Source organism: Bubalus kerabau, chromosome 15 (assembly GCF_029407905.1).
Source record: "Bubalus kerabau isolate K-KA32 ecotype Philippines breed swamp buffalo chromosome 15, PCC_UOA_SB_1v2, whole genome shotgun sequence".
NCBI classification, from domain to species: Eukaryota; Metazoa; Chordata; class Mammalia; order Artiodactyla; family Bovidae; genus Bubalus; species Bubalus kerabau.
Window position 1 is genome coordinate 83,529,543 of NC_073638.1, and position 63,270 is coordinate 83,592,812.

At 45.1% G+C, this 63,270-nt stretch overlaps 1 protein-coding gene and 1 pseudogene across 15 annotated transcripts; both read right to left on the reverse strand.

Annotated features, from left to right (window-relative positions):
- Nucleotides 1–13,520: 13,520 nt before the first annotated feature.
- LOC129628603 (glycine N-acyltransferase-like) lies at nt 13,521–23,213 on the reverse strand (annotated as a pseudogene).
- Nucleotides 23,214–32,376: 9,163 nt separating this feature from the next.
- LOC129627716 (glycine N-phenylacetyltransferase) lies at nt 32,377–60,690 on the reverse strand. 15 transcript variants are annotated; one of them, XM_055547221.1, is made up of 7 exons: nt 59,148–60,690; nt 51,994–52,389; nt 47,612–47,707; nt 41,667–41,774; nt 39,463–39,589; nt 37,766–37,937; nt 32,377–33,194 (listed from the first exon to the last, which is right to left on the reverse strand). In XM_055547221.1, the coding sequence occupies exons 2-7, from the start codon at nt 52,381–52,383 to the stop codon at nt 32,792–32,794; spliced, it is 1,296 nt and encodes a 431-aa protein (XP_055403196.1). In that variant the 5' UTR covers nt 52,384–52,389; nt 59,148–60,690; the 3' UTR covers nt 32,377–32,791. The 15 variants fall into 15 exon arrangements, 8 of the variants coding, with proteins under 8 accessions (XP_055403196.1, XP_055403195.1, XP_055403200.1 ...); XM_055547220.1 differs by lacking the exon at nt 59,148–60,690 and adding an exon at nt 52,626–52,997; XM_055547225.1 differs by lacking the exon at nt 51,994–52,389.
- Nucleotides 60,691–63,270: the final 2,580 nt, after the last annotated feature.

The following is a 63,270-nucleotide window of genomic DNA, read 5'->3' on the forward strand; positions in this document are numbered from 1 at the left end:
ATAATCTGAAAGCTTCTAATGCTTAATAATGCTTTAAAAATTATATGTTGGAAGAATTTCAAATTTATTAAAGTTGAAGAATTGTACAATGAACACCAGGTACTCTTTACATAAAGTCACATTGTTAACGTTTGGAACATTTTCAGACTTCACCCTTTAATCTTTAAATATGTCATGTATCTTATAGGTACAAGGGTGTTTTCTCATATAATCACAAAAACAGGAGGCTTTATTAGACTTTATCTTTTAGAGGAGTCTTGGATGGAGTCTAAGAATTCTCAAATAATGCCAATGATGCTATTTTGGGGACCAAACTTTAAGCGACTAAAATAAGTGTGTGCACACGAAGTTGAGGCAAATTATGGACAAAAGAACACAAAAGACCACAAACACCCAACTGCTACTGTTAAAAGCTGGGAGCAAAAAGCAGGGTGCTGGGAGCAAAAACAGTACTGAGCATGCATGTATGCATGCATGCGTGTACTGAGTATGTGTGCATGTGTGTGAGTGGGGGCCTTAACCTCTGACTGCAGAGCCGAGTTTCAAGCTTAGACGGACCAGCGGAAGCAGGTTCTTGACCTGTTGACCACCCTTGTGCAGCTGCTGCCGACTCTGGTGGTCACGCTGCTGCAGGGCTGGGGTAGGAAGCTCTCCCCCTAACCTGTCCTGACCAGGAGGAACAGCTCAGCACGCCAGAAACCAGACTATCCCCTGAGACAACAGTCGACCCACACAGAACTGGGCATCCTGAAGTGAGGTGCCAAGCTCAAGAGGAGCAGCAGAAATGCACACTGTGCCACCCTCATCCTCAGCTGCATTCTCAATAAGTCCCCACCTCACTGGGTCTGGCTGTGCCCACTGTCCTCTCCCCAAACTCACTCATGCTGTCCCCGTCATGAATGGCTGAGCTTTAACTTGTACAATTAAACACAGCATAGCATCTCTTTATTGTCTGAGGGCGTCTGGTGGCTTTAAGAAGCTCAGCTTTCAGAAACAATATTGAATCATTTTCTCTGGAGTGACAGTAGGGAGTGGGCAGGTTAACAGAACGTTTTTTCTTAGTAAGGCTCCCTGCTATATCATGCATATGGTGTTTAACGTAGTATCTCATGTATCCCTGCATGTAACATGTTTAATGTACCTGTGAAGCAGAAAGAAGAGAGGTGACCTCAGTAGACCTAATGAGTAGAGTCTACTTGCTCTTCACTAAGGGAAGAGCCACAGAAACTCAGGACTAGGTCATAAAGGCCAGGAGGTATTATCCTTCCGGAAAAAGTGGTGAGGCTCTCCCCACTCCTGCCCTAAGAGTCCCAGGGGAATCCGTTCAGGGCAACATGTGGCTGATGAGGAAACCTGGCAGGGATGCCAGGAGTGTGGGGAGCAGAATGTGTGCACCCACCACAGAAGGACCGGCCGCTGCTCAGGCGGAGACCTCTGAGGCAAGCCCATCGCGACCTGAGTGCAGGGCCAGGAGCGGGCCTGCTGGCCATTTACATGGCCTCCCCAGGGCTCCAAGCACACACGCCTTCACAGTGACCGCAGCCACACACCTTCACAGTGATCATAGCCACAGGCCTTCACAGGGATCACAGCCACAGGACTTCACAAGGATTGCAGCCACACACCTTCACATGATCACAGTAAGAAATGCCTTCACAGGGATTGCAGCCACACGCCTTCACATGATCACAGCCACATGCCTTCACATGATCACAGTCACATGCCTTCACAGTGATCACAACCACACACATTCACATGATCACAGTCACACGCCTTCACATGATCACAGCCACACGCCTTCACATGATCACAGTCACACGCCTTCACATGATCACAACCACATGCCTTCACATGATCACAGTCACACGCCTTCACATGACCACAGCCACACGCCTTCACAGTGGTCACAGCCACACGCCTTCACATGATCACAGCCACACGCCTTCACATGATCACAGCCACACGCCTTCACATGATCACAGTCACACAGCGTCACATGATCACAGTCACACGCCTTCACATGATCACAGCCACACGCCTTCACATGATCACAGCCACATGCCTTCACATGATCACAGCCACACGCCTTCACAGTGACTGCAGCCACATGCCTTCACATGATCACAGTCCCACGCCTTCACATGACCACAGTCACATGCCTTCACAGTGATCACAGCCACATGCCTTCACAAGGATCGCAGCCACAAAACAGCCACACACCTTCACAGTGACCACAGCCACACGCCTTCACAGTAACTGCAGCCACACACCTTCACAGTGACTGCAGCCACACGCCTTCACATGATCACAGCCACATGCCTTCACATGATCACAGTCACACGCCTTCACATGACCACAGTCACACACCTTCACAGGGATCGAAGCCACACGCCTTCACATGATCACAGCCACATGCCTTCACAGGGATCGAAGCCACACGCCTTCACATGATCACAGCCACACGCCTTCACATGATCACAGCCACACGCCTTCACAGTGATCACAACCACATGCCTTCACATGATCACAGTCACACTCCTTCACATGATCACAGCCACACGCCTTCACATGATCACAGCCACACGCCTTCACATGATCACAGCCACATGCCTTCACAGTTATCACAGCCACACGCCTTCACATGATCACAGCCACACGCCTTCACAGTGATCACAGCCACACGCCTTCACATGATCACAGCCACACGCCTTCACATGATCACAGCCACATGCCTTCACAGTTATCACAGCCACACGCCTTCACATGATCACAGCCACACGCCTTCACATGATCACAGCCACATGCCTTCACAGTTATCACAGCCACACGCCTTCACATGATCACAGTCACACGCCTTCACATGATCACAGTCACACGCCTTCACATGATCACAACCACACGCCTTCACATGATCACAGTCACACGCCTTCACAGTGATCACAACCACACACATTCACATGATCACAGTCACATGCCTTCACATGATCACAGCCACACGCCTTCACATGATCACAGTCACACGCCTTCACATGACCACAGCCACACGCCTTCACAGTGGTCACAGCCACACGCCTTCACATGATCACAGCCACACGCCTTCACATGATCACAGCCACACGCCTTCACATGATCACAGTCACACACCTTCACATGATCACAACCACATGCCTTCACATGATCACAGCCACACGCCTTCACATGATCACAGTCACACGTCTTCACATGATCACAACCACACGCCTTCACATGATCACAGTCACACGCCTTCACATGATCACAGCCACACGCCTTCACATGATCACAGTCACACGCCTTCACATGATCACAGTCACACGCTTTCACATGATCACAACCACACGCCTTCACATGATCACAGTCACACGCCTTCACAGTAACTGCAGCCACACGCCTTCACAATGACTGGAGCCACACGCCTTCACAGTGATCACAACCACACGCCTTCACATGACCACAGTCACATGCCTTCACAGTGATCACAGCCACACGCCTTCACAAGGATCGCAGCCACACACCTTCACAGGGATCACAGCCACACACCTTCACAGTAACTGCAGCCACATGCCTTCACATGATCACAGTCACACGCCTTCACATGATCACAGCCACATGCCTTCACATGATCACAGTCACACGCCTTCACATGACCACAGTCACACACCTTCACAGTGACCACAGCCACACGCCTTCACACGATCACAGTCACACGCCTTCACATGATCACAGTCACATGCCTTCACATGATCACAGCCACACGCCTTCACAAGGATCGCAGCCACACACCTTCACAGGGATCACAGCCACACCCCTTCACAGTGACCACAGCCACACGCCTTCACAGTAACTGCAGCCACACACCTTCACAGTGACTGCAGCCACAGGCCTTCACAGGATCACAGCCACACGCCTTCACATGATCACAGTCATACGCCTTCACAGTCACCACAACCACACGCCTTCCATGATCACAGTCACACACCTTCACATGATCACAGCCACATGCCTTCACATGATCACAGTCACATGCCTTCACATGATCACAGCCAAACGCCTTCACATGATCACAGTCACATGCCTTCACATGATCACAGCCACACGCCTTCACATGATCACAGCCACATGCCTTCACATGATCACAGTCACACGTCTTCACATGATCACAGTCACACGCCTTCACAGTAACTGCAGCCACATGCCTTCACAATGACTGCAGCCACACGCCTTCACAGTGATCACAACCACACGCCTTCACATGATCAGAGTCACACACCTTCACATGATCACAGCCACACGCCTTCACATGATAACAGCCACATGCCTTCACATGATCACAGTCACACGACTTCACATGATCACAGCCACACGCCTTCACATGACCACAGTCACACGCCTTCACAGTGATCACAGCCACACGCCTTCACAAGGATCGCAGACACACGCCTTCACAGGGATCGCAGCCACACCCCTTCACAGTGACCACAGCCACACGCCTTCACAGTAACTGCAGCCACACGCCTTCACAGTGACTGCAACCACACGCCTTCACAGGATCACAGCCACACGCCTTCACATGATCACAGTCACACGCCTTCACATGATCACAGCCAAACGCCATCACATGATCACAGTCACACGCCTTCACATGATCACAGCCACACGCCTTCACATGATCACAGCCACATGCCTTCACATGATCACAGTCACACGTCTTCACATGATCACAGTCACACGCCTTCACAGTAACTGCAGCCACATGCCTTTACAATGACTGCAGCCACACGCCTTCACAGTGATCACAACCACACGCCTTCACATGACCAGAGTCACACGCCTTCACATGATCACAGCCACACGCCTTCACATGATCACAGTCACACGACTTCACATGATCACAGCCACACGCCTTCACATGACCACAGTCACACGCCTTCACAGTGATCACAGCCACACGCCTTCACAAGGATCGCAGACACACGCCTTCACAGGGATCGCAGCCACACCCCTTCACAGTGACCACAGCCACACGCTTTCACAGTAACTGCAGCCACACGCCTTCACAGGATCACAGCCACACGCCTTCACATGATCACAGTCACACGCCTTCACATGATCACAGCCGAACGCCTTCACATGATCACAGTCACACGCCTTCACATGATCACAGCCACACGCCTTCACATGATCACAGCCACATGCCTTCACATGATCACAGTCACACGTCTTCACATGATCACAGTCACACGCCTTCACAGTAACTGCAGCCACATGCCTTCACAATGACTGCAGCCACACGCCTTCACAGTGATCACAACCACACGCCTTCACATGATCAGAGTCACACGCCTTCACATGATCACAGCCACACGCCTTCACATGATCACAGCCACACGCCTTCATATGATCACAGTCACACGCCTTCACAGTAACTGCAGCCACACGCCTTCACAGTAACTGCAGCCACACACCTTCACAGTGACTGCAGCCACATGCCTTCACATGATCACAGCCACATGCCTTCACATGATCACAGTCACACGACTTCACATGACCACAGCCACACGCCTTCACATGACCACAGTCACACGCCTTCACAGTGATCACAGCCACACGCCTTCACAAGGATCGCAGCCACACGCCTTCACAGGGATCGCAGCCACACCCCTTCACAGTGACCACAGCCACACGCCTTCACAGTAACTGCAGCCACACGCCTTCACAGTGACTGCAGCCACACGCCTTCACAGGATCACAGCCACACGCCCTCACATGATCACAGTCACACGCCTTCACATGATCACAGTCACACGCCTTCACAGGATCACAGCCACACGCCTTCACAGGATCACAGTTACACGCCTTCACAGGATCACAGCCACACGCCTTCACATGATCACAGTCACACGCCTTCACATGATCACAGTCACACGCCTTCACATGATCACAGTCACACGCCTTCACAGTAACTGCAGCCACACGCCTTCACAGTGACTGCAGCCACATGCCTTCACATGATCACAGCCACATGCCTTCACATGATCACAGTCACACGACTTCACATGATCACAGCCACACGCCTTCACATGACCACAGTCACACGCCTTCACAGTGATCACAGCCACATGCCTTCAGAAGGATCGCAGACACACGCCTTCACAGGGATCGCAGCCACACCCCTTCACAGTGACCACAGCCACACGCCTTCACAGTAACTGCAGCCACACGCCTTCACAGTGACTGCAGCCACACGCCTTAACAGGATCACAGCCACACGCCTTCACATGATCACAGTCACACACCTTCACATGATCACAGTCACACGCCTTCACAGGATCACAACCACACGCCTTCACAGGATCACAGCCACACGCCTTCACATGATCACAGTCACAGCCTTCACAGTGACTGCAGCCACACGCCTTCACAGGATCACAGCCACACGCCTTCACATGATCACAGTCACACGCCTTCACAGGATCACAGCCACACGCCTTCACATGATCACAGTCACACGCCTTCACATGATCACAGTCACAGCCTTCACAGTGACTGCAGCCACACGCCTTCACAGGATCACAGCCACACGCCTTCACATGATCACAGTCACACGCCTTCACATGATCACAGCCACACGCCTTCACATGATCACAGTCACAGCCTTCACAGTGACTGCAGCCACACGCCTTCACAGGATCACAGCCACACGCCTTCACATGATCACAGCCACACGCCTTCACATGATCACAGTCACACGCCTTCACATGATCACAGCCACATGCCTTCACAGGGATCGAAGCCACACGCCTTCACATGATCACAGCCACACGCCTTCACATGATCACAGCCACACGCCTTCACATGATCACAGTCACATGCCTTCACAGTGATCACAACCACACGCCTTCACATGATCACAGTCACACGCCTTCACATGATCACAGTCACACGCCTTCACATGATCACAGCCACACGCCTTCACATGATCACAGTCACACGCCTTCACATGATCACAGTCACATGCCTTCACAGTGATCACAGCCACACGCCTTCACATGATCACAGTCACACGCCTTCACAGTGATCACAACCACACGCCTTCACAGTGATCACAACCACACGCCTTCACATGATCACAGTCACATGCCTTCACAGTGATCACAGCCACACGCCTTCACATGATCACAGCCACATGCCTTCACATGATCACAGTCACACGCCTTCACAGTGATCACAACCACACGCCTTCACAGTGATCACAACCACACGCCTTCACATGATCACAGTCACATGCCTTCACAGTGATCACAGCCACACGCCTTCACATGATCACAGTCACACGCCTTCACAGTGATCACAACCACACGCCTTCACAGTGATCACAACCACACGCCTTCACATGATCACAGTCACATGCCTTCACAGTGATCACAGCCACACGCCTTCACATGATCACAGCCACACGCCTTCACATGACCACAGTCACATGCCTTCACGTGGTCACAGCCACTCGCCTTCACATGATCATAGCCACATGCCTTCACAGTGATCACAGCCACACGCCTTCACATGATCACAGCCACATGCCTTCACATGATCACAGTCACACGCCTTCACATGATCACAGCCACATGCCTTCACAGTGATCACAGCCACATGCCTTCAGATGATCACAGTCACATGGCTTCACATGATCACAGCCACACGCATTCACAGGTATCGCAGCACACATCACAGCCACACACCTTCACAGGGATCACAGCCACACACCTTCACATGATCACAGCCACACGCCTTCACATGATCACAGTCACACGCCTTCACATGATCACAGTCACACGCCTTCACAGTAACTGCAGCCACACGCCTTCACAGTGACTGCAGCCACATGCCTTCACATGATCACAGCCACATGCCTTCACATGATCACAGTCACACGACTTCACATGATCACAGCCACACGCCTTCACATGACCACAGATACACGCCTTCACAGTGATCACAACCACACGCCTTCACATGATCAGAGTCACACGCCTTCACATGATCACAGCCACATGCCTTCACATGATCACAGCTACACGCCTTCACATGATAACAGCCACATGCCTTCACATGATCACAGCCACACGACTTCACATGATCACAGCCACACGCCTTCACATGACCACAGTCACACGCCTTCACAGTGATCACAGCCACACGCCTTCACAAGGATCGCAGACACACGCCTTCACATGATCACAGCCACATGCCTTCACATGATCACAGTCACACGTCTTCACATGATCACAGTCACACGCCTTCACAGTAACTGCAGCCACATGCCTTCACAATGACTGCAGCCACACGCCTTCACATGATCACAGTCACACGCCTTCACATGATCACAGTCACACGCCTTCACATGATCACAGCCACACGCCTTCACATGATCACAGCCACACGCCTTCACATGATCACAGCCACATGCCTTCACATGATCACAGTCACACGCCTTCACAGGATCACAGCCACACGCCTTCACATGATCACAGCCACACGCCTTCACATGATCACAGCCAAACGCCTTCACATGATCACAGTCACACGCCTTCACATGATCACAGCCACACGCCTTCACATGATCACAGCCACATGCCTTCACATGATCACAGTCACACGTCTTCACATGATCACAGTCACACGCCTTCACAGTAACTGCAGCCACATGCCTTCACAATGACTGCAGCCACACGCCTTCACAGTGATCACAACCACACGCCTTCACATGATCAGAGTCACACGCCTTCACATGATCACAGCCACACGCCTTCACATGATAACAGCCACATGCCTTCACATGATCACAGTCACACGACTTCACATGATCACAGCCACACGCCTTCACATGACCACAGTCACACGCCTTCACAGTGATCACAGCCACACGCCTTCACAAGGATCGCAGACACACGCCTTCACAGGGATCGCAGCCACACCCCTTCACAGTGACCACAGCCACACGCCTTCACAGTAACTGCAGCCACACGCCTTCACAGTGACTGCAGCCACACGCCTTCACAGGATCACAGCCACACGCCTTCACATGATCACAGTCACACGCCTTCACATGATCACAGCCAAACGCCTTCACATGATCACAGTCACACGCCTTCACATGATCACAGCCACACGCCTTCACATGATCACAGCCACATGCCTTCACATGATCACAGTCACACGTCTTCACATGATCACAGTCACACGCCTTCACAGTAACTGCAGCCACATGCCTTCACAATGACTGCAGCCACATGCCTTCACAGTGATCACAACCACACGCCTTCACATGATCACAGCCACACGCCTTCACATGATCACAGCCACATGCCTTCACATGATCACAGTCACACGACTTCACATGATCACAGCCACACGCCTTCACATGACCACAGTCACACGCCTTCACAGTGATCACAGCCACACGCCTTCACAAGAATCGCAGACACACGCCTTCACAGGGATCGCAGCCACACCCCTTCACAGTGACCACAGCCACACGCTTTCACAGTAACTGCAGCCACACGCCTTCACAGGATCACAGCCACACGCCTTCACATGATCACAGTCACACGCCTTCACATGATCACAGCCAAACGCCTTCACATGATCACAGTCACACGCCTCTACATGATCACAGCCACACACCTTCACATGATCACAGCCACATGCCTTCACATGATCACTGTCACACGTCTTCACATGATCACAGTCACACGCCTTCACAGTAACTGCAGCCACATGCCTTCACAATGACTGCAGCCACACGCCTTCACAGTGATCACAACCACACGCCTTCACATGATCAGAGTCACACGCCTTCACATGATCACAGCCACACGCCTTCACATGATCACAGCCACACGCCTTCACATGATCACAGTCACACGCCTTCACAGTAACTGCAGCCACACGCCTTCACAGTAACTGCAGCCACATGCCTTCACATGATCACAGCCACATGCCTTCACATGATCACAGTCATACGCCTTCACATGATCACAGCCACATGCCTTCACATGACCACAGTCACATGCCTTCACAGTGATCACAGCCACACGCCTTCACAAGGATCGCAGCCACACACCTTCACAGGGATCACAGCCACACGCCTTCACAGTGACCACAGCCACACACCTTCACAGTAACTGCAGCCACACGCCTTCACATGATCACAGTCACATGCCTTCACATGATCACAGCCACATGCCTTCACATGATCACAGTCACACGCCTTCACATGACCACAGACACACACCTTCACAGTGACCACAGCCACACGCCTTCACACGATCACAGTCACACGCCTTCACATGATCACAGCCACACGCCTTCACATGATCACAGCCACACGCCTTCACAGGACCACAGTCACATGCCTTCACAGTGATCACAGCCACACACCTTCACAAGGATCGCAGCCACACACCTTCACAGGGATCGCAGCCACACGCCTTCACAGTGACCACAGCCACACGCCTTCACAGTAACTGCAGCCACACGTCTTCACAGTGACTGCAGCCACACGCCTTCACATGATCACAGTCATACGCCTTCACAGTCATCACAACCACACGCCTTCCATGATCACAGTCACACACCTTCACATGATCACAGCCACATGCCTTCACATGATCACAGTCACACGCCTTCACAGGATCACAGCCACACGCCTTCACATGATCACAGTCACACGCCTACACATGATCACAGCCACACGCCTTCATATGATCACAGTCACACGCCTTCACTTGATCACAGCCACATGCCTTCACAGGGATCGAAGCCACACGCCTTCACATGATCACAGCCACACGCCTTCACATGACCACAGTCACATGCCTTCACAGTGATCACAGCCACACGCCTTCACAAGGATCGCAGCCACACACCTTCACAGGGATCGCAGCCACACGCCTTCACATGATCACAGCCACACGCCTTCACATGATCACAGCCACACGCCTTCACATGATCACAGCCACACGCCTTCACATGATCACAGCCACATGCCTTCACAGTTATCACAGCCACACGCCTTCACATGATCACAGCCACACGCCTTCACATGATCACAGCCACACGCCTTCACAGTGATCAGAGCCACACGCCTTCACATGATCACAGCCACACGCCTTCACAGTAACTGCAGCCACACACCTTCACAGTGACCGCAGCCACATGCCTTCACATGATCACAGCCACATGCCTTCACATGATCACAGTCACACGACTTCACATGACCACAGCCACACGCCTTCACATGACCACAGTCACACGCCTTCACAGTGATCACAGCCACATGCCTTCACAAGGATCGCAGCCACACGCCTTCACAGGGATCGCAGCCACACCCCTTCACAGTGACCACAGCCACACGCCTTCACAGTAACTGCAGCCACACGCCTTCACAGTGTCTGCAGCCACACGCCTTCACAGGATCACAGCCACACGCCCTCACATGATCACAGTCACACGCCTTCACATGATCACAGTCACACGCCTTCACAGGATCACAGCCACACGCCTTCACAGGATCACAGTTACACGCCTTCACAGGATCACAGCCACACGCCTTCACATGATCACAGTCACACGCCTTCACATGATCACAGTCACACGCCTTCACATGATCACAGTCACACGACTTCACAGTAACTGCAGCCACACGCCTTCACAGTGACTGCAGCCACATGCCTTCACATGATCACAGGCACATGCCTTCACATGATCACAGTCACACGACTTCACATGATCACAGCCACACGCCTTCACATGACCACAGATACACGCCTTCACAGTGATCACAGCCACATGCCTTCAGAAGGATCGCAGACACACGCCTTCACAGGGATCGCAGCCACACCCCTTCACAGTGACCACAGCCACACGCCTTCACAGTAACTGCAGCCACACGCCTTCACAGTGACTGCAGCCACACGCCTTCACAGTGACTGCAGCCACACGCCTTCACAGGATCACAGCCACACGCCTTCACATGATCACAGTCACACACCTTCACATGATCACAGTCACACGCCTTCACAGGATCACAACCACATGCCTTCACAGGATCACAGCCACACGCCTTCACATGATCACAGCCACACGCCTTCACATGATCACAGTCACACGCCTTCACAGGATCACAGCCACACGCCTTCACATGATCACAGTCACAGCCTTCACAGTGACTGCAGCCACACGCCTTCACAGGATCACAGCCACACGCCTTCACATGATCACAGTCACACGTCTTCACAGGATCACAGCCACACGCCTTCACATGATCACAGTCACACGCCTTCACAATGATCACAACCACACGCCTTCACATGATCACAGTCACACGCCTTCACATGATCACAGCCACACACCTTCACATGATCACAGCCACACGCCTTCACATGATCACAGTCACACGCCTTCACATGATCACAGCCACACGCCTTCACATGATCACAGTCACATGCCTTCACAGTGATCACAACCACACGCCTTCACATGATCACAGTCACACGCCTTCACATGATCACAGTCACACGCCTTCACATGATCATAGCCACACGCCTTCACATGATCACAGTCACACGCCTTCACATGATCACAGTCACATGCCTTCACAGTGATCACAGCCACACGCCTTCACATGATCACAGTCACACGCCTTCACAGTGATCACAACCACACGCCTTCACAGTGATCACAACCACACGCCTTCACATGATCACAGTCACACGCCTTCACATGATCACAGTCACTCGCCTTCACATGATCACAGCCACACGCCTTCACATGATCACAGTCACATGCCTTCACATGATCACAGTCACATGCCTTCACAGTGATCACAGCCACACGCCTTCACATGATCACAGCCACACGCCTTCACATGACCACAGTCACATGCCTTCACAGTGATCACAGCCGCTCGCCTTCACATGATCACAGCCACATGCCTTCACAGTGATCACAGCCACACGCCTTCACATGATCACAGCCACATGCCTTCACATGATCACAGTCACACGCCTTCACATGATCACAGCCACATGCCTTCACAGTGATCACAGCCACATGCCTTCAGATGATCACAGTCACATGCCTTCACATGATCACAGCCACACGCATTCACAGGTATCGCAGCACACATCACAGCCACACACCTTCACAGGGATCACAGCCACACACCTTCACATGATCACAGCCACACGCCTTCACAGGGATCGCAGCCACACACCTTCACAGGGATTGCAGCCACAGGCCTTCACAGGGATCACAGCCCCAAGCCTTCACAGTGACCGCAGCCACACGCCTTCACGGCAACCGCAGCCACACGCCTTCATGGCAATCACAGCCACAACGCCTTCATGGTGATCGCAGCCACAATTTTTTCTTCCCTCCACCGTGCTCTGCCCCCCATCACGTCCTCATACCCCTCCACCCTGGCTCCTGCTCAGGGCCACTCACAGAGGCTCACAGTTCCACTGGTTCCAGTCACAGGGCATGGGCATGTGGTTGAGGCTCTGACCCATCTTCTATATGATCTGGTTCTTGGGGTCCACGTGAGCATACACAGGGAAGCCCCGCTTGAGCAGACACTGGGACTGCTGGTAGACGGCGTGGGTGACAAGCCCCTGGGCCCGGTACTCAGGCAGGGTGCCTGCCATCCGCATCTCTCCCGTCTGGTCCATCAGGGACCAGGACACAGGGGTCCCCTCAAGCCCCAGCAGGCAGAAGTTGGGGAAGCTCCGGATACAGCGCTCGATGAACCTCAGGCTCCTCTCGTTGCCGCTGAAAAGCCAGAATCTGTTCACCACAGCCGCATGGCTAAGATCCGCAGATGAGAGCTTAAACATCTCTGGGTTGCTGTGGGTGTTCCAAGAGAAAAGCACAGTCTGTGAGTTTAGAGGTTTGCATCTGTCCCCACCTCTATTGTCCTGAGAGACAGAGGAGGCAGAGGAGAGAGGGCACACAGAGTCCTGGACTGTGGCTGAGCTTGTGAGGATGGAGGATGAGAAAGAGTCTGCTGCTGCTGGACTGAGTGAGCTAGAAGGGCAAGTCAGGTCAGAGAGGGCTGCACAGGCCTGACACACTCCAGAGGAGAGGGCCTGGTGGCCTATTTTAAGCAGGGAGAAACACGGCTTGAATTATATTTTTTCAAAAAGCTTATTCTGGCTGCCTAGAAGAAGATGGATTGTGGGGAGCCAGGGTAAAAGCAGGCAGAGAAGGCTGGAGGCTACTTGCATATGAGAAGTGTAAGTGGTGCAGAGTAGCTTTTATCAAACTCACATGGCCTTGGGTTTGCCATCGCCGACTGGTAAGTTCTTTACATCCAGCAGAGATGGAGTCAGTTCCTTTATTGTCTCAGATGCCACGTAGAGAATGTTTTTTGATCACTTGACTTTGAAGGATTTCATGGCTGCAAGATTTTGTATTACTTCATTCAGGCTGGACTGTGTACCTAGATGGAATTATAAGGAGACATGCCATGATTTAAGTCCATTCTAAGGAAAAGCTCTCCAGTGGAGTAGGAGTATCTGAGGGTTTATAAACAGAGAACTTTGGGGATGGGCTTGGGGCTGCTTCCCTGGTGGCTCAGCCAGTAAAGAATCCTCCTGCAATGCTGGAGACCTGGATTCGATCCCAGAGTTGGGAAGATCCCCTGGAGAAAGGAATGGCAACCCACTTCAGTATTCTTGCCTAGAGAATTCCACTGACAGAGGAGCCTGAAAATCTACAGTCCATAGGGTCACAGAGAGTTGGACAGGTCTGAGCCACTCACATGCTGGTGGTGCTGCTGTATGACTGGCATTATGTAGTCAAGATCTGTACAGTTTTCCTTGTTTTACAAAATTGAAAACATGTCTAGGAATTCATTCAGTCATGGTCATACCAAGACTTAAGTCTCCTGGGCTACATAACCATGCGGTTCTGACGACCAAAGAAGGTGAGCTATCATCATTATAGTTTCCACCATGTATGGAGAACTTACTGTGTTTCCAGTATGGTAGATGATTGCAGAGATGATTGCAGGAATGGTCCTCAGTTTGCCCACATGTCCTTGTATCCATTCCCTGGAATAGCCCCCCTCCTGCACTGCATCTGACCTTGACCATATGACTGGATTCCACCAATTGGGAAAGAGTATATTGATGCGGGGGGGGGGGGGGCTTAAAAATGCTTGCACATTGTGGCTCACCATGTCTTTGCATTTCTGTTTCCTTGAGATCAACACTGCGTGAATAGGCCTAGGCTAGCTCGCCGAGGACGTGTGCGCCTATTGTATGACCACAAGTAGCCAGCCCTGACAGTCAGACCATCATTCAGACATACGCTAGGCCATGCTAGAGAAACCAGCCAATGGCCCACCCATCAGCTGACTGCAGTTGCATATGAAAACCCAGAGGAGACCAACAGAACAACCGCCTTGCCAAGCCCAGCCCACCTGTCAGTTCACAGATTTATGAGCTTTCCTATGCAGTGAAATGGACTGAAACATCCAGGCATTGCACTCAGCAATTCCTGGTCAAGATTTCATTGAATCTTTTCAACACTGCTGTGTTTTGGGTCCTTCATTGGAAGGACTGATCCTGAGGCTGAAAGTCCAATACTTTGGCCACCTGATGTGAAGAACTGACTTGTTTGAAAAGACCCTGATTCTGGGAAAGATTGAAGGCAGGAGGAGAAGGGGATGGCAGAGGATAAGATAGTTGGATGACATCATTGGCTCAATGGACATGAGTTTGAGCAAGCTCCAGGAGTTGGTGATGGACAGGGAGGCCTAGCTTGCTACAGTCTATGGGGTCACAAAAGTTGGACACAACTGAGCAACTGAACTGATTATTCTCAATTCTATATATGTAAATCATGATCTCAGATAATGTCTCTGGCTAGGATCACATAGCAAAGTCACAGGCAAATGCCATCCTAGGTGGTCTGACTATGGAGGGGATGCTCATAACCACGACAGCTGTTCTCTGTGACCTGAGAGGTGATCAAAGAACAGCAGTCTCTGGGGCAAGCTCTGCTCTGATACCCAACCATCCTAAGGCACCCTGCAAGTGAAGGGTGAAAGTGTGCAAGTGAAGTGAAAGTCACTCAGTCATGTCTGACTCTGTGACACTGTATGGACTGTATAGTCCATGGGATTCTCCAGGCCAGAATACTGGAGTGGGTAGCTGTTCCCTTCTCCAGGGGATCTTCCCAACCCACGGATTTAATCCAGGTCTCCTGCATTGGAGGGGGATTCTTTCCTGGCTGAGCCACAGGAAAGTCCCTGGGGCAAGCTCTGCTCTGATACCCAACCATCCTAAGATATCCTGCTTATGTCTGCAAAGTGTGGCACAAATCCTTGACTATCCGGGGACTATGTACAGTCCTCTATAGAAGCCATACAAGTTTGGAGGGCGTTTCTTCCCCTTTACATGTACAGTTGTAGTTGAACAACAACAACAAAAATGTTGACAGCAGGCTGAGGGTCTGGAGCTTGGAGAAAGGACATAGATGACAAGAAGAAATTGCTAGGATGGAGATGTGAGTCCATTCCTGTTACTTACTTTGGATCTGCAGATGCTGTTTCCAATTGATGACTTCTGATAAGTCAAGGAATTCCTGACAATTCTTAAGATCTTCAGAGTAGACATGGTAAGTATTAGTGTAGTGATCAAGGTCATCTTTCATGTCCTGTTATCACAAAGAAATGGGGGACAAAATAAATTTCTTATTTTTCATAATTTCAATCCTTTTTTTCCTAAAATCTACTAAACTGTGGTATTTTTCAGTACTAGAATATTGCTGTCTGTATTTGTGCACTACAAATTTTTCTGAATCATTTAAGCTATGAGGTATAAGCTATAAACTATTCAGGTATTCAAATTATGATGAAAAACTGAAGAATATTATATACATTGTGTCAAAATGTCCTCTCAAACAAACGCACAACTATCTAGAAACCACTTTTCTATATTTTCATTTCCTCAACAGGGATAAAAGCAATTGACAAGGAAAAGTTTCTGTTGCAAGAATAAATTTTTCTTATTTCAAATACTTGTTGAATATACCAACTAGAGGATGACAATATTAAATTTAGATATTGATAATTCTGGGTTGAAATTTTTATCTATACTTAATTAGGACAAAGAAGATGAAAACCTATTTGAAATGCTTACTTACAATATTAAACTAGTTGAACAAACTGTAATTACAGAAAAACAATGAAATCACTTATGCAGAAAAATCCTGTCAAATTATTAAAAAGGGAGTGAGATTATGTGGAAGAAAAAGTCACAGAAAAACATAACAGCTAGTGCAGAATTATAGAATTTTAAAAATGTTTGGAGTATGTTTCATAAAAATACATTCACAACTCAGCAATGACATCGTTAACAAATTTTGTTTATTAATATCCCATTGAAGATAAAAGATCAAATAATTTTATTTCAGTTCAGTTTTTATCAATATACATTTATTCATTAAATATGTTTTTTTGTTTCCAGTTTTTAAATAACATTATTTTTAGGAAAGGTATATTTATATATTTATAAAGCTATAATTTTGCTGGATATTTTTAATGAACTTAGAATGTTTTGTCTTTGAAATGCACTAAATATTTAGTTTTACTACTTTTTAATATTTTTCAAAAATGCATACAGAAATTCTAATATAAGTTTGCTTTTATAATCACCTTAGCTAACTGTCTTATTTTATACCTTCCTATTTTTGTCCTTGCTACTTTCTCTGGTTAGAATGTCCTCCATTCTTTTTCGGCCTAACAAAGATGTATTTATCAACAAAATCCAGTTCCGATGAAACATCCATTCAGAGGTGTCTCTCACCTGATTCTGTAACGTCCGTCTTCAGCCTCCACAGCTCATCAGTTTTCACCAGTGATTTCTTTGTATGCTGTACATTTTCTGTTCTTGTACACTTTGTGCTAAATTATCATTTATTTATCTATCTATATTTCCCTCCAGACTCTGAGGTTCTTGAGGACAGGGGCCTGTTCACTATCACTGCATTTCATCTCCATATCTCTAGGGTCCACCACACTGCCAGGCACATGCTAGGCACACAGCAAAGATAAACATAACACATTCATTCCACACCTGGCCCCTTACCTGCTCCTGAGGGCGGATAACCACTGTCTTAAAATCAGGCCACTTGTCCACCAGGGCCTTTAGATTGAATGGGTTTCCATGGTTCATGTTCATGACGGTTCCATAAACCTGCAGTGTGCAGAAAAAGTGAGGGGGTCAGCCTATCAGGAAGGGATGGCAAAGTACCTTCTTTGATCAGGACAAGGCTTATTTCTATGAAATCATGAAATTTTATAGTGGGAAAAAGACAAATAGGGCATCTATGTCAAAAATCTCCACGTGAAACATTTTTTTTTTACCTGAAATGAGAAATTTTTCTGCCCATCTAATGTAAATCAAATTGCCAAAATCTATTGGATCATAGAAAAAGCAAGAGAATTCCAGAAAAACATCTAATTCTGCTTCATTGATTACACTAAAGCCTTTGACTACATGGATCACAACAAACTGTGGAAAATTCTTCAAGAGATGGGAATACCAGACCATCTTACCTGCCTCCTGAGAAAGCTGTATGCAGGTCAGGAAACAACAGTTAGAACTGGACATGGAACAATAGACTTGTTCCAAATTGAGAAAGGAGTACATTAAGGCTATATATTGTTGTCCTGCTTATTTAACTCATATGCGAAGTACATCATGCGAAATGCCAGGCTGGATGAAGCACAAGCTGGAATCAATATTTCCAGGAGAAGTATCAATAACCTCAGATATGCAGATGACACTATCCTTGTGGCAGAAAGTGAAAAGAAACTAAAGAGCTTCTTGATGAAAGTGAAAGAGGAGAGTGAAAATGCTGGTTTATAACCCAGCATTCAAAAAACTAAGATCATGGCATCTGGTCCCATCACTTCATAGCAAATAGATGGGGAAACAATGAAAGCAGTGGCAGATTTTCTTTTCTTGGGCACTGAAATCACTGTGGATGGTGGCTTCAGCCATAAACTTAAAAGATTGTTCCTTGGAAGAAAATCTATGACATACCTAGACAGCATATTAAAAGTAAAAACATCACTTTGCTGACAAAGGTCTGTCTAGTCAAAGCTATGGTTTCTCCAATAGTCATGTATGGTTGTGAGAGTTGGACCACAAAGAAGGTTGAGCACCAAAAAATTGATGCTTTCAAGGTGTGGTGCTGGAGAAGACTCTTGAGAGTCACTTGACCAGTAAGAAGATCAAACCAGTCAATCCTAAAGGAAATCAACCCCAAACATTCATTGGAAGGACTGATGTTGGAGCTGGAGCTCCAATACTTTGGCCACCTGATGTGAAGAGCTACTCATTGGAAAACTCCCTGATGCTGGGACGGATTGGGCGCAGGAGGATGAGTTGGTTGGATGGCATCACTGATTCAATGGAGGTGAGTTTGAGCAATCTCTGGGAGATAGTGAAGTACAGGGAAGCCTGGTGTGCTGCAGTCCATGGGGACCCAAAGAGTTGGACATGACTGAGCAACTGAACAACAACAAATATAAATCATACATGCATATGGCAAAATATTTGGACAAATAAAGTTAGTGATCTTAAGAACATCATTCTTTTTTTTTTTTTTTTTGGTAGGATTTGTTATCTTTTCCCAGACTGTCTTCTAGTCATACCCATGTGCTATGCTTAGTCACTCAGTCGTGTTTGACTCTTTGCCACCTCATTGACTCTTGAGACCTCATGTTTGACTCTTTGCCATCCGCCAGGCTCCTCTGTCCACGGGATTCTCCAGGCAAGAATACTGGAGTGGGTTTCCATGCCCTCCTCCAGGGGATCTTGCCAACCCAGGGATCGAATCCCGGTCTCCCACATTACAGGTGGATTCTTTACCATCTGAGCCACCAGAGAACTTCATGGACATACACAATTTTACAAATGTAAAATGATCAGATACATGATCTTTCTCCCCACTGAATAAATCGTGGAAGTACTTCTATGTTCATAAATATAAACATTTTTAAATTATGTTCTAATTGGTGCAGAGGATTCCATTATATAGAATCAGTACTACAGTTCATTCATACCTTTGCCTGTTAAAGGTCATTTCAGCTGGTTCCAAATTTTCATTTTAACAGATAGTTCTTCAAAGAGCATGCGTGCACAGACATCTTTGCATGGGCACCTGCTATTTCCTTACATTATCCAGAAGGTAATTACTAGTTGAAAGGTTATGGACACATTTAAAACTCTTTCACATGTCTTCATAACCCCTTGGTGGCAATTTCCTTCCACCAATAAGCAAAGGCTACAGCAAAATGCTCAAGAGAATGGACTGTGGAATCCGGCAGCCTGAGTCCAGTCTGGGAATCCCAGCCCCACCGTGTTGCACAGGCTGTTGAGAGAGAGGGAAAAGCAAGGAGAGAATGTATGAGGGCACCCGTAGGTCTTAAATACTCTAGTTGTTTGGGGGTTGGGGAATGCAGCAGTGAATGAGTTCTACCATGGGCCTCGTGACTCTTGTGGACATGAAACCTCTGCAGATACCAGCATGGAAACTGCCAGAGACCAAAGGTGAAAATAAAAAAAAAAACAAGTTATCCAGTTGAATGACTTCTACCGTGGTTAATGAGGAGAAAAGTCTATGTTGACTGATCTTACCCGAATGTATTGTTTTCAGCCATGAATGGAGGCTTGAAATAGAAATTCAGCGGAGTCTGGCAAAATACTGGTGTTTTTACACATCGGCATCTGGGGGGTGTAAAACTATTTTATGCGCTTGTGTTTAGTCGCTCAGTCGTGTCTGACTCTCTGCAGCCCCATGGACTGCTGCCCACCATGCTCCTCCATCCATGGGATTCTCCAGGCAAGAATACTGGAGCGAGTTGCCATTTCCTACTCTAGAGGATCTTCCCAACCCAGGGATAGAACCTGCGTCTCTTGCATCTCCTGCATTAGCAGGAGGATTTTTTACCACTAGCACCACCTGGGAAGTCTGTAAAACCATTTTATATTAATATATGATTCATTACAAGATCTGAAAATATGTGTAACTGTTACTCTTTCTTATTCCTCTGGCTGAATTAATTAAAACCTTTTTTCTACTGAACTCGGAACATAGTTAGTCAGGCAACTACTCTAAATTGACTCAACTGGAGTTCACACACAATAAAATGTACTGAATAGCCAACACTTAGAAGGGCAGATGGACATTATCTGAACTGAGACTCAAGTACTGAGTTCCAGGTTACAGTTCCATTAAAAGTACCTGGCAAACAACTACTGTAGATTTGAACTAGGGTATAATGTGCATCTCCAATATACAACCAATGCTGTTTCTTCAGGAAAACTGGGGACCCAAGAGGACCACCTTTTCTTAACACAGAGATGCTCCAAATAAGGGCCCTTGGACCCACCAACAGTTTTCTCGAAATGTTTGGAGTCCACTTAACTTGAGGAGAAAGTTTTAGGCTGAAGAATATTAAAAAATAGCTACTGACCATAAAAAATAATCTTAAGCAAATGTTCTTAAAATGTATGACTGATGTTATCTCTAAGAAAAAATTGACTGTTTCTCTGAGAGTTTGCCTGGATCTTAAGGATTTATCAAGTGAAAGAAGTTCACTAAAACTAGGTAACAGAGATTTGTATTTAGTGGGATCCACTGAAGGGGGTGCTTTTTTAGTTTTAAATTAGTTGATCTGGAGTCATTTTCAGGCAGTAATTTAAAGACAGGGTGAGTTGTTTCATTAGTCCATTTTGCTCTTTTTCAATATTTATTTCACTGCCCCAGGTCTGAGTTGCAGCATGCACGTCTCTAGTTGCTACCCGTGCCCCTTTAGCTTGGCACGTGGGATCCAGTTCCCTAGCCAGGGATCGGAACTGGGCCCCCACCTTGGAGTGTGGTGTCTGAACCACTGGGCCATTAGGGAGTACCCCCATTAGTCTATTTCTAATAAATGAAGCCATATGATCTAGAAATAAAATACTGCTAACATTTTCCACCTTTATACTGAAAGAAGGAGCAGAAAAATCTATTAGAGAGTGAGGGGGTGAAAAATGCATTTACCTAATCTCAACTGTATGCATCTTGTAGGAGTGTCTGACAAAACAGTAGAAATCTAATTTCTAATCTGACATAAGAAACAAAAAATATTTCAGGGAAAAATGATTGTTACACACACACACACACACACACACACATTGTTGCTGTTGTGCAGTCACTCAGTCATATCTGACTCTTTGCAACCCCATGGACTGCAGCACGGCAGACCTCCCTGTCCTTCATGATGGCCCAGAATTTGCTCAAACTCCCCACAGACACATGGTTGCATTTAAATTCCACTGGAATGGACACCATCCCTTTCATTGCTAAAGAAAAACATAGGTGAGGACCTCAGCCAATCAGTAGAGCTGCTATGGAACAGTGCTGGATGGGGGCGTTTATGAGTATTCCCTATTTAATCCTAACGTTTCTGATCAATTGTCCTAGGTGAACAGAGATCCTCAGTGTCAGCCTGACTATCAAAATAGCCTGATGTGCAGTATGTTCAGAGAAACTTGGAAATTTAAGTCAAATAGAAACTGAGTCATTGGTAATTTCAAAGGTGGCTCATGACCTGGCAACTGATGCTTTAGGGAGAAAAAGTTAAAAATTAACATGTAGTCTTAGATAATTTTGTAGGAGAGCTCTGGGCAAATTCCCAGTGCTATTATGGAATGTTTCTTAAAAAGGAGCAAGGGAACACTTTTTTATTCAACTTGGAGAAAAAAAGCAATGTTAGGTCTCAGGCATTCCTATGTTCATACCATAGCACTGCAGCTCACTATCTGGGGTACCGGGCAAATCACTTCACCAAGCCTCCATCTTCACAGCAGTGATGTGGGCATAACAGCGAACATCTTGCAGAGAGGTTATGCACATTAAACCAGAGGAAACATGCTCTAAGGCCTGGCACAGAAGAGGCACTTAGCAAACACTAGTCTCTCTTCTTCATTCACAGGAACTTCCTAGTCCTCACTCCCCAAGGGGAAAACTCCCCAAGAATTTGCCATTCTCACCTTTAAGGACATAGGAAAGCTCTTCCTCAAGGATTTCTCCAGCATCTGCAGCATCTGGGCACCTTGCAGCAGGAACATCATGCAAGACATGTAAGCCTAGAGAGACAACCAGGAAACAGCCATGAGTGAGAGGAGCAGGAGGAGATTCAGGAGCAAGAGGAGCGAGTTCTGTGCTAATTGCCAGAGCCCTCTTCAGTGTCTCTCTTCTATTTCTCACATGTATACAGCTTATAGTCTTATCATCTCTAGTTATAAACCTATTTATACGTATTGATATAGAAACACCACGCAAATACATAGTCCCATTTCAATACCTAAAAATGAAATGTCTATTTGATCCATGTGTCAAAGAACTGGCTCATTCATTCACATTGTATTTGTTTTTAAATTTTTGTTGGTGTATCGCTGATTTACAACGTTGTGATAGTAGTGGAGGTGATGGAATTGCAGTTGAGCTATTCCAAGTTCTGAAAGACAATGCTGTGAAAGTGCTGCACTCAATATGCCAGCAAATTTGGAAAACTCAGCAGTGGCCACAGGACTGGAAAAGGTCAGTTTTCATTCCGATCCCAAAGAAAGGCAATGCCAAAGAATGCTCAAACTACCGCACAATTGCACTCATCTCACATGCTAATAAATTAATGCTCAAAATTCTCCAAGCCAGGCTTCAGCAATATGTGTACCGTGAGCTTCCTGATGTTCAAGCTGGTTTTAGAAAAGGCAGAGGAATCAGAGATCAAATTACCAACATCCTCTGGATCATAGAAAAGTCAAGAGAGTTCCAGAAAAACATCTATTTCTGCTTTATTTACTATGCCAAAGCCTTTGACTGTGTGGATCACAATAAACTGTGGAAAATTCTGAAAGAGATGGGAATACCAGACCACCTGATCTGCCTCTTGAGAAATTTGTATACAGGTCAGGAAGCAACAGTTACAACTGGACATGGAGCAACAGACTGGTTCCAAATAGGAAAAGGAGTTCGTCAAGGCTGTATATTGTCACCCTGTTTATTTAACTTCTATGCAGAGTACATCATGAGAAATGCTGGACTGGAAGAAACACAAACTGGAATCAAGAAGATTGCTGGGAGAAATATCAATAACCTCAGATATGCAGATGACACCACCCTTATGGCAGAAAGTGAAGAGGAACTCAAAAGCCTCTTGATGAAAGTGAAAGTGGAGAGTGAAAAAGTTGGCTTAAAGCTCAACATTCAGAAAACGAAGATCATGGCATCGGGTCCCACCACTTCATGGGAAATAGATGGGGAAACAGTGGAAACAGTGTCAGACTTTATTTTTCTGGGCTCCAAAATCACTGCAGATGGTGACTGCAGCCATGAAATTAAAAGACGCTTACTCCTTGGAAGGAAAGTTATGACCAACCTAGATAGCATATTCAAAAGCAGAGACATTACCTTGCCAACAAAGGTTCATCTAGTCAAGGCTATGGTTTTTCCAGTGGTCATGTATGGATGTGAGAGTTGGACTGTGAAGAAGGCTGAGCGCCGAAGAATTGATGCTTCTGAACTGTGGTGTTGGAGACGACTCTTGAGAGTCCCTTGGACTGCAAGGAGATCCAACCAGTCCATTCTGAAGGAGATCAGCCCTGGGATTACTTTGGAAGGACTGATGCTAAAGCTGAAACTCCAGTACTTTGGCCACCTCATGCGAAGAGTTGACTCATTGGAAAAGACTCTGGTGCTGGGAGGGATTGGGGGCAGGAGGAGAAAGGGACGACAGAGGATGAGATGGCTGCATGGCATCACTGACTCGATGGACGTGAGTCTGAGTGAGCTCCAGGAGTTGGTGATGGACAGGGAGGCCTGGCATGCTGCGATTCATGGGGTCGCAGAATCGGACACGACTCAGCGACTGATCTGATCTGATAGTTTCTACTGGACGATGATCCCTGTTTGTTTCTTACTTCAGACAGAACAATCACTCCCTTTTCTCTGCTCTCGTAAGTGCTTTTGCATACCTGCATTACATAACTTGTTACTCTGGGCTAGAGTTTACTTTTCCAGACTGTATTCGCCTCTGGGGCAGGAACCTCATCTTATTTGTTATCCTATCTCTTACACTTCTTGCACTCAGTTCAGTTCAGTCACTCAGTTGTGTCCAACTCTTTGCGCCCCCCTGGACTGCAGCACGCCAGGCCTCCCTGTCCATCACTGACTCCCAGACTTTACTCAAACTCATGTCCATTGAGTCGGTGATACCATCCAACCATCTCATTCTCTGTCATCTGGCACATAACATGCCCTCAGTAAGTGGGTGATGAGGATGATTTGATGCAAGAAATGCTGTATTTACCTGTTTAGTAACTCCACCTTCCAGAAACATAGAGATTGATTAATCCAATCGACATATATGTATTGAGTACATAATATATGCTGGACATGGGAAAGGTGTCCAGTTGCTTTGTACTAAGGTATGTCTTGAAGAAAAGTCCAGAGCCTTGTTGTGTATTGGAGGATTTTTTTTTTTTAATTTATTTATTGTATCTATTTACTTTTGGTTTTACTGGGTCTTCATTGCTGTTCAGGCTTTCCTCTAGTTGCAGCGAGCCGGGGCTGTTCTCAAGTTGCAGTGCACAAGTTTCTCCCTGTGGTGAGTGAGTTTTTCCCTGCAGTGCGCGGGCTTCTCATTGCAGTGCGGGAGTTTCTCCCTGCAGTGCCGGGGCATCTCACTGCCTTGCGTGGGCTCTCAGTGCCAGGCGCCAGTTTCTCCCAGCAGCGCGCGGGCTTCTCATTGCAGTGTGCAGAGTGCACGGGCTTCTCGCTGCCCAGCACAAGTTTCTCCCTGCAGTGCGCGGGCTTCTCATTTTCTTGCGCGGGCTTCTCGCTGCCGAGCTTGAGTTTCTCACTGCCGTGCGCGGGCTTCTCATTGCGGTGCGGGAGTTTCTCACTGCAGTGTGCGAGTTTTTCACCGCAGTGCGTGGGCTTCCCACTGCAGTGGCTTCTCTTGTCACAGACCATGGTTTCTAGGGCACGTGGGCTCAGTAGTCATGGCCCCGGGCTCCAGAGCACAGGCTCAGTAGCGGTGGTGCACAGGCTTACTTGCTCCGTGGCATGGGGGATCTTCCAGGAACAGGGGTAACACCCGTGTCGCCTGCATTGGCATGCAGACTCTTTACCGCTGAGCCACCAGAGAAGCCCTATTTCAAGATCTTAGGACTGTAAAAAGGATAGCATTCCTGAAAGCTAATCTTACCTTTCATCTCGAGGCAACTCATAAGGAATTACCCGAGTATAAGATGACCCCTGTGGGGTGAGGCCAGAATAGCCATCATTAAAAAGTCTAGGAATAATAAATGTTGGAGAGGCTATGGAGAAAAGCGAACCCTCCTCCACTTCTGGTAGGAATGTAAATGGATGTCGCGGCTATGGAAAGCAGTATGGAGGTTCCTAAAAAAACTAAAAATAGGGTTGCCCTTTGATCCAGCAATCCCACTCATGGGCACATATTCACACAAAATAGTAATTCAAGAAGATACATGCATCTTCTGTTCATAGCAGTGCTGTTTACACCAGCCAAGATGTGAAAACACCCTGAACACCCATCGAGAGAATGGACAAGGAAGACATGATATAATATATGTACGAACATGCACACACATATATATACACAGTGGAATAGTACTCAGTCATAAAACAGAATGAAATAATACCATTTGCAGCAACATGGACGGATCTAGAAATTATCATACCAAGTAAAGGAATTCAGAAAGAGAAAGATAAATACCGTGTGATATCACCCGGAAGTGAAATCTAAAATGTGACACGAGGGAACATATATGTGAGTCAGAAACCAACTCACAGACCTGGAGAACTGACTTGCGGTTGTCAAGGGGAATGGTGGTCGGGAAGGGAAGGATTGGGAGTGTGGGGTTAGCAGATGTGAGCTATTACATATAGGATGTTAGGGTCAAAAGCAAAGTTCTACCATACAGCACAGGGCACTATACTCAACATCCTGTGATAAACTATAGTGGAAAGGAAAGTGAAAAGGAATATATAAAAATATATATGTGTTCAACATGTATAATTGGAGAATTTTGCTGTATAGCAGAAATTAACACAACATTATAAGTCAACTATATTTCAACAAAGTTTTTAAACAATCTGTGGGGTGTAATATCACCATATTTCCTGAAAAGCATAGGGTTTAGAACCATCCTTCATGGATGCACACAGGAACCAACAACCAAGCTTTGTGGGTAGACAGAAAACAACTGAGCCCGAGATTCATAAATCAAGTAAACTGAAAGCAACTGAAACAGGAATCTGGACAGACTACAGGGCTTTGGACACGCTCACCATGAGCTGCAGAACTGGGTAACAGGCAGCGTCCTGGGGAGTGAAATCCGAACCTTTGACTTAGTCATTCCCAGAAAAAGAAATTAACCCAAAGAAAACAATCCAAATGGAAGAAAAAACACTCTCAGCAGAAACTGATTAAGCTACATGAACATAATAAGCAAGGACTGAACAACAGCGCAGTGTGCAGCTGAGAGAAAGGAAATATGAACTATGATACAACTCCATGATGGTCACCTCATTCTTGATACACAGGCACAGGCGAGAAACAGCTCATATACCACATCAGATCAGATCACATCAGTCGCTCAGTCGTGTCCGACTCTTTGTGACCCCATGAATCACAGCACGCCAGGCCTCCCTGTCCATCACCAACTCCCGGAGTTCACTCAGACTCATGTCCATCGAGTCACTGATGCCATTCAGCCATCTCATCCTCTGTCGTCCCTTTCTCCTCCTGCCCCCAATCCCTCCCAGCATCAGAGTCTTTTCCAATGAGTCAACTCTTCGCATGAGGTGGCCAAAGTACTGGAGTTTCAGCTTTAGCATCATTCCTTCCAAAGAAATCCCAGGGCTGATCTCCTTCAGAATGGACTGGTTGGATCTCCTTGCAGTCCAAGGGACTCTCAAGAGTCTTCTCCAACACCACAGTTCAAAAGCATCAATTCTTCAGCACTCCGCCTTCTTCACAGTCCAACTCTTACATCCATAAATGACCACAGGAAAAACCATAGCTTTGACTAGAGGAACCTATGTTGGCAAAGTAATGTCTCTGCTTTTGAATATGCTACGTAGGTTGGTCATAACTTTCCTTCCAAGGAGTAAGCGTCTTTTAATTTCATGGCTGCAGTCACCATCTGCAGTGATTTTGGAGCCCAGAAACATAAAGTCTGACACTGTTTCCATTGTTTCCCCATATACCACATACGTAGGCATAAATTCAAAAGAGAACGCAAAAAGATGGATTGTGGTGGCAGCAATATAAGTGAATAGTAGTAGCAATATAAGTGAATTCTTTAAAGCAAGTTTATTACAGCAGATCTGTTGTGTATTCTTGTCCTTACTCATCTCCTCATTTCCTCTCTGACATGAAGTACAACTTTCTTATCATTCAAAGAGACAAAACACTGCCTATCTTAAAATATGACCAGAAGGATTAAACAGGGTGATGTTTAGAGTGTCATCTTCACATATTAAGTTCAATTCATTTCAGTTCAGTCACTTAGTCGTGTCCGACTCTTTGCGACCCCATGAATTGCAGCACGCCAGGCCTCCCTGTCCATCACCAACTCCCAGAGTTCACTCAGACTCACTTCCATCGAGTCAGTGATGCCATCCAGCCATCTCGTCCTCTGTCGTCCCCTTCTCCTCCTGCCCCCAATCCCTCCCAGCATCAGAGACTTTTCCAATGAGTCAACTCTTCGCATGAGGTGGCCAAAGTACTGGAGTTTCAGCTTCAGCATTATTCCTTCCAAAGAACACCCAGGACTGATCTCCTTTAGGATGGACTGGTTGGACCTCCTTGCAGTCCAAGGGACTCTCAAGACTCTTCCCGAACACCACAGTTCAAAAGCATCAGTTCTTCGGTACTCAGCTTTCTTCACAGTCCAACTCTCACATCCACACATGACCACAGGAAAAACAATAGCTAAGTGCTCCATTTACCCACACACTTCTGGGAAAAGCCCCGATCTTTCCTCATTCCTTTATTAGTTCAGATCTGGAAAATGCAAGATTTTTTTCATGGTACCTAACAAGTTGCGTTTTCCAGAATAGGTGCTGGATACACTTTTCTTAAGTTCAAGCTATTCCTTTCTCTTATATTTATCATTGTATTCTGAGCATAAGACAATATGAGCACTTTGATTTGTCTTACGTAAGTGGAGAAGATGTCACAGAGCAATGATTATCCTTTTTTTTTGGAACGGGTACTTACCTGGAAAGCTGTCTTCACACCAAGCCTTGTGGGAACACCTGAAGAGGAGCCCTCTGTAGATGATGAAATTTCTCTTTGCTGCAGTCAGTTTGGTGGTGTCTTGCTGAGTGCCTTTAAGGATGCTTTCTGCAGAAATTGCTAAGCAGAGGCTTGTGATGTGGACCTTGCACTGAGGCAAACAGTTAGGAGCCAGTGTTCATGAAATCCAGCCCTTGCTGTCTGGGTCTCATGTTGCAGGAACGGGTTCTGAAAGGTTGGGAGGCTGCCAGTGTGCACGTGAGCTCCTCTTTGTGAAACACCATGCTGCTCTTTGCCCACAGGCCCTGCCGTTACTCTGCAATCCAAGCTGCAGGAAACCAATAGGCCGGATCCTGGGTCACGCTTGGTAGACAGTACCTCCCTCCTCCCCTTCCCGGTCTCTGTTGTCCCCATTGTTTAGTTGCTAACTCGGGTCCAACTCTTTTGCAACCCCATGGACTGTAGCCCACCAGGCTCTTCTGTCCAGGCAAGGAACTGGAGTGGGTTGCCATTCCCTTCGTCAGGGGATCTTCCCCACCCAGGGATCAAACCTCATCTCCTGCATTGGCAGGTGGATGCTTTACTGCTGAACACCTGCAATGAGTAAGATATTAGGAAAGATAGGGCTCCAGTGTGATTTGCATAATTTGATCTCCCTTTTTACGTATATTCAGAGCCGATCATTTGCAAGAATCCTAAAGCTGTTGGGATCCTCCTTTTCCTAGGATGAGCTGTGGCTCATCTGAGTGGATGAGCCCCCTCAACCCCCATTCTGAGGCTACAGTTAAACATCCCCACAATGGGTCAACTTGGGCCTGAGTTTCACTTTTATCAAAAAGGAAACTAAGGCTCAGTGTGTCTGAGTTAGACAGAATTTCAGTCCAGAGCCTTTCTCGCCAAAGTGCCCTGGATCCCATGCAAACACTTGTCCTACCACCCTCAGAAAGGAAGGAAAGTCGAGTTCATAGAGAAGATAGTCCACTGGGTGAAACAACCAAGGCAGGACGTTTGAATTATATGGGTTCTTGTCCTCATCACTCTTATCCTTGTTTACAGGTCAGAGGGCAGTTTCTTTATGGAGGAAGGAGTCATTCTGGTTAGAGGAGCAGGGACAGGGTGATTAATGTCTGGAAAGTCGAAAAAGCTTGTGCGCTCCTTCAGTCCATAGACCAGCACAGCACAAGTTTACACATGGTTACCTCTGCCTTCCTAGAATATTATTTCTCCATCTTGTTTCCTAAATTATTCATTACTCTTCCTCCAAGGTTAAAGGCTGTGGAAGCGCTTTTGTCTCAGAATGGCCATCATCAAAAAGTCTACAAATAATAAACGTTGGAGAGAATGTGGAGAAAAAGGAGACCTCCTACATTTTGATGGGAATGTAAATTGATGCAGACACCATGGAGGATGGTATGGAGGTTCCTTAGAAAAACTAATGGACGGACCATATGATCCTGCAATCCCACTCCTGGTCATACACACGGACAAGACAAAAACTCTCATTCAGAAGGACACGTTCACCTCAGTGTTCATAGCAGCACTATTTACAATATCCAGGACATAGAATCAACCTAAATGCCCATTGACAGATGAAATGAAGAAGACGTGGAATAGCTGTTTTCACTCCCATGTTCGTTACAACATTATTTACAATAGCCAAGATAAGGAAGCAACCTAAATGTCAGAATGATGGATAAAGAAAGTGTGGTACATACCTACAGTGGAGTATTACTCGGCCTTGAAAAAGGAGGAAACACAGCAATATATAACAACGTGGATGAAACTTGAGGACTTTATGCTGAGTGAAATTAGCGAGTCCCAGAAGGACATGACTCCACTTACACGTGGTATCTAAAGTAGTGCTGCTCGTGGAAACAAAAAGTGGAGTGGTAGTTAGGAGGAGAGGGAAACAGGATGAGCTGCTTATCATTGAGTATGAAGTATCCACTGTGTAAGATGAAAAAGTTCTAGAGGCCTGCTCTACGATAGTGGGTTCACAGATAACAACACTGTCCCTTACACTGAAATATTTGTTAAGATCTCATACTATTTTTCAGCTACAGGAAAATAAATACATAAAATTTAAAAGTAGGGGGACAAAGCAGTCAGAGACAAAAAGACATATTGCATTGAGGGAACAACAACAATTGCCCTTGGCTTCTTATCACTACAAAGTTAGAAAGAACTGCATCAACAGCATAAAAAAGGCTTCAGGAAAAACATTGAAAAAATTCTACATTCAGTGAAAATATCCTTCAAAGTAAGCAGTTAATGTACTTTATTACTGCAATCTGTGCTGTTTTATGTTTTCAGTACTCAGAAAATTCCAGTGATATGATGATGATCACAGATGTGATATAGAAATCCTGTCTTAGAACAGCAGTTTCAGTTCATCTTCCTGAAATGAGGAAGTACTTCTTCCTCAATGTATCGGCTTGGAGAATTCTTTTTTTTCTACTACTGATACATCCCCAGTATCTCTCTTCTTAAATAATCATACCCGTGCTACACTAATTCATTAGAGATGTGAGCATTTTGTTGTCTTAAAGTTTTGTGCTGTGCTGTGCTTAGTTGCTCAGTCGTGTCTGACTCTCTGTGACCCCATGGACTGTAGCCCGCCAGGCTCCTCTGTCCATGGAATTCTCCAGGCAAGAACACTGGAGTGCGGTGCTGTTTTCCCTCCAGGGGATCTTCCCGACCCAGGGATTGGCAGGTGGCTTCCTCACCACTGAGCCACCGGGGAAGCCCTGTATACTCTAAATAGAGAGAAATTCGACAGTGCTGGAAACAGTAGTGGAACACTGGAATAGGGAGTTGCATTCATCCTTTATCGATTAAGGGCACTTCCTTACTAGCCATAAGTGTTACAAGAAACTTACGAACCTGTGAAATAAACCAGACAGGAACAGGGATACTGCCAGATGATATCACTTAGACATTTTTTTTAATGTTTCTTCAAAGCATTAACTTTATTCTTTTAATTTATTTCTTAATTGGAGGAAAATTGCCTTACAAAGTTGTGTTGGTTTCTGCTATACAATAGCACAAATCAGCCATATTTATACATATATCACCTCCCTCTTTATACATGGGGGTCTTAAAAAGAAAAAAAGTTGAACTCATAGAAGCACAGAATAGCATGGTGGGTGCCAGGGTTGGAATGTGGAGGAAGCAGGACGGTGTGCAGGACCCAAAGGGAAGTCCGTGGGTGAGCAGTGAGCAGGGACTCTGGGGTTCTGTTGACCGTTCACAGCTCTTCCACCCCAAACAGCCCACGCTGCTTCCCCACTGATGAGGATTCATTCTTCCTTCCTGCCCAGCCCTCTGCCTCTTTGGCCACATGTCCATCCCACCTGGCGCTGTCTTGGGTGGAGGCCCACTTTACAGGGGCTCACAGTTCCACTGGTTCCACCCATGGGGGATGGCGATGTGATGCAGGTTGTGACTGATTTTCTGCACGATTTTGTTGGCTTTGTCCGTGTGGTTATACACGGGGATGCCGAGCTGGTCCAGAGCCTGGGTGTGGACAGCCAGGATGTGGGAGATGAGCCCGTGGCCACGGTACTTGGGCACCGTGGCCCCCATCCGAATCTCTCCCGTCTGGTCCATCAGGGACCAGGAGGCAGGGGTCCCCTCAGGCCCCAGCAGGCAGAAGGTAGGGAAGGCCTGGATACAGCGCTCGATGAACCTCTGGCTCCTCTTGTTGCCACCAAAATGCCAGAATTTATTCACCAAAGCGGCATGGGTAGGATCCATGGATGAAAGCTTAAACATCTCCTGGTTACTATTGACAAGAAGGAAAAAAAAAAAAAAAAACAAAACAAAACTCGTATGTCACACATACTGAGAAGTATTATACATATTATTTGCCCCCAAATGGTCTTCAGATGATGCATTTGAGAGTGCAGGGAAAGGCACAGATTCTGCAACAAGGCTACCCAGATTCATAATTCAAAAGCTGTGTGATTTCAAACAGGAAACATGCTGTCTCTCTGCCTCCTTCCTTTATAAAGTGAGCCTATCAATCGTACCTTCCTCAAAAACTGATAAAAGAGCAATTACACCGTAAGGACCCAGGACTTTTGCCTACCCGCAGTCAGTTCAGTTCAGTCATTCAGTCGTGTCCGACTCTTTGCAATCCCATGAATTGCAGCACGCCAGGCCTCCCTGTCCATCACCAACTCTCGGAGTTCACTCAAACTCACGTTCATCGAGTAGGTGATGCCATCCAAACATCTCATCCTCTGTTGTCCCCTTCTCCTCCTGCCTCCAATCCCTCCCAGCATCAGAGTCTTTTCCAATGAGTCAACTCTTCGCATGAGGTGGCCAAAGTACTGGAGTTTCAGCTTTAGCATCATTCCTTCCAAAGAAATCCCAGGGCTGATCTCCTTCAGAATGGACTGGTTGGATCTCCTTGCAGTCCAAGGGACTCTCAAGACTCTTCTCCAACACCACAGTTCAAAAGCATCAATTCTTCAGTGCTCAGCTTTCTTCACAGTTCAACTCTCACATCCATACATGACCAGTGGAAAAACCATAGCCTTGACTAGACGGACCTTTGCTGGCAAAATAATGTATCTGCTTTTGAATATACTATCTAGGTTGGTCATAACTTTCCTTCCAAGGAATAAGCGTCTTTTAATTTCATGGCTGCAGTCACCATCTGCAGTGATTTTGGAGCCCAGAAAAATAAAGTCTGACACTGTTTCCACTGTTTCCTCATCTATTTCCCATGAAGCGATGGAAGAAGATGCCATGATCTTCATTTTCTGAATGTTGAGTTTTAAGTCAACTTTTTCACTTTCCTCTTTCACTTTCATCAAGAGGCTTTTGAGTTTCTCTTTACTTTTCTGCTATAAAGGTGGTGTCATCTGCATATCTGAGGTGATTGATATTTCTCCCAGCAATCTTGATTCTAGCTTGTGCTTCTTTCAGCCCAGTGTTTCTCATGATGTACTCTGTGTATAGGTTAAATAAGCAGGGTGACAATATACAGCCTTGACATACTCCTTTTCCTACTTGGAACCAGTCTGTTGTTCCATGTCCAGTTATAACTGTTGCTTCCTGACCTGCATATAGGTTTCTCAAGAGGTAGGTCAGGTGGTCTGGTATTCCCATCTCTTTCAGAATTTTCCACAGTTTATTGTGACCCACACAGTCAAAGGCTTTGGCATAGTCAATAAAGCAGAAATAGATGTTTTTATGGAACTTTCTTGCTTTTATCATGATCCAGCAGATGTTGACAATTTGATCTCTGGTTCCTCTGCCTTTTCTAAAACCACCTTGAACATCTGGAAGTTCACGGTTCACGTACTGCTGAAGCCTGGCTTGGAGAATTTTGAGCATTACTTTACTAGCGTGTGAGATGAGTGCAGTTGTGTGGTAGTTTGAGCATTTTTTGGTATTGCCTTTCTTTGGGATTGGAATGAAAACTGACCTTTTCCATTCTGTGGCCACTGCTGAGTTTTCCAAATTTGCTGGCATATTGAGTGCAGCGTTTTCACAGCATCCTCTTTCAGGATTTGAAATAGCTCAACTGGAATTCCATCACCTCCATGAGCTCTGTTCGTAATGATGCTTTCTAAGGCCCAGTTGACTTCACATTCCAGGATGTCTGGCTCTAGGTGAGTGATCACACCATTGTGATTATCTTGGTCATGAAGATCTTTTTTGTACAGTTCTTCTGTGTATTCTTGCCACCTCTTCTTAATAGCTTCTGCTTCTGTTAAGTCCATACCATTTCTGTCTTTTATCGAGCTGATCTTTGCATGAAATGTTCCCTTGATATGTCTAATTTTCTTGAAGAGATCTCTAGTCTTTCCCATTCTGTTGTTTTCCTCTATTTCTTTGCATTGATCGCTGAGGCAGCCTTTCTTATCTCTTCTTGCTATTCTTTGGACCTCTGCAATTCAGATGCTTATATCTTTCCTCTTCTCCTTTGTCTTTCGCTTCTCTTCTTTTCACAGCTATCTGTAAGGCCTCCCCAGACAGCCATTTTGCTTCTTTGCATTTCTTTTCCTTAGGGATGGTCTTGATCCCTGTCTCCTGTACAATGTCACGAACCTCCATCCATTGTTCATCAGGCACTCTATCTATCAGATCTAGTCCCTTAAATCTATTTCTCACTTCCACTGTATAATCATACGGGATTTGATTTAGGTCATACCTGAATGGTCTCAAGGTTTTCCCCACTTTCTTCAATTTAAGTCTGAATTTGGCAATAAGGAGTTCATGGTCTGAGCCACAGTCTGCTCCTAGTCTTGTTTTTGTTGACTGTATAGAGCTTCTCCATCTTTGGCTGCAAAGAATACTATCAGTGTGATTTTGGTGTTGACCATCTGGTGATGTCCATGTATAGAGTCTTCTCTTGTGTAGTTAGAAGAGAGTGTTATGACCAGTGCATTCTCTTGGCAAAACTCTATTAGCCTTTGCCCTGCTTCATTCCATACTCCAAGGCCAAATTTGCCTGTTACTCCAGTCAGAAGTATCTAAAAGTTAAGTATGGATGCTGTCGGCAAAGCAGCGACTCAGCATTTAATGAGGGAATTGATAAGACCCCATTTTACTGATGAGAAAACTAGGTAAACAGAAAATAGGTGAGTGCCCCAAAGCACATGCTAGCAACTGTGGGTAAAGCCAGAGCTTGTGAACCATGGAATCATAGAATGTTGCTGTCAGAGGGTCCTTGTCCACTATGGGAACTGAAGTCCAGAGAAGTGGTGTGATGTGGAGTGTAGGCAGCCCCAGAAGCACAGAACACTGAGCCTGAAGTCATCTTCAGGGCGTAAAGGGCTTTGGAAAGGGTCTTGAGATGGGGAACTAGGGGATCTGTACTCAAGCCCATCACACCCTTAACTATCCATGTGACCTGAACAAGCTATTTCATCATCCAAGCCTGTTTCTGTCAGGAAAATAGGGATAATATCTCCTATCTTGTCTACCTCCAGGGTGGACAACAGAATCAAATGAGACTATAGATGTGAAGGTGTTTTCAGGTGTAACCTGGATTCGCTCAAATTCAAGCCCATTAAGTCAGCCATGCTGTCTAACCATCTCATCGTCTGCTGCCCCTACACCCCTTCATGAATCACAGCCTTGTCATGGCGAAGGGGCTTACGTAAATCAATAAACCTATGAGCCATGCTGTGCAGAACCAGCCAAAATGAATGGGACATGGCGAAGGTTTCTGATATAACATGATCCACTAGAGAAGGAAATGGCAACCCACTCTAGTATTCTTGCCTGGAGAACTCCATGGGCAGTGATGTATGATACTGTGAGTAAAACGTTTCCATTCATTTTAACACAGAGGACCATAGGACTGGGCATCTCTGAAGAAATGGCATCTGAGAGTATGAATGACAATAAAGAGGCAAGTGTATGAAGATCAGAGGGAAGGACATTGTGGGAAGACAAAGTGCAAATGCAATGGCCCAAAGCCATGTGTGGGTGCATGGGATCGAGTTGTATAAAGAGGGTCAGAGCCGCTGGTGGGAGTGAGGAAGGGCGACAGGATAAAGTCCAAGAGGTGATGAGTTCCAGGTCTTATAGGACCTTGGAAGTTCATAAAGGAGTTTGACTTTGATTTTTTTTTCTTTGGCTCCAAAATCACTACAGATGGTAACTGCAGCCACCAAAAAAAAAAAAAAAAAAATCTTTCTCATTGGAGGAAAAGCTATGACAAACCTAGACAGCATATTAAAAAACAGAGATACCACTTTCCTCACAAAGGTCCATCTAGTCAAGGCTATGGTTTTTCCAGTAGTCGTATATGGATATGAGAGTTGGATTGTAAAGAAAGCTAAGTGCCAAAGAATTGATGCTTTTGAACTGTGGTGTTGGAGAACACTCTTGAGAGTCCCTTGGATTGCAAGGAGATCCAACCAGTCCATCCTAAAGGAAAGCAGTCCTGAATATTCATTGGAAGGACTGATGCTGAAACTCCAATACTTTGGCCACTTAATGTGAGGAGCTGACTCATTGGAAAAGCCTCTGATGCTGGGAAAGATTGAGGGCAGTGGGAGAAGGGGATGACAGAGGATGAAATGGTTAGATAGCATCACCGACTCAATGGACATAAGTTTGAGCAAACTCCTGGAGATGGTGAAGGACAGGGAAGCCTGGCGTGCTGTATGTAGTTTGTGGATTTGCAAAAAGTCAGACACAATTTAGCGACTGAACAACAACAGCAAGCTGAGAATCCTCAGTGGCTCTTCGGCAGGTGAATGGATGTAACCCACATCACACTCTAAAAGCATCGCTCTGGAAATGGATTGCGGGGAGCCAAGAGTGAATATGGGGAGAGAAGTTGGGAGGCTACTGCAATGGTGAAAGAGCATCTTTTTTCAAACTCACATGGCTTTGGGTGGGCCATATCCAACAGGTAAGTTCTTTGTCTCTGGCAGGGAAGGAAGAAGTTTCCTCGCTGTCTCCGGCATCACATAGAGAATGCACTGTGTGTGCTCAACCTTAGCAAATTTGGCGGCTGCAAGACTCTGTATCACCTCATTCAGACTGGACTGTGAACCTAGATAGGGGTAAAGTTAGGGGAGAAGTAACTGCCCTTGTAGATGCTCCTGGAAGCTTCCCAACAGACATGTCCAGGATTGAAAGTCAGCAACTTTGCTTCTGGTGTTGCAAGCGACCGTGTGACCATGGCCTCATCACTGCCTCAACCTGTTTGCTCTTACCCAATACAGAGATAACACTAGAAATACTGTGGAATCGAGGACACGTGGCATTTTAAAAATCGTAGCAAAACTTGGGCTTCCTTGGTAGCCCAGTGGTTAAGAATGCGCCTGCCAATGCAGAGGTCATGGGTTCGGTCCCTGATCCGAGCAGATGCCTTGGAGGGACTAAGCCTGTGTGCTGCAGCTTCTGAAGCCCACTTTCTTAGAACTTGTGGTCCACAACACGAGGAGCCATGGCAACGAGAAGCCCACACACCGCAATGAAGAGCAGCCCCTACTTGCTGCAACTAGAGAAAGCCTGCGGGCAGCAACAAAGACCCAGCACAGCCAAAATAAATTAAAAAAAAAAAAATAGTAGCCAACCTTTGACATGCCCTGGTATTGGTCTAATACCACATTTAATCCTTACATTAACCATATGTATTGCATGCATGCTCAGTCATGTGCAACTCTTTGCAACCACATGGACCACAGCCTGCCAGGCTCCTCTGTTCATCGGATTCTCCAGGCAAGATTACTGGAGTGGGTTGCCTCCTCCAGGGGGATCTTCCCAACCCAGGGATCGAACACACATCTCCTGCATCGGCAGGCAGTTTCTTTACCACTGTGTCCCTTGGGAAGCCCAGCCGCAAGTTTCATGTACTTCTATTATCTTCATTGTTTATATGTGAGGGGACTGAAAAATAGATATGTTACACTACTTGCTCAAGATCACGAAGCAAATAGTAGGCAGAACAGGGACGTCACCCAAGGGAGTCCGATTCCAACACTGACAGGTTTTCCTGTGACTGGGGACGTGCTCTATGGCACAAGGACTTATCATTCCAATTGTGGCTCAGTGGCAAAGAGTCCACCTGCCAGTGCAGGAGACACAAGAGCCGCAGGTTCGATCCCTGGGTCGGGAGGATCCCCTGGAGAAGGAAATGCAACCCGTTCCAATATTCTTGCCTGGAAAATCTCATGGACAGAGGAGCCTGGTGGGCTGCAGTCCCTGAGATTGCAGAGTTGGACACGGTTTAGCAACTAAACAACAAACAATAAGAAGGCCAGAGGGGTAGATCAGCTCTCACACCCAGTCACCCTAAGGGACCTTCAATATGTCTGCAAAACATATCAGGAATCCTCATCTAACAAGAACTTACATTTCTCACATGTTCTTAAAAGAACCCTCTAGTTTGCAATGTTTGAATTCAACTCCACTGAAGAGATGGTGTTAGCTGACACAGGGTGTCACCATCAAGCTGAGTGTCTGGGGTCTAGTAGGAAATACTGATTGTAGGGGATGTACTCAGGATAAAGTGATGCTCCAGGTATAGATATGAGCAGTCCCCTCAGTGGGAAGATCCCAGATCTCTTACATACTTTGGATCTGCAAACGTTGTTTCCAGTTGATGACATCTGATGTGGTAAGGGACTCTTGACAGTTGTTGAGATCCTTGGAATAGATTTGGTAGGTGTTGGTATAATGATCAAAGTCATCTGCCATCTCCTGTGTGGTTGGGTAATATAAATAAACCAAACTGATCATATCCAGTGATTGGAATACTTGTTTGGTATTTCAGTATACAGTGCTATTTTACAAACTAAATATCGCTATTCTTCTTGGTGTGCTATTATCATTTCTGAATCATTTTCACCATATGACTAAGTCAGGGATTTAATGAATGATTCCACTTACAAGTAAGAAAAACTTGATGAAGGTATTTTTCTGTTGCATGACAATTTCAAATCAACCAAACACTTACCAGTTTAGAGTGCATTCTTCAGTGATTTTGCAATCCTCAGGAGAAAGAATGAAATTTTGTTAAAGACAAGCTTCAGTTGCAAGAGTAAATGTTACTCTGTTTCAAAGAGTCTTAGAACAAATGGATTATGAGGACAATATTGAAATGGACACAGGTAACCTTGCATTAGAATTCTCACATGTGATAAAGCTGTACAGAATGAAGACCCAGGATGCCTTAAAAATGTAAACTGCAATGCACTGTTTAAAAAAAATTCATATTTCCAAAAAAGCTAAAACAAAATTTGCTCAAAAATATTGTCTCAAAATTAACAAATAAAAGATGATGAGATTATTTTGAAGCTGAAGGAAGAAATCAAAGAACAACTACCCAACAAGGGAGGAATAGCTGGAAATTGTTGCCCAGAAATGCCCTTCCGATTAATACCATGAACAATCTGTTTTTTAAAGATTGCATTAAAAAGTGAATATTATTCCCTTTTTAGATTTCAATAATTAAAGTATCTTTACTTTTGTATTCTGTTTAATTTGGTACTTAAAAAAAATCACTATACATTTAAATTTTACTTGCAAATAATTCATCAAATGATATTATACAGTTACATATTTTTGATGTGGGAATTTTTATACTTCATTTTCAATATGCTTAGAAAGAAAGTTATGACCAACCTAGATAGCATATTCAAAAGCAGAGACATTACTTTGCCAACAAAGGTCTGTCTAGTCAAGGCTATGGTTTTTCCTGTGGTCATGTATGGATGTGAGAGTTGGATGTGAAGAAGGCTGAGCACCGAAGAATTGATGCTTTTGAACTGTGGTGTGCCTTGGACTGCAAGGAGATCCAACCAGTCCATTCTGAAGGAGATCAGCCCTGGGATTTCTTTGGAAGGAATGATGCTAAAGCTGAAACTCCAGTACTTTGGCCACCTCATGGGAACAGTTGACTCACTGGAAAAGACTCTGATGCTGAGAGGGATTGGGGGCAAGAGGAGAAGGGGACGACAGAGGATGAGATGGCTGGATGGCATTACTGACTCGATGGATGTGAGTCTCAGTGAACTCCGGGAGTTGGTGATGGACAGGGAGGCCTGGCGTGCTGTGATTCACGGGGTCCCAAAGAGTCAGACATGACTGAGCGACTGATCTGATCTGATCTGATAACATATTTATATTTGAAACAGATTAACAACTTAGTCTGATTTTTAAAAGTCTAGTACTGAAAATATATTCTGAAATACAAGCATCATAATCTGTTCTTTTTATTTCCCTAATGTTATCATTGGAGTAGGAAATGGCAACCCACTCCAGCGTTCTTGCCTGGAGAATCCCATGGACAGAGGAGCCTGGTGGGCTGCCATCCATGGGGTCGCAGAGAGTCAGACACGACCGAAGTGGCTTCGCACACAACGTTGTCATATTTACCTTCACACATGTTGGGGTGTTCCTTTCGCTGCTTAGAACGCAACCTCTGTTCTTGTCAACCTGTCAAAAACCTATTATTCTTCAAAATTCCCTTTTGGCAAAACGTCTTCCGTGAAAGCTCTCTGGTCCTTGCCCCGCATCCTGACCTCTGTAGCCTAACCGTCTCTTGGCCAGCGCTACTCCTGTTTCTCCGATACTTATTGTACCTTGTCACACCTTGCTGTATTTGCTTTGCTTGTCTGCTTCCCTCCAGACTCGGAGGTTCTTGAGCACGGGGGCCTGTTCACTGTCACTGCATTTCGTTTCTGTATCCACAGGGTCTACCACATTGCCGGGCACCTGGTGGGCACATAGCGAATACAAACACAGACGCACATTCCTTCTGCCCCTGGCCCCTTACCTGCTCCTGAGGGCGGATAACCACTGTCTTAAAATCAGGCCACTTGTCCACCAGGGCCTTTAGATTGAATGGGTTTCCCTGGTTCATGTGGAAGACGGTCCCGTAAACCTGCCATATCCCGAGAAAGTGAGAGGGTCAGCTTATCAGGAAGGGATGGTGAAGCACCCTGTTTGATCAGGACAAGGCTTATTTCTATGAAATCAGGTTAAGTACCTAATAGGGCCTTTATTTTGGTCTTCAGGTTCTACTTTATTACTCCAAATGGAAATAGACTTTGGGGTCAAACAGTGAGAACATTATATTGTGTGTATGTGTGTTAGTTGCTCAGTCATGTCCAGCTGTTTTTGACCCCATGGACTGTAGCCTGCCAGGCTCCTCTGTCCATGGGATTCTCCAGGCAAGAATACTGGAGTGGGTTTCCATTTCCTTCTCCAGGGGATCTTCCCAACCCAGGAATAGAACCCAGATCTCTGCCTTGAAGGCAGATTCTTTACTATCTGAGCCACCAGGGAAGATAAAAAATTTTATTAGTATATTTTAAAATCCAGATAAATAAAATGAATAAATTAAAATCATCTACTAACACATTGTAGAATTTAGTGTTATATCTTTCCATTTTATTCCATTTATTTACACACACACATAGTTTTCAGGGTTCCCTGATGGCTCAGTCAGGGAAACTAAAGAAACTGCCTTCAACGCAAGAGACCGGGGTTCAATCCCTGGCTCAGGAAAATCCCCTGGAGAAGGGAATGGCAACCCACTCCAGTATTCTTGCCTGGAAAATTCCATGGGCAGAGAAGCCTGGTGGGCTACAGTCCACGAGGTCACAAAGAGTTGGACACGACTGAGTGACTAACACACACACATACAGTTCTTAAACATGAAATCAATTACCTAATACATATTAATTTAACATCTGTTCCCCCCCCCCACATACACATACACACTATACTATGAGCTTGTTTCCACATCAATAAACAGAAATCTATATAATCATTTTTAATGGCTGCATAATATCCATTATATGGAAGGACTACTTCAATTTTACTGTCTTAATGCTCATCATTTCAGTGTTTTCTAATCTTTAAGAGTTTACTTTTCAATGAAAATTGCTTTTGCATAAATCTTTGCAAATATGTCTGATATTACAAATTCTAGAAGGGGAATTTCTGGGTCAAACACCAACTGTTGTTTAAATATTTTATTTTTCTTGCACACGTCTCTGAATCACCTTCCATAAAGGTTAAATGAATTCCCATCTATGTAAAAAGTAGAGACAGAGCATGGTGTTAACAACACAAGCTTTGGTGGCCAAGGTCCAAGGGCAACACTTATTGGGCAATTTTTTAAATCTTTGCAACCATCTGTTCAAACATTGGTGCCCTCAAAACATTGAAGAGCCCGAGAAAGAGATTGTCCAAACTGGAATGAGCCACATGGTTGTGGGGAGAGGAAAAACAGCAATCCATACCAGGGTGGACCTTAGGACCTGGATGCATTGAAACAAGATGCCTTAGCAGAAGGCATGGAAGAATGCCAAAGACCAGGGCTGACGGAATGGTGACTATTTCAGACAAAGGACCACCTCTCACCCTGTGCTTCCCTACTCTTGCCATGAAATGTTCATGTCAGACTAAAGCGAAAGAGGAGGAGGCAAACTTTGACTTTGTCTTTCAAACTTTGATTTTACTGAGTTTTTATAAATTAAATTTCTGCCGTTAGCAGATGCTCAATATAGAAATTAAATGCAGCTTTAAGGAAAATAAAATACATGCTTTTCCACATGACGTTTGGAACCAGTGGCATTTATATATACGTTTCTATGCCCGTGATAGTGTCATTTAACTGGAACATAGTGACTCAGGCAGCCACTGCAAACGGAAGGGACCGAAGCTACAGGCGAGCTAAACCCACATAGTTTCCTCTGCTTGGGAGATAGGTGGGCAGTCCTTCAGGCTGCAATACCCAGATTTTTCTCTCACCTGAGACTTATTAGCAACTAGTCAATGAGTTTTAGGTCATACATTTGTAACAAGAATAAATTTTACAAATATCCTAGATTTCTGCTTCTGGGGAAAAAGCTATGTCATCAAAGAATCAGGTGAGTAGAGAGGAAAAGAACCTCATTAAAACTGAGGATCTCATATTGAGAGTTACTTTGCCTTACAGTAGAGTTGGGCTAAGACTAGTCATGCAAAGATTTTCTCGAAAAAGTTTGGGATCCACTTAACACAAAAAGTAAATAACAATTCAAACCCCAGACATACAGCATAAAAGAAAACAATTTAACTTGAAAAATTTTCCAAGTAGACTTGGAAAAATTTTCCAGTAAAGATAAAAATAATTCAGGCACCTAACTGATTTAGTTCCTTCCCCTCCTCCTCCTGAAAAAATACTTTTGAGGTTATATTGAATACATGGTGTAGTTCCTGATATTTGGCAAGTGTTGTGGCACCCTACTCCAGTACTCTTGCCTGGAAAATCCCATGGACGGAGGAGCCTGGTAGGCTGCAGTCCATGGGATCAGTAAAAGTCGGACACGACTGAGTGACTTCACTTTCACTTTTCACTTTCATGCATTGGAGAAGGAAATGGCAACCCACTCCAGTGTTCTTGCCTGGAGAATCCCAGGGATGGGGGAGCCTGGTGGGCTGCCGTCTATGAGGTCGCACAGAGTCGGACACGACTGAAGCGACTTGCAGCAGCAGCAGCAGCAGCAAGAAGTATTGGCTATTAATTTTATTATATCTTAGTTAACCCTCCAAACATCTCTGCAAGGTAATGATAACCCTGCTTAGGGCTTCCCTGGTGTTTCAACTGATGAAACATCTGCCTGCAAAGTGGGAGACCTGTGTTTGATCCCTGGGTCGGGAAGATTCCTTGGAGAAGGAAATGGCAACCCACTCCAGTATTCTTGCCTGCAGAATCCCATGGACAGTGGAGGCTGGCAGGCTACAGTCCATGGTCTCAAAGAGTCAGACTCGGCTGAGCGACTCACACACACACAACCCTGTTCAAGGTTGAGGAGTGTCTACCAAGAGTATTTACTTTCTGGTTTTACTCATTTTACATGCAAGAGCACTGAGATTTTTGCAGTGTTACCCAGAAAACAATGAATTTGTGGGATCAAAGCCGTCTGACTCCTGACCTTGTTCCTCTCAAGAGCTGCCTACCCTACCCCTCAGTGTAGCATGCCTCTGGGCTACACTAAGCACCCCTGGCCCAGCCTACACATGACCCCTAAACACAGTGTCAGGGCACCAAGGAGAAGATGCGTTCGGTGCTTTGCCACCCCATGGACTATAGAGCTCATGGGACTCTCCAGGCCAGAATACTCGAGGAGTAGCCGTTCCCTTCTCCAGGGGTTCTTCCCAACCCAGGGATGGAACCCAGGTCTCCTGCACTGCAGGCAGATTCTTTACCAGCTGGTCTACAAGGGAAGCTCCCCCCAAACCCCTGACCAAAAAAGGATATAATACGATGCTATTCCTTTCAGGTTTCCCATCAGCATGATCAGTATAATTAACTCTACTAAATTCTATGTCATATTCATGCTGCCCTGAGAAGTCTGGAGCTGTGATTCATCAATAAAAAGAAAAGCGTTTATTTTCCAGACAAGCCCTGTATGCTAACAGAGTTTATACTTAAGGTTTTTTTGTTGTTGTTGTCTACTGTTTTTGTCTAACTTATAAATTGTATTGATTTTTAATTCCAATTGTCCATTGCTAGTACATGGAAAACCAATTTTTGTATTTTGTATGTTCACCCTAAGGCCTTTGCTAAACCTAATTGTACATCTAGGAGCTTTGGGATTTTGGTAGATTCCTTAAGATTTTTCTCATTAGACAATTATACCAGCTGTGAATAAACACTATTTTATTTTTTTCCAATATGTATTTCTCTTATTTCTTTTTCTTGTCTTATTGTGCTGATTAGTATATCTAGTACCATTCCCACTGGGACTGGTGGGAATGAATATCTTTCCCTTGCTACTGACCTTAGCAAGAATATTAAATCTTTCACTATTTAGTTTATTCTTAGGCATAGATTTTTCCAGTACACGTTTTATCAGGTTGAAGAAATTCCCTCCTATTTCTAGTTTGCTGAGAGTTTTATTTTTATCAGAAACATTACATTCTGTCAAACATTTTTCTGCATCTACTGAGAGAAGATCTATGGCTTTTCTCCAGTCTGTTGATAACAGTGAATTGAACTGATTGATTTCTGAATGTTGAATCTGCCTTGCCTTTCCAAGATGAACTTCCCTTGGTTATGATGTATTATCCTTTTGATATGTTGATGGATTTGACTTGATATTATTTTGTTAATGGATATCTCTGTTCACAAAGAATATTGTTCTGTAGTTTTCATTTTGGTGTCAGGGTAATTCTGGACTCATAAAATGATTTGGGAAGTGTTTTCTCCTCTGCTCTATTCTGCAAGGGTTTTTGTGGAAGTGATATTTTTTCCTTACGTGTGTGGTAGAAATTGCCACTGACAATATCTGAGCATGGAATTTTCTTTGTTGGAAGGTTTTAAACTACAAAGTCAATTTCTCCAATGGATAGAGGGCAATTCAGGTTGCATATTTCTTCTTCAGTGACCTTTGGTAATTCATGCTTTTCACAGAATATACAAATTGAAATGTATGGACTTAGTATTGAAAATTGTTTTCACTGGAAGTGCCAAGTCTTAACTATTGGACTGCCAGAGAAGTCCCTAGACTGTTATTCTTTTTTAGTATAAGCACTTAATGCTATCTGTTTCTCAGTTACCAACTGCTTTAGTTGCATTCCAAAGCTTTTCATATATTGTATTTTTGTTTTCATTCAACTAAAATGTTTTCTAATTCTCCTTGTAAATTTAAACATGACTTATTTAGAAGTGTGTTGTATACTTTTAGAAATTCAGGTATTTTCTAGATATCTTTCAGGGCTTTTTTTTTTTTAGTTTAATTCTATATTGTTCAAGAACATACTTGCTATATTTCAATTCTTCTAAAATTTTAAAAAATATGGTCTATTTTGCTAAACATTCCATGTGCACTTGAAAATAGTATGTACCCTGCCATGGCTGTGGAAAGTATTCTATAAATGGCAATTTATTCAAGCTGGTTCATAGTATTTCATATACAATAAGTTCACATATGTATTTATAGGTTTTCTGCCTTTTCTACAAATCACTGAGCGAGAAGTGCTGAGCTCTTCATGCCTGTGTGCTTCCCAATTTCTTCTTTCAGGGTTCTCAGTTTCTGTCTCGTGTCCTTTGAGCCTCTGTTCCCAGGTTTATGCATTTCAGGTTTTCTTACATCTTCTTGGTGAATTGATTCCTGTATCATAATAGTGGCAGTCTTTATCTCTAGTAATAGCCTACTCCCTTTGTAATATATATTATTGCAAGAAAAACACTTCCACTTCTCTAAGGTACAAGATCATTCCTTAAACACAATTTCTGTCTCATTCAAAGTTAAACATAATCCTTGGGGTTTGACAAAAAACAGAATTTGACCAATTATTAATTACAAAGAAGAACCATAATGGATAGCTCTTCACCAGGCACTTGATTGTTTGCTAAGAATAAACATTGACTTTGCCAATTCTGGGAAAAAAAAAAAAAAAACTTCCAGAGTTACATAACATGAGCTGAAGGGCACGAGGGAAAGGTTTGGCGTCATCACACAACAAAGATCACAATGGGTTCAAATCATAGCCCTGCCACTCACCGCTGGCATGATCTTGGTCAAGTCATATGACTGAGCCTGCCTTTCCCCTTTGGTTCTACAGACATGACATAGCTGTCTTGCAGATAGGTGAGGTAAACCAAACGAGCAGCCAGATGGGTGAGCTTGGCACAGAGTAGTGCTCAGGGTTTCCTTGTTCTCTTTCCCACCTTCCCTCAAGCCATCCCTAGCCCTTTTCCCCTTAAGAATGCTCCACTCTCACCTTTAAGGACTCAGGGAGACTCTTCCTCAAGGATTTCTCTAACATCTGCAGCAGTTGTGGGCCTTGTAAATGGAACATCTTGGCAGGTCCCTTAACCTAAGAGAGGATCGACAGACAAGGAATGAGAAGTGCTGGAAGACACACAAAGATGCCCAAGTCCCTGTTTCCTGGGAAACAGCAATGGTTAAAAAGCAAAACAGAACAAAAAACCCGCCACTCCCTTCATGTTTCTGAGTGTCTTCCTGCAAGGAATTGCCCTTCTGCCATTGGGCTTAAGACTCATCATAACCGTCATGTTGTCTGTGACAAGGCTACTAATCCTTCAAACTCCCCCTCTTCAACAGCTCATAGAAGTCAACATAAAAAAAACTTCAAACAAACCAAAAGCCAAACAACCCCATTAAAAGGGCATAAGAACTGGATTCTTTCTGTTTACTCTCCTTTCCTCCATGGTTAGGTGGATGGTTTATCCCAGCTTAACAATCGCAACAAAGTGTTCTAACAGCTTAACAAAGGTTATTGGCTTGACAAAACATTAATCCGTCTTCTCTCCTGCACAGAGTCCTCTGGCTGTGATCCACCCTCAGCTCAAGCCAACACTGGCATTCAGAATGATCCTCCATGAAACTTTGCTGACTCCTTTCCATGAAATAACCCCTTTCTGCCTGGCCTTTCAGATGTTTGTAGATCTTACCATCTGAGAGTTCTTCTGTTGAAATAATACCCTCTTCCTATTTCAGCACTCCTTTTCCCTCTTGAAATAATCCTTTCAAATAAAGTCTCTCCTTACCAAAGTCTGGCTTTGATTTTTTATTTAATGCTTTTTTGGTATAGTTTCATTATATTTTAAATAGACTTTTGTGACTAGACTGGAAACCTAAGTATTGCTTTATTCATCTATGAGTCATTCACTTATTCAATCACTCAGTAAGTGTTAATATTTATTGAGAACTTAATGTATTCAACAAATGAGGTGTCACCTAAGCTAGGCTGAACTACATTTCCCAGAATTCCCTTCCCTTTATGTTTCCACTTAGGGCGGACCACAGAGATTCTCTGGTAGCTCAGCTGATAGAGAATCTGTCTGCAATGCAGGAGACCCCAGTTTGATTCCTGGGTTGGGAAGATTCCCTGGAGAAGGGATAGACTACCCACTCTAGTATTCTTGGGCATCCCTGGTGGCTCAGTTGGTAACAAATCCACCTGCAATGCGGGAGACCTGGGTTCAATCCCTGGGTTGGGAAGATCCTCTGGAGGAAGGCATGGCAACCCACTCCAGTATTCTTGCCTGGAGAATCCCCATAGACAGAGGTACCTGGCAGACTACAGTCCATGGGGTCACAAAGAGTTGGACACGACTGAGTGACTAAGCACAGCACAGCATGGAGAGACTCCTATGGAAAACCTGGGTGCTGTTGTTCAGTTGCTCAGTTGTGTCCGACTCTTTGTGACCCAGTGGACTGCAGTACGCCAGGTTTCCCTGTCCCTTACTATCTCCTGGAGTTTGGTCAAACTCATGTCCATTGAGTCGGTGATGCCATCCAATCATCTCATCCTCTGTTGCCTCCTTCTCCTCCTGCCCTCAATATTTCCCAGTGGAAAACCCGGAGAGCAAAATTAAAGCAGCGGGCATTTTGCAGCTAACTTCAGGGATTCCCAGGTGGCTCAGTGATAAAGAATCCACCTGCTAATGCAGGAGACTCAGGAGATGTTGGTTCGATCCCTGGGTCAGGAAGATCCCTTGGAGGAGGAAATAGCAACTACTCCAGTATTTCTGCAGGAAAATCCCATGGACAGAGGAGCCTGGCAGGTTGCACAAAGTTGGACATGGCACAGTAACTCAAAATATAAGGTAGTAGCTGGGCTGGAAGTGCTTCTCTCTCCCCTGGGTCTACCTTCAGCCTGTCTGTCACCTGGGACAGGGGAATATTAACCCCTTAATGGTTTGCAAATGTTTTCTCCTATTCTATAGATTGTTCATTTTGTTGATTCTTTTGCTGTACAGAAATTTTTAGTTTGATATAGCCCCACGTGTTTATTCTCTGCTTTCAATACTTGAGCTTTTGTTGCCATATCCAAAAAAATCATTGCCAAGACCATGGTCAAGTTCCCCTCCCACCCCATACCATGTTTTCTTCTAGGAGTTTTATGATTTCAGGTCTTAATACATTTAAGCCTTTAATCCATTCTAGGTTAATTTTTTGAAGTGGTCTTTGTATCTTGATTGTAGTTGCTGTGGGCAGTCACTGAGGCTGGTAGGAATCACTTAAGTCCTGTAAATATATGTTTTCTTTACTATAAAGTGAAGTGTGCTAGTCTCCTCTGTTGTCCTTCTTTTCCACACAGGACCACAGAATATTTCTTTAACTCAGTATCTGGTTTAACAACTCTGGACTGTTTTCATTTTATTTAGGCCCTAATACCAGAAGACTTTCAAAATCCAGCTTTTGTTCCCGTTTCAAAGTCTTACTCAAATTTCCCTTTTCTATTGACTCCCTTTAGTTCCTCAATCCAAACGGAACAGATCACTCTCTTTTCTGTACCCCCCAAAGATTATGTACACATTTCAATCAAAACTTGTTACAGCCCTCTAGCTTATCAGTCCTCTGGGCAGGATCTTAAATCATTTATTCTATTATTCTCAATGTTTATTACACTGTTGGGCACACAGCAAGAACTCAGTGTTTATTGATTTAATGTATGACATGCTTGCATAAACACAATCATCTCTTTAGTCACTCTGGGATTACTAAGGGAAAAGACTCATTCTTTCATTCAACAGGTGTCAGTAGAAGAACCAACTACATTCTGGGCTTGGGCATTCCTACCAGATGTTTCTTTGAAAAAAAGGCTCAGACTAGAATAGAAGTACCTGTGCCATATCTTGGAAAATATCAAGACAGTAGAAGTGTATCATTTCTAAACATTAATCAGACATCGCATGTGTGCTGAGTTGCTTCAGTTGTGTCCAACTCTTGCAATCCTTATGGACTGTAGCCCACCAGGCTCCTCTGTCCATGGGATTCTCTAAGCAAGAATACTGGAGTGGGTTGCCATGCCCTCCCCCAGGGGATCTTCCTGACCCAGGGATTGAACTCCTGTCTCTTATGTCTCCTGCATTAGCAAGAGGGCTCTTTACCATTCATGCCACCTGGGAAGCCCATTCAGACATTAGCTAGGAGCATTTCACAAAAAGACTGCATGAGAATAAGAAAAGTTGAATTTGATGCCAGATTACTGGGATAGAATACTAAAGTTCTGACAAGTACATTTGGGAAAACTTTTTGCACTTGCATATATGCACACACACACACACACACACACACACAAAATGAACACAAATGTAATGTTCAATAACTGCAGTTGACTAAAACTGAGGAGATTCATTTTAGGGGGTGCCAGCCTTGATAACAGCCAAAGTCCTGGGAAGCACAGTTTGAAACCTTTGACAAATCCATTCCAGTAATGGGAATTTATCCAAAGAAAACAGTTCAAATGAAGAAAAAGACTCTGAAAAAGTTTGAAAGCAATACAATATTAACTCACAGGCATGTACAGGACACAATCTCAGTGTCCTGCTATACATATAATTCATGTAAATATGACCTATCATTCTTTTACTACTCTAAAACCCATTTTAACATGAAGGTTATATGTTGCCATGTGAGAAAGTCTTCAAGATGAACATGAAAAGGAGGGACATGACACTGCAAAAATAACTAGAGGCCTTTTTGTGTGCATATTTACATAAATCACAGGTGATAAAAATTTAGAAGGAAACACCAAATTATATAGGAGCATTATAACTGAGATTTTAAAAATTACGTTTCTTTTTTATGGTTTTAAATTAATACTAATCTCATCTGGATTGTAGTCTGTTGACTACAGTCTACCTCGTCTTTTGGAAACTTTAAGAAGGGCACTTAATTTCCCTGGCCATCATTTATCCAAGGGGGGAAAAAAATCTGACTACCATATAATGTTTCTAGGGAATTGAATAAGATCATGTTTGCATAGTATGTCTACAAACTGTTCCATAAATATCACCCAAACCCACATACTTCTTCCCAGAAGCTGTTACCTTTTCTGGCACGCCAGCTATTAACAGGAAGTTTCCAAATCACGCCACGTTTACGTACCAATTCAGAACAAAAGCCTGTCTTTATCCAGGGAAAAGTTCTTACAGAATCAGGACACTACCCCGTACATGGTACATGCCTGATACAGATTTCTCAAAGGGAACTACTTCCTTTTCGCCTGGCATAACTCTCAGCACTCAGAAATTCTTTATCCGCATCCAACAGCAGCGTTTTGGTTCATCCGCTTCAGTGAGGAGACAGGGGCCGAGGCGTCTCAGAGCAGTGATCCTCCTTGGCTCTTACCTGTGACACTGTCTTCCCACTCAGTCTCTGCGGAGATTCCCCCCCAGAAACAAGAGGCAGAAGATCATTCCAGAAGATGACACGTATCTTCTGGCTACTGTGGTCTTGAAAAGTGTGCCTATTGGTCTGATCCCCAACCTGCTGAGCTGAGAGTCTTAACTGAACCCACGTACCAAGCTGCGCTTCAGCGGCTGGGTGTGGGGAGTCCCTCCTCCCAGGTCCCGTGTTTGGCAGAGTGCCCCCCTGAGGCTCATTTTTTTCCAGAGGTCTGAGCTGCTTTCTGATCCCAGAGGTCCTTCCAATCCCCCCAGTCCTCAGCAACTCTGAACTGTGAGATCCTGGAGGCAGGATTTCTACAGGCAACGCCTGGTGCGCTCCAGCCGTTTTCATGAATACCTGCGGCAAAAGCAAGAGACGGCCACTGTTTGAACTTGATGTAGAGAATCAGAGCTCTTTTTTTAACCATAAGAAATTACTAACTTGGAAAGACTTAAAGGGCCTAGAAAGTACCCCACCCCCCACCCTCACCTTTAGGATAAGTTCGGTAAACCTCAAACGGAATAAACAGAAGGAGAACCACTCCCCAGACATATCATAATTAAACGATTAAAAATCCCGGATAGACAGATAACCTTAAAGGAAGCCACAGGAAAAGCACGTTTGACACGTAAGGGAACATAGGTGCAAACAGTGGCTGGCTTTCAGAGGTGCACGAGGTCGGGAAGACAGTAGTGTCAGTGAGTCCAGTCTTATACTGCTTGCAGCTCCATAGTCTAGTAAAGGAACGGTGACTATTCAAAGGCCTGGCAAGGAACGGTGACTTTTCAAAGGCCGGCAGGCCAAAACGACAGCTGGCTTGCGTCCCAGAGAACCGTCTTGGCTGAGTTAGAACTCAAGCTTCTTTACTACTTAAAGGGGAGGGATTAAAATAAAACATTTCCTAGTTTGGGTCAGCCTCTGGATGGGACTTGTTCATGTCTTCCTTCCTTCAGTGATTCACAGGTGGGTCTGGTCAGGATGTTTCCTGTGAGCTTAACAAAAGTATTTTAGCTTGATGCTCCTTATCTGGGAGGCAGAGATAATAGGGAATTATGCAAATTATACTTAATGCCCATCTCTCATTCCCAGAGATACAATTGAAGCTTAAAGGTAGTACTGCTTTAGTGAGTAACTTGTAATAGAATACAAAGGTTCTTCCCTTGTAGGTTTCTGCACTGTCAATGTTCATTCCACAAACTTGTGGGGAAAAGGATTAAGACCACTGAAAAGTTGTTGTTGAATCACGCGAATACACCGGGATTCCTGGCCCCCGGAGGAGAAGAATTCAATCTGGGGCCAGAGACGAGGCTTGATTGCTCAGAGCTTTTGTGTAATAAAGTTTTATTAAAGTATAAAGGAGATAGAGCAAGCTTCTGACATAGGCATCAGAAAGGGGCAGAAAGAGTACCCGCTTGCTGGTGTTAGCAATGAAGTTATATACTCCAAAGAATGTCTGGAGGTTGTAAAGACCTCATCAGACCTACTCCCATAATTTACATTTTAAGATAACACTGTCCTCAGGCAAGATACATCCTAGTAAAGACCAGGTCTACTCCCATAATTTACACTTTAAGATAACAGAAGGTTGAATCCAAAGACTGTCCTTAGGCAGGGTACATTATTGTTATATAATCCTAAGGAATGTGGAGAAAGAAAAAAAGTTTGTCCTTTCTTCCTCCTTGAGAATTCCAGACCTCTCTCTCCTTGGGGACCCCTAGACATCCTATCAACCTGCCTAGGAACTGACTCTCTCATTCCCCCCTTTTCTTTTAGGAGAATTATGTTGCCTAGGAAAAAGGGGCATCGTTCTCGTTCCATAACTACTTCCGAGCTCGGAATATCCATTAGCTTTTGGCATATGAGTAAAATCATTTTCCCAATCCTCTCCAGGATACTTCCCACTTCGTTGTAATCCAGATTTTGCTAGCTTTTCAGTCTTTGGGTTATTTTTTTTGACAAATCTCACACCTTTTGATAATATCCTTTAAAGTTTTCATTACATTTTTACCTTCAAACAAACGAGAAACCATCTGGTAAGTACTCTCGGCACCCAAATGAAAACTCTGATGTAAACCCTTAAGAATTTTCCACTGAGCATTTTCAGGAATTATTAATCGTCCATCCTTGGACTGTAACCATCCTTTATCAGTAATCTTTGCTCCTCGTTTCTCACATCTTTCTAATTCTTTCTCAGTATATTGTGGTTTTTCCTGTTCCACAGGACCTGTCCAGATCAAAGGCGTCTGTAGTGAAGGGGTTTCGTAAAGTGCCACTTTTCTGGCTTGACAGTCAGCCAGCTGATTACCTTTGGCTATTTTACTCCCATCCCTGCTGTGCCCTTTGCAGTGCATAACAGCTACTTCTTTAGGACAATATATAGCAGTTAAAAGTCTCTCGATCTCTCTGAAATGCTTAATAGGTTCTCCTGTTGCTGTTTTAAACTGTCTCTCCTTCCACATTGCAGCATGAGCATGTAAAGTCAAATAAGCATACTTAGAATCTGTGTAGATATTTACCCGCTGCCCTTTGCTTAACTTTAGAGCTCGGGTCAGGGCCACAGGCTCCGCTAACTGAGCACTGGTTCCCTGGGGGAGAGATTTTGCTTCCAAAACCTGTTCAGCAGTCACCACGGCGTAACCTGCTTTATGCTTTCCATCCTGAACAAAAGAACTGCCATCTGTAAATATTTCCATGTCAGGATTGGCTAATGGGGTATCCTTTAGATCCTCCAGAGCTGCATAGTTTAAAGTTAGGAATTGAGAACAATCGTGATCAGGTGTTTCATTTTCCTTCTCAGGAAGGAAAGTGGCAGGATTTAAATTTCCACAAACTTTAAGCTTAGTTACTGGTCCTTCTAACAACAATGACTGATACTTAAGAAGCCTACTGTCTGTCATCCAAATATTAACCTTAGAATTTAAGATTCCACTCACATCATGAGAAGTCAGTACAGTAAGCTTTCATCCATTAATTATTTTTAAAGCTTCAGGTGCTAATAAAGCCCCTGCCCCAATTACTCTTAGGCAGTGGGGCCACCCACGTGAAATTACATCTAATTCTCTGCTTAGATAAGCAACAGGTTGCTGGTGAGGCCCTCGGGGTTGTGTCAAAACTCCCAATGCCACACCTTTTCTATCAGTGACAAACAAATTAAATTCTGACCCTGTGGGCAAGCTCAGAGCTGGAGCTTGCAGGAGAGCAGTCTGAAGAATCTTAAAAGCCTTTTGAGTTTCTGGAGACCAAACCAGTTTGTCGGTTTGGGCCTGCTGAGTTTCAGCTATAAGTTTATATAAAGGCCGGGCAAATTCCACATAACCTGGAATCCAAATGTGACAGTAACCTGTGATTCCCCAAAATCCTCTCAATTGTCTTAAAGTCATAGGTAGGGGATGATTTAGTATAGGTTTAATTGTCTCAAGGCCGATGGCCCTAGTCCCTTCTGATATGATTAGGCCCAGATATCTAACCAATTGTTGACAAAGCTGAGCCTTTTCTCTTGATGCCTTGTAACCACAGCCTGCCAGAAAGTTTAAGAAATCTTCTGAGGCTTGCGAACAAGCTTCCTTTGTCTCAGCACAGAGCAAAATATCACCTACATACTGTAACACCACCGCTTCAGAGCTATTAAAGTTTTGTAGATCCCGTGACAAACTTTGTCCGAATAAGTGAGGACTGTCACGAAATTCCTGGGGCAAAACTGTCCAGGTTAACTGAGAAGCTGGCTGTGTAGGGTCTTCAAAGGCAAATAGAAATTAACTTTCTTCCGCCAAAGGCACTGAATAGAAGGCATCCTTTAAATCAATTACTGAGAAATATTTGGCCCGTTCAGGAATTTCAGACAATAGAGTATAAGGATTAGGCACCACGGGGTGTAAAGGAAGTACAGCCTCATTTATTATTCGTAAATCTTGAACTAGTCTCCATTTACCATTCGATTTCTTTATACCCAAAATAGGAGTGTTGCAAGGACTGTTACAGGGAATTAATAGTCCCTGCTCCTTTAAATTTTCGATGATGGGTTCTAACCCTTCCTTAACTTCAGGTTTCAGTGGATACTGCTTCTTATGTGGAAATACGGGTGGGTCTTTGAGCTTAACAACTACAGGAATAGCATTTTGTGCTCGACCCACAGATTTTCCATCAGCCCATACTCTAGGATTTACATTTTGTTCAACCAAAGGGAGAGAAAGGGAGGGTTCCATATTCATGAAAACGGAGGCATGGACCTTGCTCAGTATATCCCTTCCCAAAAGGGGTGAGGGAGATTCTGGCACGATGAGAAACTCGTGTGAAAACAGCACAGAATCCCAGTTGCAAGATAAAGAATAACTGAAATAATACCTTTTGGCTCATCCAGACTGTCCCATTACGGAAGCGGATCGGGAAGAAAGTGGGCCAGGGGCTTCAGTGAGCACAGAATAAGTTGCCCCAGTATCTAAAAGGAAATCGATGGATTGGCCTCCCACAATTATTAATACTCAGGGTTCCTCAGGTGTTATTAGGACGGGAGCTTGTGTGGGGACCCCCGGGGCGCCTTCAGTCCTGATTGTCTTGAGAGTCCGACCCTGGAGACCTACGCTTCTGGGGGCAGTCTCTCTTCCAGTGTGGTCCTTTGCAGACCTGACATGGAGCCGGGGGCGGCTTAGATGCCTGAGGGCAATCCCGCTTGAGGCGCCCCTCCTTTCCACAGTAATAGCAAGCCCATCCCTTTTCACCTGGGCCCCTCTGGGCATTTTTCTCAGGCTGTTTAAGAACGTTTTTCATGGCTATGGCGAAGGCTTCAGCCTTTTCCTTTGTAATTTTTTTGCCTTTCTTTCTTTTCCTCATATTCCCTATCATAATAGACTGTCTGAGCCAGTTGTAACAGAGTATCTAAAGACTGATTTGGTCCATACGCCTGTTTTAATAGCTTACGGCGGATATCTAGAGCCTACTGAGTGAGAAATCTATTCTTTAAGATCACTTTTCCCTCTTCACTTTCAGGATCAATCTCAGTGAATCTGCGAAGGCCTTCTCTCAGTCTATCTAGGAATTTACCAGGAGCTTCCTTCTCCTCCTGTTCCATATCTGCCAATTTGCCATAGTTTAAAGGCTTAGAACACGCCTGCCTAAGTCCTTCAAGAATACATCTAACAAAATGACTCTGATCCCATCTTCCTTTAGCTGTGTTGTAGTCCCAGTCTGGTTCTATAGTTGGGACCGCCTGATTCCCAGTGGGGAGGGCTGCTATCTTGTTCTCCCTCTTCCCTACTGATTCATTACCAAGCCATTCATCTCCATAAGCAACTGCTTTTCCCAAAACTCGAGTCTTTGACTTGGGAGTCAGCGTTTGTCCCAAGATATACATCACATCCTTCCAAGTGAGGTCATAAAGCAGAGTAACACCTTTAAAAGCTCTAATATATTTTTCTGGGTCATCTAAATAGTCTCCCAGATCCTCCTTGATTCTTTGTATTTCTTGATAAGAAAAAGGCTTATTAACTCTCACAGACTGATTATTTCTCCCGGTGGGTGTTTCATAAAGAGGCAACAGCATGTGTGGCTGTTCCTCAGTCTCTCTGGCTGCTCTGCGCATATGATCCCAGGGATAGATTGGAGAAACCTGTTTTTCCTCTTCTCTTTGTCTCCTGTCTTCCATCTCATCTCTTACTTCGATGGTCTGAGTTTCTACTGAAACCAGAGTAGTCTGAGGTCGTACTGAGACAGGAGTTGTTTGGACCTCCATGTGGGCAGTTTGAATCCCAGTTTGGAGTCCCCAGCATGGGGGCAGAGTAAGAGGACAGGAGGGAGCTGAAGGTTTCACGCCCAAATCTATACCCTTAGGACATAAGTCGGACATATTTCGCAGAGAGTAAAAGGGCAACACATATGCTACTTCTACCCATTTCCCTTGTTCCTTACAGAACCAGTCTAATTGTAGAACAGTATTATACTTAAGAGACCCTCCAACTGGCCACCGTTCGCCGTCTTCTAATGGATATCGTGGCCATGTAGTATCACATAGGAAGACCAGGTGTGTCTTCTTTAAGCCCTGGGGATCAAATCTATCCCAGTTTTTTTAGGATACAGTTCAAAGGAGTGAGGCTGGAATTGTTAGCTCCCATCTGTAAGAGAGAAAAAAAGCGACCAGCGCCATTTTTTCTACCGGAGGCGTCCCTCCCTGCTCTAGATGGGGGTGTAGACAGACGTTACACCAAAAGCTTTTCCTTCCTGGTCGGACTTAGTCTGTCCCTTACCGACGCAGGCGCCGTACTCGTCCCTCCCGGTTCTACCACTGAGATGGGGTGGGGATGTACCAGGGGTAGACTTGATAGCATCCCTACTTGACGTCCAGCTCTTCACCTTTAACCTTGCTTGCCTCTGATGTCACCCAGGGTGAATCAGAGTGATCTTCCGGAATGCCACCCAAGCTAAGACCGCTATATTCATCACCTGAGTGCCTGTGCACAACCCTGAGTATTTCCTGACCACAATAAGACCGACACGAACATAAAACTGAGATGTCCTTTCCAAGCATCACCACACCAGTATAACAGCCTCCTCTGATCTACTAAGAGTCGGTGTTACCAAAGAAAAAAACCCATTGTAATCCCAGTCTGAATAACCTTTAACCTCAGAGATGTTCTGGGAGCTAGAGCTCCATCTAGCTTCCGAACTTTCGATTCCTAGCGAGGCTAGGCGCTTTCTTGACTACCAATTCAAGTTTGGGACCTAAGCCACAGTATACAATAACAGTATAGATCACAAGTCCCTTGAAAGTCTATGATCCAATAGATTAGGTTAGTACTTCTAATTCCCAAGGAGTTATGAAATGGTCAAAGAGATCGAAAAGTTTGACCAAGAAAGGAGAGTTCGGTCCACACGCTTTGCCCACTTCTGGTCGGTTCTTGAAGGAGACATTGGGTGCCTCTTGGCATTGGCGGGTTGGTATAATGCCCCAACAGGTTTCTGCCATAAGCCGTATGAGATCACTGTGGAACTGCAGAGCAGGGCTCCTTACTTGCTTCACGCAGGGCATGTCATTCATTCACGCAAGCACACGGTAGAGTTAGTAAAGCACAGCAGAAATCGTGTTCGCTAAGAGAACAAAGAACTAAAGCTCCAGGCATCATTACCTTGTCCTGAAGGATCCCAGACGAGCCCCCAAGATGAAAGGTTGTGGTTGAATCACGCGAATACACCGGGATTCTTGGCCCCCGGAGGAGAAGAATTCAATCCGGGGCCAGAGACGAGGCTTGATCGCTCAGAGCTTTTGTGTAATAAAGTTTTATTAAAGTATAATGGAGATAGAGAAAGATTCTGACATAGGCATCAGAAAGGGGCAGAAAGAGTACCCGCTTGCTGGTGTTAGCAATGAAGTTATATACTCCAAAGAATGTCTGGAGGTTGTAAAGACCTCATCAGACCTACTCCCATAATTTACATTTTAAGATAACACTGTCCTCAGGCAAGATACATCCTTGTAAAGACCAGGTCTACTCCCATAATTTACATTTTAAGATAACAGAAGGTTGAATCCAAAGACTGTCCTTAGGCAGGATACATTATTGTTATATAATCCTAAGGAATGTGGAGAAAGAAAAAAAGTTTGTCCTTTCTTCCTTCTTGAGAATTCCAGACCCCTCTCTCCTTGGGGACCCCTAGACTCCCTATCAACCTGCCTAGGAACTGACTCTCTCACCACTCTGGCCATTTCCTGCCAAATGGGCAGATGAATATTTCTTACAATCTTCAGTCAGTAGTAAAAATCCTCTTTCCTTTTTTATCTACAGCTGTTTGAATCTGATAAAACCCTTAAGCACGTTCTCCCACCAGCGTTACCATCTCTAGGGATGACTTTCCAATGCTTGAAACAAGGCATGTTAGCACTTGGCTCCATCATGTTGTCACTGTTCTAGCCAGAAACTGCACGGATGCTACTGTGTCAGGGTTGGAGTCAATTTTCTTCATGCAGGTGCTGAATTTCTTAGCAAAGTCCTCGTCTCTCCTGGCTGTAAAGTGGCTCAGTGGGATCTGTCATTACGTCCAGCAACTAGATGTGTCACACCGAGAGTGGAAGCTAGAAGAGCACGCCAAGGGTCTGCCCATTCGTGGAGATACCTCTTTCAAATTCCCCAGCAGCAACAGCAATCAGGTGAGCCTCATCAGTGTCGGATGTCCCGTGATCACGTTTCTGATAAGGTCCCTGTGTCCTGGGGCATCAGTCACGGTACTTGCTGGTCTCCATGTCCACAGGGAGATATCAATGGCGATACTTTGCTGGTGTTCAGCTTTCAGTTTGTTCAAGACCCAGGCATCCTCTTCAGAGACTTTCTGTCCAAGTGGGATATGCTTTCACCCACACTGAAAAAAATGTCCACAAATATTAGTGGCTATCTTTTCACAGACCCAGGAGGGAGTGCAGTTGGTAAAGCAGGGAAGACTTCTGTCTCCTTTTCTGGGGTTTCCATGTGCACCATCTGTATAGGCTTAAAGTGCAGTCTGATGGGGCTCTGACGCCAAGCTCTTGGTGAAAAACTTCAGGACGAGGTCTATCGCCAGAAAGTTCATCAGCTCATCCTGCACCATTTTACCCTGGGCTCCTGTGGGGAATTAGGCATCTCAAGTCCAAGGAAGCCACGGGCCTTGTCCTTCATCACTGTGATCGTCTCTACCGTATGAGAGGCTCTCATCTGTTATCATTTTTCTTCTTATGTTTTGGCCTAGGGCAATCACTTCTTCGTGTTGTCTTTCTTGCCGTTAAGGGCATTATTCCTTCCTCATTAGTGCTCTACCTGTCTCCAGGTTACTTGCCTTTCAGATGTTCAATGCTGCCCCCAGGAGAGTGGCATTTTGCCTTGCATCTTTCTTCTGCTGTTCCCTGTTGAACACTTTATAAGCAACACCAACCAACTGAGAAGTATTCATTCTAAATGTAATACCTAATCTTTGCAACTTTCTCCTGATCGAGGTACTTTGCTCAAAAAAAGGTCAAATTTACTATTCTAATATTTTCAGGGGCTTCTGAGTCTGCATTAGTATGGCATCTGTGTGTGTTAGTCACTCAGTCATGTCTGACTCTCTACGACCCCGTGGACTGTAGCCCATCAGGATCCTCTGTCCATGGGCGTCTCCATGTAAGAATATTGGGGTGGGTTGCCATTTCTTTCTCCAGGGGATCTTCCTGACCCAGGGATCAAACCTGTGTCTCCTGCATTGGCAGGCAGATTTTTCACTGTCTGAGCCACCAGGGAAGCCCTGTAGTCTTGATAAATCCTTTCTAAAAGTTGAGAGAGGTCTTCATTTGTTTTGCTGAATTTCCTGAATATTGTTCAAACTCTTTAGCCTTGGTTTCCCTTTTCAAAGCCCTGCCCGATGCATAATAAGTGGAGTCCTAATAAGGGCAGCCTTCCCTCATGAGGTCCCAGTGTGGTTCAGCCGTGGTTACTGCCAAGCATGCTCAAGGTGTCTTGGATCCTCCCTATAGGGACGGCTGTGATCTCGCCACTTACAGACGCCTGAGAAACCCAGCAGGCTGGCCATTTGCATTTAGCCTCCGCATAACATTCACGGGGTTCTCAAGAATACTGAAGTGGTTTGCCATTGCCTTCTGCAGTGGACCACGTTTTGTCAGAGCTGTCCACCATGTTGAAAGTGAAAGAGGAGAGTGAAAAAGTTGGCTCCAAAATCACTGCAGATGGTGATTGCAGCTATGAAATTAAAAGACACTTACTCCTTGGAAGGAAAGTTATGACCAACCTAGATAGCATATTAAAGAGCAGAGACATTACTTTGCCAACAAAGGTCCATCTAGTCAAGGCTATGGTTTTTCCTGTGGCCATGTATGGATGTGAGAGTTGGACTGTGAAGAAAGCTGAGCGCCAAAGAATTGATGCTTTTGAACTGTAGTGATGGAGAAGACTCTTGAGAGTCCATTGGACTGCAAGGAGATCCAACCAGTCCATTCTAAAGGAGACAGCCCTGTGTGTTTATTGGAAGGACTGATGCTGACGCTGAAACTCCAATACTTTGGCCACCTGATGTGAAGAGTTGACTCATTGGAAAAGACCCTGATGCTGGGAGGGATTGGGGGCAGGAGGAGAAGGGGACGACAGAGGATGAGATGGCTGGATGGCATCACCGACTCGATGGACACAAGTTTGACTGAACTCCGAGATTGGGTATGGACAGGGAGGCCTGGCGTGCTGTGATTCATGAGGTCGCAAGGAGTCGGACACGACTGAGTGACGGAACTGAACTGAACTGAACTATGTTGGCATAGCTTTTCTTCCAAGGAGTAAGTGTCTTTTAATTTCATGGCTGCAGTCACCACCTGCAGTGGTTTTGGAGCCCAAGAAAATACAGTCTGTCACTGTTCCCCCTGTTCCCCTATTTCCCATGAAGTGATGGGACCAGATGCCATGATCTTCGTTTTCTGAATGTTGAGCTTTAAGTCAACTTTTTCACTCTCCTCTTTCACTTTCCTCAAGAGGCTTTTGAGTTCCTCTTCACTTTCTGCCATAAGGGTGGTGTCATCTGCATATCTGAGGTTACTGATATTTCTCCCAGCAATCTTGATTCCAGCTTGTGCTTCTTCCAACCCAGTGTTTCTCATGATGTACTCTGAATATAAGTTGAATAAGCAGGGTGACAATATACAGCCTTGACGTACTCCTTTTCTTATTTGGAACAAGTCTATTGTCCATGTCCAGTTCTAACTGTTGCTTCCTGACCTGCATATAGGTTTCTCAAGAGGCAGGTCAGGTGGTCTGATATTCCCATCTCTTTCAGAATTTTCCACAAGAAACACCTGGAGTAACAGGCAAATTTGGCCTTGGGATACGGAATGAAGCAGGGCAAAGGCTAATAGAGTTTTGCCAAGAGAATGCACTGGTCATAGCAAACACCCTCTTCCAACAACACAAAAGAAGACTCTACAGATGGACATCACCAAATGGTCAACACCAAAATCAGATTGATTATATTCTTTGCAGCCAAAGATGGAGAAGCTCTATACAGTTAGCAAAAACAAGACCAGGAGCTGACTGTGGCTCAGATCATGAACTCCTTATTGCCAAATTCAGACTTAAATTGAAGAAGTGGGGAAAACCACGAGACCATTCAGGTATGACCTAAATCAAATCCCTTATGATTATACACTGGAAGTGAGAAATAGATTTAAGGGACTAGATCTGATATAGTGCTTGATGAACTATGGACAGAGGTTCGTGGCACTGTACAGGAGACAGGGATCAAGAC

Bases quoted from the DNA above. Each gene is read 5' to 3' on its own strand.
- LOC129627716 (XM_055547221.1), bottom strand. From the start codon at position 52,383: ATGAAAACGGCTGGAGCGCACCAGGCGTTGCCTGTAGAAATCCTGCCT. The intron at 47,708-51,993 runs GTAAGAGCCAAG...ATCCTCTCTTAG, and splicing joins GTGGGAAGACAGTGTCACAG to GTTAAGGGACCTGCCAAGAT. The intron at 41,775-47,611 runs GTGAGAGTGGAG...GGGATATGGCAG, and splicing joins GTCTCCCTGAGTCCTTAAAG to GTTTACGGGACCGTCTTCCA.